General features: G+C 59.5%; 1 protein-coding gene across 5 annotated transcripts; it reads right to left on the reverse strand.

The window, feature by feature from the left end:
• Positions 1 to 1,281: 1,281 nt before the first annotated feature.
• Positions 1,282 to 52,027, reverse strand: CAMK2B (calcium/calmodulin dependent protein kinase II beta). Of its 5 annotated transcripts, XM_037041005.1 has the most exons (21): positions 51,877 to 52,027; positions 38,081 to 38,175; positions 31,564 to 31,623; positions 27,813 to 27,867; positions 26,344 to 26,409; positions 21,062 to 21,134; positions 18,386 to 18,488; positions 18,227 to 18,310; positions 17,590 to 17,684; positions 17,372 to 17,494; positions 17,179 to 17,262; positions 16,504 to 16,546; positions 15,609 to 15,683; positions 11,521 to 11,558; positions 11,358 to 11,429; positions 10,250 to 10,294; positions 8,882 to 8,930; positions 2,184 to 2,259; positions 1,979 to 2,073; positions 1,585 to 1,819; positions 1,282 to 1,463 (listed from the first exon to the last, which is right to left on the reverse strand). In XM_037041005.1, exons 1-20 carry the CDS (start codon positions 51,939 to 51,941, stop codon positions 1,587 to 1,589), a joined length of 1,629 nt encoding a protein of 542 aa, XP_036896900.1. In that variant the 5' UTR covers positions 51,942 to 52,027; the 3' UTR covers positions 1,282 to 1,463; positions 1,585 to 1,586. The 5 variants fall into 5 exon arrangements, with proteins under 5 accessions (XP_036896900.1, XP_036896903.1, XP_036896902.1 ...); XM_037041008.1 differs by lacking the exon at positions 15,609 to 15,683; XM_037041007.1 differs by lacking the exon at positions 15,609 to 15,683 and having other exon boundaries at positions 11,521 to 11,561.
• Positions 52,028 to 69,443: the final 17,416 nt, after the last annotated feature.

The raw sequence follows: 69,443 nt of genomic DNA on the forward strand, positions 1-69,443 counted from the left end.
AGCCGACCCTCTGCAGGGTGGGCCGGCAAGGCCACACCGCGGACATCTAGCTAGAAGAGCAGGTGTGGCTTGCTTGTGGGGGTCATGCAAAAGAACTATCCCCCAGAAAAAAGTCCCCAAATTAACCCAGACAGGCAGCTCCATAGAGATAACGAGGAGTGGGAGAGGCGGGAGGAGGCCCCGGGAGGTGAGAGTGGGCAGGCCACGTGCTGCCCACACCCAGGGAGCCTGGCAGATGCTCACCCCGTGTCCATGAGTGGGGACAGCTGTCCTGAGCACAGCTGTGGACAGGCAGGTGAGTGCCCACTATGAGTGTTTGACGATGGACAGTCTCCTTGGAGAGCAGGTGCTGTGATCTGTCCCCACTCCATGACCAACCCCCACCCCACCCCACCCCTGCTTGATTTGTGAGGAAAGATGAAGAGAACCCTTGTTGAAAACAACGTCAATCAAAGGGGGAGGAATTGGGTCCCACACCTCAGTGACCAGTCCTGGTCAGACCCGCACCGCACCCCTGGCTGCTCCCCACGGCCATCTGACTGCACAGGCCGTCCCTGAGCCTCACTGCAGGGAGCCCTGCACCTCCTCGCCCCTCAGGGTCCCCAGCACACACTGCAGCCTTCTGAAGCCTGGCGAGGGGGTCGGCCCTGCCCTCCCGCAGCACTACCAGAGGCCAGGAGCCCTGCTGTAGCCAGGAGCCCTGGAGCCCCTGCCCCTCAAGCCCCTCAAGCCCCTGTCCCTGTGTCGGCAGAAGGCCCCCTGGGCTGCTGCCAAGGGTGTCTACCGGCCGGTGTGTAGCCGGCTCGAGTCTGACGCTAGGCGTGCCCATCTGCACCTCCTGCCCCTAGGAGGATCAGAGCCAGAGCCCTGGGCCCCTGGGGCTCCTCTCATGACTGGTCCTTCTGGGGAGCTGACCCAGCCTCTGCATGGCCCGTCCACGCTGGGGTGCTGGCACGGGAGGCGCCCACCCACACCCGCCTTCTTGGTTGGGAGAGAGGAAAGGAAAAGAAGCAGGGGTACAGCTGCGCTCAGGCCCGCGGCCCCCGCAGCGTCCCCAGACGACACCAGACACTACCCACTGCGCGAAGGGCAGAGGGCTGGGCCCCTTCGAACAAACACGGCAGGGCAACAGGCGCCGCCCTGTGGACAAATTCACCGCCGGCGGTCCGGAGGCCAGGAGCGGACAGACAGGTGGAGCTCGGGTAGGGAATGGCCAGTAGGTTTGAAGCCCCACAAATGCCAGTCATTTTTACAGCTTTTTCCTTTGTTTAGTTTTTTTTCCCATTTCATCCGACATTTTTTGTGTGTGTGGTTGTTGCTGTCATCTTGTTTTTAAAAAGAAATCACATCTGGTCTTGGTTTTCTGCAGACACAGGCACCAGGGGAGGAAGAGGCAGACACAAACATGCGACAGGCAGGCCGTGCGCCGAGGCGGCTGGGCACCAAACACCATCCGTCCGGCTCTGCAATGGCGGGGGCGGGGTCAGCGCCGGCGCACACACAGAGGTGGCAGCGGAGACGCAGGCCCCTCCCACCACCGAGGCCCCGCCCTCTACCGAGGCCCCGCCCCCACGCCGCGCTCACCTTCACTGCAGTGGAGCCACGGGTGCGCCTGAGCAGTGGAAATGAACGTTCTGCCACTTGCCGTCGCGGCGGTGCCACACACGGGTCTCCTCAGACTGGCTGGTGCGGGGCCGGCCCTGGCCGTCGATGTATTGCGTGAGGCGGATGTAGGCGATGCAGGCGGCGTCCTCCCCGATGACGTGCACGTGCGGGTTCAGGATGGTCGTGTGGATCGGCTTGCTGTTTTTGGCGAGCACTGCGGACGAGCAGGTCCAGGTCCGAGCTCAGCCCTGCTGCCGCCGCTCGCCTCTGGGCCTCCCCGCGCCTGCCTGGGGCTCTGGGCACGGAGTGGGTGGGCTTCCCTGGGCTCCCAACCGCCCCTGCACACCCTCCCCGCCCCAGCTCCCGCACTCACAGTTCTCGAAGTAGAACCTGTGGAAGTCCATCCCTTCGACCAGGTTGCCCAAAGCTTCAGGCTCAAACGAGGTCAGGCCTGGGTCGCAGATTTTCCTGGGGGGCAGACCCAGGTGAGGAGGGGTCCCTCTGCACCCGCCCAGGGCGTCCAGCCCCCTTCACAGCCCACCCAGGAGACCTCAGGACCCACACAGGCCCCGACTCACGCGTAGGCCTCGAAGTCCCCGTTGTTGACTGACTCGATGAGCTGCTCAGTGATCTTGATGATCTCCTGCTTCCGCGCTGCAGAGACACAGGCTCGGTGACCCTCAGCCCCCACGCAGCGGCGGCCCCCACGCAGTCCCTGTCCCTCCCACCTCTCCTCTCAGGGGGGGGACTCTTGAGGTCTGATGCCCCAGCTGTCCAGCTCAGCCCATGCCCTCCAAGGCCGCCACAGGCTTCTCCCTTGTCTGTCATAAATAAAACACCTCTGAAGAATAGAAAATTTCGTCCACAGTACAAAATGTCCAGAAAATGCAGAAAGAGGGAATGGCACCTGCCACACCCCAGGGCCTGACCTCAGTCCCCGCCACCCCCACCCCCACCCCCCACGCAGGACTCCTGGACCCTCTGCAGCTGTGCACTGGGACCTGCCTTCCTGGTCCCACCCACTTGGGTCCTCCCCAAAGCCAACAACTCATCCTGGGGCACTGTGAAGGGATGGGGCTGGGGACTCTGGTGAGGCCTCTGCCTAAAGGCCAGGAACAGGGGTGCAGGGACCAGGCAGAGAGGAGAGTGTGGGATCCTCAACCCCTCTCCCTGGGTGCCAGCGGACCAGGTGTTGGCTACCACCTCTGCCGGCGGCCACCTGCTTGCAGTCCTGGGCCCAGGTGCCGGCCAGCACACCACCTGTCCATCCCGTGCAGTCCTCCTGGGCCTCCGGGCTCCCACCGACTTGGCCTCTGGTCCTAGACAGGTCTGGACCCCAGGGTAGTCTCCCAGGACCCCTTTGTCTCTAAGTACAATTTATTCTCATGCAAAAAAAATTTAAGCATGTGGAAGGAGAGAGATTAATTCAGCCCACACCCTGCAGACTCAAATCTGAACATTGTCTTACTTGCTCTAGATGTTTCAAAGAAATAAAACTTTACATCGTTGCAGGTACCAGAGTAGTGCTGTACCATGTCCCTCTGCACAGACATGCTCATGTGCCCTCACATGCACCCTCAAACACACACATGCACACACAGGCACACACTGTGGGGGATTTCTTTTTTTTTAAAGATTTTATTTATCTTTAGAGGGGAAGGGAAGGTGAGAGGGAGAGAAATATCAATGTATGGTTGCCTCTCATGTGTCCCCTGCTGGGAACTGACCTGCAACCCAGGTATGTGCCCTGACTGGGAATGGAACTGCAATCTTTTGGTTCACAGGCCCCTCACTCCACTGAGCTACACCAGCTGGGGCTGTGGGGGATTTCTTAAAGCAATGGTGGGCTGGTGGTATACACAGACCCAAGAAGTAATCTGAAAACAGGATCCCAGGAAGCCCCCCCAGAACTGCAGGTCAAGGCTGCCCCACTGTGCTTCTGTGCACTTGGGACCACGGCTCCCTGCACAGCCACCACGCGGGATGGGCACTTGCAGATCTCTACTCCAGCTGCTGGAAGTGGCACATGTGTGTGTGGATCCATGGGCTCAATGCCCCGAGCACTTAGCATTCAGAAGCCTATGCCCACGGCCCCTGCTGCCTGCCTGTCTACCCTCCCACCACCACTAGGGCTGGCTGGGCACTTCCTCCCCTGGGATCCCACCTGGAGGGAGACTGAGTCCACGGCAGAAGATGCTTTGTGCTGCGTGTGAGTGCAGGTATGCTGTGACCCCTGAGGGGTTGGGTACATACATCCGTGTGTCCCCTGGGAGTGTGTGCGAGTGTCTGCACTGACCTATAAACACTGCACTTCAGCTAATGTCCTGTTTTGCTTTACTACCAGGCTTGTGTCCAGACACAGGCAGGGTTGCGCTTGGGGTCATCACTGGAGAAGCCCACCTGCCTGGTTGTTCCTGAAGGCTGGCCTTTAGGAGGGTGGCTGTGAGCTCCAGTACCCCAGGCTACACTGGCCCTGCTACATGCTGGGGCAGCTGGTGGGTGCACGCTAGTGAAAGGAGGGACCCAAGCCCGCCCAGATGATGCCCTAGGCCTGGGCCTTGGTGCTGGACAGGCAGGCCCTGGTCCCCAGGTTGGAGAGGAGCACCCAGCTCAGGCCCACAGAAAGCAGATCTGTCCGCCTGCAGGGCTCTGTCCTGATCACTCCTGGGTGTCGAGCAGGAATGCATCTTCTTCAGGGTCACACTGCATACCCAGAATCCAGCCCACCTCTTTGCCCTCTGCCTGGGCTATTCCAATTCTGAGAGCCCCCTGTCCTCTGGTAACCCAGCCACCTCCCTGCCACAGTCATCAGTGCCTGCTGTGTCTCATCCAGGGTGCCCCTTCCCCGGGACCAAGTCCAGCCCCTGCTCAGGAGCCCCCACCTCCCACCCGACCCTGTGCATCTTCTGATTTCTCAGAGGGAAGGAGCCGCCCCCACCCCACAGTGCTGATGGCCAGGCAGCAGGAGCTGGGTGGCATTTTCCTGTCTTGTTTCCAGTGTACTGTGATTGTACTGTCCCCTACACTATTAGTGAACTGACCTTCCACTCACGGATGAAATATGGAAGGTTTTAAATAAGTTGTCATTAAAAATGGGAGTCAGTGTAAAGAGAAAGTAATGAGTAAACAGAAGGACATTTCCAAGCTCACAGAACAAATCTAGAAGTCTCAAGTCTGGGGGACAGTGGCAGCTGCACTCCATACACACACCCCAGCCCTTGGGGGACAGCACATAGTCTTGCCTCTCTGGGGTGAATTGGGGCCCCATGCAGGGAGGCCCCACCATTGGCAAAGGGTCCTGGGGGACCCCGGTGACTCCTTGCTGGCACCAACCCTGTCCTTTGGCATTTCTCAGGGGGCGAGAGGCCCTCCAGCCATCCCCAGACATCTGTGCAGGATCAAGTGGGATTGTGTGTAATCCCCGATTATAGAGACCCAGCCTGCGCCGGTGAGCACTGGCCCTGCTACATGCTGGGGCAGCTGGTAGGTGCATACTAGTGAAAGGAGGGATCCAAGCCCGCCCAGATGATGCCCTAGGCCTGGGCCTCGGTGCTGGACAGGCAGGCCCTGGTCCCCGGTTGGAGAGGAGCAGCCAGCTCAGGCCACAGAAAGCAGATCTCAGTCCCAGACAGCCTCTTCACCAGGCTGACCTGCCTCTTCTGTCAGCTGGGGACGCCTGCCCTCAGGTTGCTGGGAAGCCAGGGAGTCAGGTGGGACACATCCAGGAGCAAAGACCCCACTCTCTGAGGGGGCTGGGCCCCCAGCTGAGACTCACCCTCAGCACCCTAAGGCCCCACCCTCACAAGCCAGGCCACATCAGCTGGCTCCAGACCCCGGCCTCTCCATCTAGCACCACTCATACCCCCTTCCGTGGCCCTCCTCTCCCTTAGAGCTCAGCGCAGACCCCTAAACAGAGCTGTGCTGAGCCCCCCATCCAGGCTGCCCCACAGACCCAAAGGGGATGTTGCAGCCCTGGGCCAATTCAAGCAGAGGCCCCCTTGAGGCCCCCTTGAGGCCCCCTCCAGGTCTCCACAGCCCAGGCAAGGGTCTGAGGGTCTGGGGGTTGGGACCTGGAGCCTCTGAGCTCAGATAAGATGCTGCATAGACAGGGTTCTCACCACCCCATAGAGTCCCCTGTGTGTCCACCACAGCATCACCCCACTTCCATGAACCAGCCAGGCTCCAGTGTCACCCCCATAGCCCATATCCAATCCCCTCAGCCAGGCTGGGGGTCCAGCGGCCCCCCCATTGGGCCTGGCCCCTCAGGTGAGCACAGAGTGCTCGTGGCAGGTCCTCAGCCCCTCAAAGCCACTCCTGGTGAACCCCCAGCCTTAAGCCTGCAGGCCACAGACCCCCAGCCCTCCCCTGCAGCTCTGACAGCTTCGCTCTGCTCCCCTCTGCCCTGCTGCCACCCCCAGGCCTGCAGGGGGTGGGCAGGGGTCAGCACTCACCCAGCCACTCCCCCGCCATGCCCAGCCCTGGGCCCAGCAGCCTCTCCTCTGAGAGCCGGGAGTCTCCCTGGAGGTGGGGGTGGCTGTGGCCCTGGGGTGTCATCCATCCCTGTAAGCGATACTGGCGGGCGGTCTAGTAGGCAGACAGGCTGGAGCAGCCTGGCTCCTCCCTGCCTGGGGTGGGGGCAGTGTCAGCCCCGAGGGGCCTCCCCTTCCGGCCCTCTCAGCCTAGGCTGTGGAGTAGCCCTGCCCTGCGAGGCCCTTCTACCCTGGACCCTAGCCAGTCAGACCCCAGATGCCACGGCAGCGGCACCCTTCCTGGCCGGGTCCTCTGAGCCCTGCACTTTGCTGTCCTGTGGAGAACCCACAGACATCAAGGGCCCAGCCCTATTCATCCTGAGCCCATGTCCAGGTTCTTGTCTGACACACAGGTGCTCACACCCGTGTCTTCAGCCATGGACTCTGTTTTCTGAGGCCACAGGCACCTGGTAAAACCCCTGGGCCCATTTCCACATCCTCCGCTGTCCCTTCCAGAGTGGGGCCGAGCACTGCAGCCGAGTCCAACACCCTGAGCGCCGCTCATGGTGTTACTTACACAGGGCAGGTGGGGGGCCTAGAAGAGCTGGAGATAGGCAGGGTAGGGGGCCCTGGGCCTCTGGGGTCCCCGAGCCCCTCCTCACCGTGTTCAGGATGTTAGAGATCCTGGGGGCTGGGGTAGAACAGAACACATGTGAACACAAGGCAGGTAGGGGGTGAATGCAGGAGAGAAACCTATGGGCTAAAAGCCAAGCAAGGAAGGCTGTGCAGAGGGGATCATGAGGAGAGACATTTGGGGAGACAAAGAGGGTCATGGGGGGATGGCGGAGAAACAGGGATCCCAGGGATGTGGGGGCATGGAGGGATCGGGGGGAATGGAAGGGACCATGGAGGAAAGAGGGGACACTGGGAGTCACAGGTGGATGGAGATGGTCACAGAGGGTGATGGGGGGCAGAAGGGCACGTGGGGGAGGAAAGATGCTTTGAGCAGAGGGTACCAGGCAAGGAGGGTCACCCAGCCCAGGAGGACAGAGCATGTGGCTAAGGTCCTGTCAGCCCTGTGGGGACAGCCTACTGGGTGGGTAGGCCAGGCCCTTCCTGCCCCTTTAAGCCACAGACCTGTGGTAGAACAGGGTCTGGGACCCATGTGAAGTCTGTGATTGCAGAGGCTACAGGAGGTGGCCTGAAGGAGGCAAGGAGGACAGTCCAAGGGCCTCGGGGGCCACCTGGAGTCTGGGCAGCGTGCATGTGGGGGCACTGACAGGGAGCTGAGCTGGGTTGTTAGCAAGGGTTCCCCTGCCCAGGCACATGGCAGTGCCAGCAGGCATAAGGAGCCACACTACTTACATGGGGTGGGCAGGGGACCCTCAGCTTCTGGGATCCCTGAGCCCCTCCTGCCAGAGCTCAGGATGTCAGAGAACCCTGGGGGCTGGGCAGACAGGGCAGACACATGAGGAGGGGAGAGGGAGGTTGCTGTCTCCCCCACCCTGGGCCTGTCTGGGGAGCAAGGAGCCCCATCCCCCATGGGAGTGCAAGCTAGGCCCCTGAGAGGGTGGGCTTAGCCATGGGCTCAGTCTGCCCTTGGCTCTTGAGAGTCCCCTCAGAGAGGAGCTACAGGCCCTTCAAGGAGGAGTTACAGGCCCTGCAACACAGGGGGATGGCTACTTACACGGGGCAGGCACAGGGCTAATGGGAGCCAGAGACGAGCAGGGTGGGGGGCCCTTGGCTTCCTGGGTCCCCAAGCCCCTCCTCACTGAGCTCGGCATGTTTGGGGTCCTGGGGGCTGGTGGCACAGACAAGGAGTGAACAGGAGGCAGGCAGTGAGAGAGCAGAAGGGAAGGGGACAGGAGAGAGACAAGGCAGTGGTTAAGCTGGAAAACACCCAGGCCTGCGACACAGCTCGTGGCCGTCCCGAGACCACAAGGTGGGGTCCAGGGGCTCTGGGGGCAGCATCTCCCCACAAGTGCCCAGGGCTGTCCACTCACAGCAAATGTGGGAGGCCAGCCAAGGTGGGGGCTGTGTGTGCCCACTGGCCTTCTCTGTGTACGAGCCCCACCCCCTCACCGTGCGCACAGGCTGGCCCCCTCCCCAACCCACCTGAAGCCCAGGCCTGGTTTCCTAGAGGCTAGGGTGGGTTGGAGGGCAGCCCCCAAGCTGGTGGCTCCAGCCAGTCTCAGTCTGGGTGACCACACAAACGCCCCATCTCCCTGGTCAAAGTCCTGTGTTCACCTTGCTCTGGGGTATGGGGTGCTCAGGACAGCTGTCGTGTGGGGGCCTGGCCTTTGTCCCCAAACTGCAGAGCATCCAGCCACAGCTCCCCAGGCAGACCTGAGGGTGCTGGTATATGGTCAGATCGGAGGGTCGGGCACAGCAGCCTGGGCTGGGGATGTAGCACCAGACCCCTGTACACCCACATCGAGGCTACAGAAACACCCAGAAGTCAGGAAAGGAAGGCCCCCAGGCTGTTGTCCACTCAGCTGCCAGCCAGCCAGTCACTACTTGAAAGAACTTTAAGAGAAGAAATTGAGCAAATTCAACCATGAACTCTTTCCTCTTGTGGGAATGGTGCGCCTGGACACTGGGGCAGAGGGCAGAGGGCAAAGGGCAGCAGCCTCCTGGCTGGTCAGAGTGCCCAGCCTGCCATGCTCTGCTGGACCCCGAGCATGCTGGGAGGACCCCAGCACCCAAGCTGCTGAGCATGGCTGGCCCCAGAGACACGTCCAACTCACTTGCCCTGATGTGGGGTCCCACCTGCCCAAACCCCTGCCGGCAGGGAGCCTGCATGGTACCTTTGGTGTCCTCATCCTCTATGGTGGTGTGGGTGCTGTCGGATGACTCCTGGGGAGACACAGGGAGGCAGCAGGTCAGGACGTGGCTGCCCCACCCGGCCCACAGGGCCTGGTAAGCAGCGGATTTGGGAGGTGCCCTCAAAGGACCCCAAGACCCACAGGGAGCTAGAGCTTTGCATGGCCCCAGGGGTCAGCTTTCCATGTCCCCACGGCCAACAGACGTGCTGGGGGAAGGCCCTGTGTGCCGAGATGACTCTCTTCAGTGATAGAGGAAATGAGGCTTCCCAAAGCCCCAAGGCTCCTGGGGAGAGGAGAAGCCCCCTCAGAACCTCGGGGGCCCAGGGAGAGTGTGGCTGCACCCACACCTCCTCCCTGAGGATGGCACCCTCCCCTCCTTGGCCTGCACTGTCCAGCCAGGCCTGGCCCCACCCCTCCAGTGGCCTCAGAGCACCTGGACGCAGCCCAGCTCCTCCCACACCACTCATGGCTTTCTGCCCTTCACATAAAAAACCAGGTGCTATCCACCTGTCACCAAGCTCCCAGTGAGGAATAGTTCACCAGGACCCCCGAGGGATACTCTCTGACACCAACAGCACACACCACTGGGGGCCTGGGGCCAGCCCAGTGGTCTGTCAGCTGTAGGGTCAGAGCTTACAGCCCAACTCTGTAGGCTGCTCACCAGGGAGATGGGAGCCTCACCCCAGACACAGAGTCAGGTGGGGAAAACAGGCCCTTGGTAGCACCTTGGGTCTGGGACAGCCAAGAAGCCGTGGGCTATGGTTCCCTGGTCTCAGCCCACGGATGGGGGGGTGTCCAACTGCAGGCCTGGGCTGGAGTGGGGGTTGCTGGTCCTAGAAGCAGCTGGGCCACCCACCCATCCCTCCCACTGCCCCAGAGACATGCCGGGGGAGTGGAAGCAGAGAGGAGCAGAGGAGGGGCTAGCTCAGCAGGAAGCTCCAGGCAGCAGAGGGAGGACAGTGAGGTCACAGGTCTGTGCTACCCTCCTCCACCAGGACCCTGGGAGCAGGGCTCTGCACTCAGCTGCACCTGGCAGGGCTGGGCCTGCTCTCTGCTGGGTAGAACAGACAGGGCCAGCAGCAGCCAGGAGTGTCCTGAGATGTGGCCCCTGCTCTCAGCATCAGGGCCGCCTGTCCCCGTGTCCCCAGCGGGCTGGGTGCAGCAACGCCTCTGAGGGCAGTGCCTGGGGCCTTCCCAGGGGGCACAATCGTGGCCTCTGGAGCCCTGTCTGCCCTGGGAGGAGTTGTGGAACCCCCACCCTCACAAGGCCAAAGCCCAGACCACCCCGGGGCTGGGGGTCTGCCTCCTGCCCCCGCAGAAGCTCGGCGGAGGGTGCCGGAGGTGCAGTACCTTGATCCCATCCACAGGGTTATGAATGACGGTGGTTTGAGGCTCCTACAGAAGGAAGCACAGAGGAAGGAAGGAGGGAGGTGAGAAGAGGGGCAGTGGGCGCTCAGTGGAGCTGGGGAGAGGAGAGACAAGCAGCAGGATGGAGGGGGTGCCTGGTGGGGCAGCAGCTGTGAGAGGGCCCAGGGCTGGGCCAGCAGGATGAAACAGGTGAGGCGCCCAGGCCATAGGGCAATGATGAGCTCAAGCCTGGGCACAGGTGAGAAGCTGCGGAGGACCCAGGCTGGAAGATGACACGGGATGCAGTGGCACGTGGGATGCGGGGGTCCAGGACAGCTGGTTACAAGGCTGCCTGTGGGAATCTCCAACCCTGGGCCTGGCCTGCCCTCAGTTTGGCTCCCACAAGCGGGGGACGGGGCCAGGGACTCACTGGGAACCTGTGGACCAGCAGACCCAACCTCCACTTGGGCCACAGTCCTGACCACCAGCTGTGGGGCTGCCCTGGAAGGGAGCCCCCAGGCGAGGCCCAGAGCGAGGGCCCTTCAGCCTGTGTCTGTCTGCCCCTCTGCTGCAGGGTCCCCTGCTCTGGGCAGCCACAGGCCAGCACGGCCACACCAGCGTGTGTCCCGAGCCAGCCTCCAGCCTGAGGGACACAACTGTGACAACTTCAATGGGAAACCACCACGGGGTCTCTGCCTCCCTCCAGATCAGCGGGTGGGCTCAGAACAGCCCTCCCATCTCCCTGCAGAGACAGTGAAGCCCAGGCTCTCTGACAGTGCATCTGTGAGGCTTTTGGGGCTGGAGCAGGGCCCTGCCAGCACGGCTCCCTGCAGGCCCTGGGCCTGGGCCCGCTGAAGGCAGAGGAGCCTGGGGCAGCACCCTGTGTCCTGCGTCTTACCCTCAGAGGCCCCCTGAAAGCCTCTCACCTCTGACCCACCAGTCAGAAAGGATGAGGGGCGGCCCTCACCCCACACCCAAGGGCGGCAGGAGCTGGAGGGGCCAACTATCATCCATCAGAGACAGGCTGGGAGCTGGACCTCACCACCACCCAGGCCACCACAGAGCTGGGGTGCAGGAAGGCTAGGAAGTAGGGGGCTGAGGGGTACAGTACCAGGGCAGCTGGAGGAAGCGTCCCCTTGGGGCTGGTGGCGGCTGCGCTATTCTTGGTGCTATTCGTCTGGGGCTGCGGCAGGGGAGACAGAAAAGAGCATTAGGGGAGAATGAGGCCCCCCTTCCTGGGGTCACCCCAGCAGGAGCCTGGGGGCAGGCCTCACCTTGACTCCATCTGCTTTCTTGTTGAGCAGACTCTTGGCTGCTATGTGGGGAGGAAACAGGCATCGTGAGGGAGGGGCCGCCCACTGCACCCCTCCCCAGGTGTGGCAGCCCTGGGGGCCCATAGGGCTCCCAAGAGTGAGAGGGCAGCTAGGTCCTGGGGGGCTTTTGGGGGGACCCTTGTCTCCTGAGAATGCCGAGATTTTTCCTCCCACTTGGGACCCTTGGCTTACAGATGGCAGGCAGGCTCTGTAAGGAGGAAGGCGGTGCCCCGCAGATGGGGATACCAGCTGGATGCTGGGGATACCAGCTGGAAGCTGGGCATCCCTCTTAAGTCCCCACGTTCTGGGACAGTTTTGGGGGGGCAGGGGGCTGCTGCTGGCTACTCACAAGGTGGTGCTTGTCCCAGCCCCATGAGCCTGCCTACCCTTGGACTCCTGGCCCCTCCCTCGGAGGACAGGACTCTGAGCTCTGCCCCCACGACCAGAGCCCCAAGGGGCAGCCTCTCCCTTTGGGGCCACTTTTTGGCCTGGCTCTGCAGCTAGCTGGGGCCATGCTAGCCACCATGCCCACCCACCCAGGACCTTGAGCTCTGAGGGGGCTCAGCAGGATGACATGCATGGGGACACCCACAGCCTGGTCAGCCCCCACCCCTCTGATGTCCAGACCAGGCAGAAGGCTGCTTGCCCCAACCTCCTATGGGGAGGTCAGGGTGGCCTGGCCTGCCTCCCCGCTCTGTGCCTGTCTGCCTGCCAACCCCACGTGCCTTGACCCCCAGCACCTGTGCCCTCCACAGACATTTATTTTAATTACAGAACTGCAAGAAGAAGTCAGCTTACCTTAGGACAAGGAAAGGTGAGGAAGGGAGGGAAGGGTGTGAGGAGAGGAGAGAGAAAACAAGGCTTGTGTCAGTTCAGGCTGAGGGCCAGCCTGCAGCCAGGACTCCTACCGTGTCCTGCCCACCCAGCCATCCACCAGGCAAGCAGTGCCCACACGGCCGGCAGATGCAGGTGAGGGAAGCAGTGCAGGGTCCCTCACCCTGGGCCCTGGGTTGCTCCAAAGGCCCCAGCTGGCCAGCCCTGAATTGGATCTGCTGGCTCACAGGGTCAGGGTGGCCAGAGGGCCCAGCCCGATCTTTCCTGCTGAAAGCAGCCCTGGAGGCCGCTGCCCTGGCCAGTGGGGCAGACAAACAGGCACTCAGACCCAGAGAGGCCTGGGGCCCCTCTACCAACAGCCTTGGCATCGCCCACCACTCTCCTGCTCCTGAGGCAGAGAGGTGGGTAGGCTGGGCATCTATCTGCATAGCAAGCCCTCTGAGGGGGTCCTTGTGATGCTCAGCTTGGGAAGCATGGTGAGTACCCTCGAGGCAGTGACCAGGCCAGGGCCAGGGCTGCTGAACTGCCTGCTGACCACTGTCCTCGAGGTCCAGGCCTTGTCACTGCCTTCGGGGCAACCCATGAGGACACAGGTGGCTGCTAGGGCAGTTCAAGTGGCCACACTGAACATGATTTCCTGGGGAACTGTTGATTCTCTCAAAGCTTCCCTCCCAGGGTCCACAGGGCAGCTTTACCAGCACCCCCTGCCCCCAGCCACCCCCTGCCCCCAGCCATCCCCTGCAAGAGAAGGACCACAGATTCCCCTTTTCTTGTTCCCCAGTGCCCCAAGGGTGAGGCCTGGGCAGCCGGACTCAAGATCTGCCCTCTGGCTGCCCAGGACCAGAGATTCCTGAAAACCTGCCCTGGGGACAGCTGAAACCTGCACCCTGACCACCCACGGCGGAGGAACAGCAAACAGACCAACCAGTCTCCCCACCACAGTCTCCTCATCCTGGCGAGCACGGTCTCTCATCTCCCTGCTCACCTCACCTCTGGGCCCCACTGCCCCTCCAGTGGCAGTCATCCGAGGTCACAAAGCCCATGGACCCCGTCTGTGCTGACCAACCAGCCGGCTGCACATGGTCAGCTGGGCCTGGCGAGGAGGCATGCAGCCCATCTGGAAGGCACTTGGCCTGTGAGCCAAGCAAGGTGCCCCCCATTCTCCAGTTTAGGATGGTTTGGGGCGAGTTGCCCCCCATGACACACAGCCTTGGCCAGTGGCATTCCCGCCGGCTTTGAGGTAGAAGCGGCGCAAAAGACAGTTCCGTCCAGTCTGCCCCTTGGGTAAGGAGGGGGCTCCGGGGTCAGGCCTCAGGCAGAGGCAGTAGGAGGCCTTGCAACAGTCCTGGGTCTTAAGAGGGTCCCTTCAGTCCTCAATTTTGTCAAGCCTGAGATCCAGACCATGCTGCTCGCAGCCTGCAGCCCTCTAGCCTGGGCTCCAATCAACATTTTGAGCCCAGCCCCCTTCTCCAGCCCCAGGCACCTCTGAGCGCAGCTGTGGCCACTGCATCTCCTGGAGGAAGGCCTCCACACTCTGCCAGGCCCATCTGTGCCAGGAGTCACAGGCTTGGGAGGTGCTGCTGTGCTTTCCCGAGTCACACACGTCATGACCCAGTGGGGCCATGCAGACCGACACCAACCCTCTGCCCCACCCTCTCCTCAGGGGGCCCCAGGCCAGGCCATGGCTGCCACTGCAGCTTCCCGAGGCCCTCAGGGTAAAGGTAGAGGAGGGCCTTCCCAGGGTTTCCATCAACGGCCACATCTCTACAGAGACACGGCCTCCCGCTGCCCAAGGTTTGCTCTGGCCCCTGAAGAGAAGCCACGCCCCCTCCCTGCCCCCATCTGCTGGGCTCAGGGCAGCCACTGGGGTGGGCGGACCCAGCAGGGAGGCTCCTTAGCCCACAGGGCCAACCTTTGCCTTGTCCTGTCACTGTTCACCAAGGACAGCCATGCTGGGCCCCGTCCACATGCACTGACCACCCCCAGGGCAGGCGGCCCTCAGCACCCCTGGAGCCCCCATGCACGCAGCCTCATGCAGGCAGGTGGTGCTGCAGGCGGGAGCCGGGCAGGGAGCAGCTCAGGCGCTTGCCCCTCTCCCTGTGCCTGGCGGCAGGGCTTCACCAGGAGCCTCTGGCCTCACCTTCCCGGACCCCTGTCCATCCCTCCCCTTAGATACTGTAGAAAGAGCTGGAAAGGAAGCGACTCAGGACAGCCCTCTGGGCCAGCCTGCTGGGCCTGCCCACCAGACAGAGCACAGGCTCTGCTCTCTGAGGAGGTCCTGCCCTGGTGCCCCCAGAGGAGGCGGCTGGGAAGGCTGGGTCCTTGGTCAGGCAGGAAGGGCTGCCCAGCCTGTGGGGTTGGGGCCAGGAGTGGGGTGGGCATGAGGGAAAGAGAGGGCCTGGGCCCCTGCAGCCCAGGGAACTCCAGGGTCAGCCCTCAGCATCACTGCCCACCCTGCCATGCACCCCCTCGGCTAGGGCCGGGCCTACAGGCCCCAGAGGGATGCCTGAGGTCAGCAGCCCTCATGGGATCTGGGGTAGGTCACAGACAGGTGGGAGCTGACCTCCTGGGAGCAGGTTGGCAGAACCAGGGTCTCTCCTGGGGGGTTGGGACAGGAGGAGGGGATCCTTGTGGGGAAGAACCAAGAGTCATTGGTTCTTCCACCATCCATGACCCAGGCAGGGGGCCACCAGCATGTGGCCTTCAAAGTCATTCTCAGGGCAGTGGAAGACCCCCACCTGGGGCTCACAGGGCAGCTGTGTATGGATGAGACCCCTGGGGGGGCCAGGCCAGGGTGACGAGAAGGCAGTAGGCTCTCAGGAGCAGGGTCTCTGCCTCTGTGCCCTTCTCCTGAGGACCGCAGTCAGGACTCAGATCCCCAGTAGCAGCGCTGAGGCTTGCTGTGGATGGTCAAGGTCATTCTGAATGGGGATTGGTTGGACAAGTGGAAACAGAGTTTCTGAAGCAAAGGGCTCAGAAGGGACGGGCCTTCTGACCTCCAGACTCAGGGTCCAGGACTGGGGGGTCAGTTAAATACACATATGTGGGGCCCGGGTCAGGGGTCCCCTAGCCTGTCCCTCTTTGGCTAAGCAGGGCCTGAGGCCCAGGGCTCTGTGGGACGCGTCCAGCACGGGAGCAGGGCTCCCGGGCCCCTGGGCGCTGCTGCAGCCAGGGGAGCTGCATGCCGGCTGCAGACACGGGTCCAAAGCGTCTACCTTGTTCCACCAGCCCCATGGTGGTACCGGAGGCCGCGGTGGACATTGTGGCCGGAGCGGTGGTCTGTCTGCCCACTGTTATCACCGGTTAGAGACGAGGGGAGGGGCGGACACAGACGGGGGGCGAGGTGGGGGAAGAGAAGAGACAAAGGAAGCAGAAGAAGATTAGAGTCCAGGCTGAGGGGGCGGCGGTTCCACAGCCCCTGTCTCGGCAGAACCAGAGCCAGGCGGGGCCAGCGGCACTCAAGAGCATTCGCCTCCTTCCTCCTCAGAGAGCCCGTGGCCCCGCGTGGGCGGGATGTGCCCCCGTCAGTAATGGCCCCGCCCAGTGCCCCGCTCCACAGCGAAGGGACAGAAGGGCGCTGGACGCACACACACAGCGAGGACGGACCATGGACTCCGCACACGCAAGCCACACAACAGGGAGTGGGCGGCCGGCCCCACTCAGGTAATGCTGTCCCTGGTGGGCCTGCTGGGGCCTTTGGCCTCAGGTCCCCAGACCCTCCACCCCAGCGGCCGCACGCCCCCAGCCCCGCCCACCATCCATGACCCAGGCAGGGGGCCACCAGCATGTCCAGAGCTCAGCAGAGAGGCTCCGGACCCCCCTCTCACCTCCCACACACAAGACGGTGCTCAGAAGTTTCAGGACAACGACAGGCCACAGAGGAGCTGACCTACACCTGGACAGACACACGGAGCTGGGGCGTCAGGCAGGGACACAGAGACCCAACACGCAGGGGCAGGCCGGATGGCCTCCTGGCCCGGAGCAGGTGGGGCAGACCTGCCCTCAGAGGACAGGGGCCGGGCCAGCAGCAGCGGGGGCGGGGCTGAGGTGGGAGAAGGGCCGGTGGTGGGTAGCAGGCCACTGAGTCTTCCCAGAGAAGGCTGTTCTCACCTGAGAAATTCCGGGTGGCCAGCATGGTGGTGAGGATGGCGCCCTGGGGAGAGACCCATGGCTGAGGCCAGGGCTCTCTGCCAGCCAGGACTCCATCCCCACCCCTGCCCAGCCTCAGCCTGCAGGTGTCCAGCAGGACTCACCCACCGCACCCAGACAAGCCACTCGCTTCCAGAATTAACACAGTGACACACCCTGGGCCCTAAACTGCCCACTGACCAGGGTCTGAAACGTGCCTCAGGACCCCTGGCGTCCCCTGGGGTCTGCCTGTCCCTGATAGTCACAGCCTAGTGTGCTCAGCTGTACTCAGCAACCCCCCTGCATGCAGCATGCAGGGTGGGCCAGAACCGCCCCTCTCCGGTCTCTCCCCCACCACCCACCCTATCCACCCCAGCACTAGGGCTACTGTCCTCACCACCCTGCCCTGGGTGGGAGAGCCAGACAGAGGGTCAGGAGTGTAGCCCAGGGCCCTCGGGGAAGGCTTGAGTGGCTGAGAAGGGGCCAGCAGCACACCTGAAGGCCGGTCCCACTTATGGGCACCTCGGTGTCATGTCGGGGGCACTGGGTCCCCCTGACATGTGTGGTCTGCTGACAAGCAGCCCAGCCCCAGCGTGGGTCCCTCAAGGGGCCAGGCACTTCCATGGGGTGCCAGTTGGTGCCGGGCCCAAGCCTCACCTTGAGCTTCCTTCGGGCGTTGAACTTCTTCAGACACTCCACTGTCTCCTGCCTGTGCATCATGGAGGCCACCGTGGAGCGTTGCTGTGGAAGAGGGGCCAGGGTGAGGCTCAGGGCAGCAGCCAGCTTGCCCATGTGGGGACAGGACCCAGGGTCAGCCCGCCCAGGGTGGCCCTGTGTGGAGGCAACTTACGCAGACCCACGGATGCTTCAGTGCCTCGTGTGCGGTGATGCGCTTGGCGGGGTTGATGGTCAGCATCTGGTTGATGAGGTTTTTGGCTTCAGGTGTGACTGTGTCCCACTCGGGGGATGGGAACTGGAGGAGGAAACAATGCTCAGGGGAGTCTGTCCCCCCACACTGTCACGCAGGAGCTGGTCCCCCGGGGTCAGGGCTCGGGAGGCAGCACTCACGTCGTAGGCGCCGGCCTTGATCTGCTGGTAGAGCTTGTGCTGGTCCTCGTCCCAGAAGGGCGGGTAGCCCACCAGCAGGATGTACAGGATCACACCTAGGGAGCCAAGGAGCGGGCTCACACTGCGGCCCACACCCAGGCCCACGTGCCCCTGCACCTGTGGAGCCCACCTCGAGGCCACTGGCCAGTTGCCAGCCACTGTGGGAGGGCATTGGGCGAGGCCCACTGGGATCAGAAGTCCAGCTCCACAGCTGTGGGCCCTCAGTCAGAGCCTCAGCCCTGACAAGGACAGGGGTCCTGCCTAAAGCTGGCAAGCCCCATGAGGGCACTGGGGTCCTGGAACTCCCCTCCCCCACAGCCCCTGTCAGCACGTGTCACTACTTGGCGAATAGTGACGTTACTTACAGCCCCATCCATCACCTCTGCCCCACCTATACCCTCCTCCACAAGGTGGTCTGCACAGCAAGGCCCAGAACCCCAGGCTCTGGGAGTGGGGGCAGGGATCATGAGCACAGCAACAGCCAGGGTCCCAGGTCTAGTCTGGGTGGGAGGGGTTCTGGGCTGGGGTAGTGCCTGGGCCGGCCCTGTTCACCACCCCCACCCGCCACTGCCCCCTCTGCTCTGTTCTCCGGCCTCACCGCACGCCCAGATGTCCACTGGCTTGCCGTAGGCCTCCTTGCGCAGCACCTCTGGGGACAGGTAGCCCGGCGTGCCAGCGAACCCTGTGGAGAGGGAAGGGCCGTGTAAGCGCCTGGGGCAGCAGACCCCTCTCTCTGCCCCTTCAGCCGGGCACTCACCGAACCACGCCTGCTGGTCCCCCTGCACTTCGATAGCCAGGCCAAAGTCCGCCAGCTTCACCGCGGCCCCCTTGCACTTGCTGGCCAGGAGCAGGTTCTCAGGCTGCAGGGGACCCCCAAAGGGGGACAAAACAGAGGTGACAATGGTTTGCAGGGGGCACACAGGTCTGACCCCGCTGTGTGGGTGTCTCCCCAGCACTGCTGGTCCCTGTGGGCCCCACCCCACAGCCTGCACCCCAGTCTGCTCCCTGCGGGCAGGGACAGAAGCCTCTCAGGGAAAAGCTGGCTCTCAGAGTGTGACTGGAACCCCACAGACCCGGACAGGGAACTCGGAGCGCTGGATCAGAACCAAATGTACCCTATCAGCCCTGGTGGGCCCCCGTCAGCAGTGGGGTATCCCTCCCCGCCCCATGTCTGGCTGCTTAGAGACATGGTAGGGGGCGGTGTGATGGGGGTGCAGGCACTTCCTGCAGGGTGCTGACCCCTAAGGACCAGGAGGAATGGCCAAGGGCCCCTAAGCCAGGGCAGCACAGCACATCTGCCCGCCACGCCCACAGCTCTCAGTTCAGTGGGAGGGGCTTTATCTGGCCCCTGCCCGTCCCACAGCACACGTGGGAAAGGCCTGCCTCCGTGCCTCAGGGAGCAGAGCCCTTGCTCAGGGAGGAAGGGCATCAGTCCCAGGTCTGACAGGGACACTTGTACACTGTGCCCTGTATGCTGGTCCCCTCCCATCCCAGCCTATGTCACCAGCCTTACCACCTCCCAGTGGTCAGTGCTCAGAGCCTCGACTGCTGGACTCCTCATCCCCGACCGCCAGGGCTCCCTCCCCACAGGCAAGCCCACAGAGACCACAGGGCCACTTGGGGACAAGAAGGAAGGGTTCCATGGAAAGTAGTTTCACAGGATGATCTGACCACAAATCCCCAGCTCTGTGGGTCACAGTGGGTCATCAGGCCCCAGGCCTGCAGCTTCTGTAGTGAGAGGCTGACCTTTGCTTTGAGCCAGCCTGGCCCACTGTGCATCCAGGATTACATGCCTTTGAAGCGGGGGAACCACCCTCAAGACAGCTCACAACCTTGTTCCCTGTCCTGCAGTCCCTCCCCACTTCACTCTTTCCCCCCTCCCTGTGACCCTCCTAACATGCCCCTTAATTCCAAAAGAACCTATGAAACCACTATTATCAGGAGGGTCTTCAACCTTGATCCTCAGCAGTGTCCTCTGTGTGGCTCAGAAAACCCTCATAAATTCCTTACAGGTTTTTATGTCAACACACTTTAATGCCACCAAGACCAACCCCGCAGCCCAGCTTTGTGGACACTGCTTATAACTGGAAGTGCTAGGGCTCCTGAGAGTTAGAGCGTGTCAGTGCCACGCTTGGCCAGCATGAGGTGGACAGAGGACCCCAACCTCTGACATAGGGCAGGAATGCAGCTGGGGCTAAACCTGAATCTACAGCTCCCTGCCCGGGAAAGAGCGCAGCCGCTGCCCTGCTGGGCCCCTCCTCCTGCCTAACGAAGACAGCCTCTCTGCTGTCCCCACTCTCCCTCCTTGGCCAGAGCTCTGAGAGACTAAGTCAGGACAGGGTCCTCTCTAGAGCAGGGACAGGCTGTTCCCCAGACCTGGCAGGAAGACCTGCCCCCACCTCCTTTTTCCCAGCAGGGCTCCCGTGTGTCTGCTCCATGCCTCTGCCTTGGCCTCAAAGTTGGCTGTGGGTCTTGGGGTCTGGGAATGAGGTGGGGACTCCTGCCTGCTCCCATGGCCCCTCCTCTCAGGGGCCCCGAGTGAGGCCCATTCAGACAAGACACAGTGACTGGCAGTGGCACAAGCACAGAAGGCAGACGTGTGAAAAGACAGTGACCACTGGAACACACACAGAGGGAGCCGGGGCACAGGATGGGCACAGGAGAGGGTGCTAGGCCTGCTCCTGGCGTGACATAGTCCTCAGAGCTCCGCACGGAGCTCAGCTCTCACACATGTGCCCTCAATAGCCCATGGAAGGTGCGACCCCATTCAGTGCCAGCGCCAGGGGGAAGGTTGTCTCAACCGCCACTAGGGGGTCCCCCACCGTAGACAGGAAACTGACTGAACCAGCCTGGAGAGAGCTGGAGTCCAAGAAAGTGGGCAGAAGAAGTAGGGGGAAGGGCGGCCCGGCTTCCCCCTGAGGGCTCGCCCCCTTCCCCTCCCCCACCAACGGGCCCTATGTCCCAGGGTGACCAGCGTTTTGGAAGGTCTGCAGACACCTCACCCAGGGCCAAGCTAAGCTGAGGGCCATAGGGACTTGGGGAAAAGGCCTGGAGTTTGCAGACTCCAGAGGCCGGCCCTGCCCGCCTCTCCTGACGCATCAGCCTCCCTCTGCACGCTCTACCCATGGGTCCCACCTGCCAGGTCCACATCTCAACCCAGAGAGCAGAGAGTTAGACCCTGAAGGGACACGTGCTCACAGACTGATTTTTGACAGCTGGCCATGGAGCCTAGAAGTGCAAAAGCTGTGTGCAGTCCCGATCACGGGCACGCATGAGCGCGCACGCTTACCACACGCACAGTCTTACAGGCGCACGCACCTCATACGCGCATGCGCGAGCACGGCCCCCCACGTACAAGGTGCCCCAAGCCTCCTCTCCTGGGACGTGCAGGCACAAACTGCGGACCCCGGCACAGCGCGGGGTGGGGACTCACCTTGAGGTCCCTGTGAACGACCCCCATTTGGTGGCAATGGAGAACCGCCTCCAGGATCTGCTGGATGCAGTGACTGCGGCAGACAGCACGTGCATTAGTGCGGGGGCCCGGGGGGTGCAGGAGCCAGGTTGGGGGCTGTGTGGCACTAGGGTGGGGGGTCCCAGCCTGGCAGGGCCGCAGGAGGCAGGGAATCAAGGCGCTGTCCGCCACGTGGGAACAGAGACGCTGGCCGGGGAGGCCTTTGGGGTCCCTCCCTCACCTTCAGGTCAGCTCAGGCAGGCCAGGCCCCTGGGCCACCCCCGCCCCCCACCAGGCCCACCTGGCAACACTCAGAGGAAACCCTCAGGCTCATACTGGCTAAGCCTGACCCTGAGCCAGCCATCTGGGAGGGAAGCCAGGGCAGAGCCCACACCCTACAAGGCAGGCTGGGGACCCCAGGCAGGGAAAGGGCAGAGGTGAAAGAGCAGAGGGCAGGTGGGCACCCAGGTGTGGGCAGTGCTGATGCTGCATCCCCCATCACTCTAGGGCCAGAGCAGGTGCCTCTAATAAACTGGAACACCCAACACCAGTGCCCCTCCCCCACCCCGCCACCCCAAACTGGACAGCTCAGCTCTGCAGCAGCCCAGAGGCCCCAGGGAAAAGTCTGGGCTGCCCCAGGCACCTCCAACACCTGAGCTTCACAATGTCACCTGCACATCAGGTCAGACGTCCCCAGCCCCGCCCCACACAAGACCCTTCGGCCTGAGCCTGCTCCACCGTGTCCAAATGATTTCCAGCAGCCCCCAGAGCCAGGCATAGGCCCCATGGGGTCCCCCACCACCCCTGTGGCATTGGCAGCTATATGAGGCTGGCAGGTTGCAGGTTGCCTGGAGCCCATCACCTGGGCTGTCCCTCACAGCCCCTCTGGCTGGGCCGAGGGGGAGACAGGCAGATTCCCCCAGGATACTTCCACTGCTGGACCCTGTGGAGTGACAGGATCAACTGGAGGCTTTGTTCTCCTGATGTACCTGATGACAGATGGGGCAAAGGGGTGGGGACCAGCCCACTCCCCAAAAGATTATGCCCACATCTAGAGACCACTGGCCACTGCACAGAAGAGCAGACCAGAGTTCCTCCCCTACGGTGGTAGAACCCAGAGCCTAGAACCAGCAATGACAGGTCCCTGGCAGCCATGCCCTTTAACGGCCACCAAGGGCTGGAACCACAGTCCATTCTTCCCGCCCCCATCCCTAGTCACCACCCCCCAGCTCCTGCCACATCCAGCACTACCCCACCCCTCTGCTCTATCACTTCAGACACCCAGCAGGCTGGCCTGGCCTGCAGGTTGGTCCAGAGGCCTGTCTTGTTCACATGGAGGAGCCCTCCCCCAAATTCTGGAGGGCTCTGCCAGGACAGGCCACTGCACAGCTGCTGGGACCCTGCACGGGGCTGCCAGCTGACCAGCCTTGCCCTGCACCACTGCGGCCAGACCCTGGCTCTGCCCCTAGATGGGGAGTGGTTCGTGCACCTAGCTATGAGCCCTGTGTGCCTGTGGAGACCCTAACCTTCCTTCTGTGACCAGCCTGCCACACCCTGGGGAGGCCTCTCAGCCCTGACCATCCAACACCACACACATTGGTTCCGGCTTTGGTTTTCATATCTTCAGCTCAGAGGCCTCGCCCTCCAGAATGCCTTCCCAAGTTTCTGTGTGGGGTGTCCTCAAAGCACCCACATTGTCCAGCCCCCCCTGCAGTCACAAGCAGCCTGTCCTCTATGTGGGTTTGTGCGCAGCACCTGTCTCCACTGACTGTGGCTGCAGTGACCATGGAAATGTGCTATTCTCTCCTCTCAGGAGTGTCCTTGACCCCTGCCTTGCAGCACATGTTACCCAAATGTCTGTCTGCCACAGCTCCACTCACAAGGTGGACTTCAACAGGTGGGCTTTGGTCCTCCCCTCCTCCAAGTCCCCTCCCAAGGATGCAGGGCTCCTGCTGAGTGGCACTCGGTCTGCACCTCTCCTGAGCACCGTGAGCTGGGCCAGCAGCGCTGACATCCAGTCCTGTGTTTCTGCCCTCTCCACCATCCTTCAGGCCCCGCCTGATGTGTCAGGGATACCCCGAGGGACACCCATGCAGGCAGGACACAGACTTTCTCTGGCCTTGCTCCTCATGCTCACAAAGAGCCGGATGAGCAAACCAGGCTCCACAACAGAAAACGGGGGACCACCTGCTGACAAGGTAGCATTGGCCCATCTCCATAGTGTCTCCAGCATGGGGGTCACCTCTGTAGCCTGCAGGTGGGCAGGACACCCAGCTGCCTGGAGAGCAGCCCATTCCAGCAGCCCTGCCTATGAGGACTTCTGGGGACAGCCCCTGGGAACCCTTTTACTTTGCTCCTGCCCTGGCCTCCAAGCTGACTGAAACCATGGCCTGAGGACATGAGGCTGCCTGACCATGGTCGATCCTGAGGTCTCCTCCCTTCTTCGTGGGACCTTTTGTCATGTTCTGACAATTCAGAAAGTCACTTTCATGCTCCGAGTGGTCCTGAGGGGCATCCCAGGGGCTGGCCAGTCCCGGACATGTGCTCTGGGCTCTGGCCCCTGTTCCCACGGCCCTTTCACCATCTTGCATGAGCCACATTGCTTTTTAGGGCTTTTAGGGTGGGTTATAAAGACTTTGAACTTTGCTTTTCCATGTTTAAAAAGAGACCCCTTGCTTTCCTCACCTGCTTCCTGCCTCCTAGGCTGCAGAAGAGTTTGGAGAGGCAGCCCCACCTGCCTGGCCTCCCCCTCCAGGGACTCGAGCTTGGGACCCACTTGAGGCTCACTCATTGTGCTGGGCTCTGAGCAGCAAGCCCTGTGCATGCCCTGGAAGGTCGCTGGCCAGGGAAGGGCCCTGCTCTGGGTGTCTGGGGGCTCCTGCCTCCCACAACCCTGAGTCCTTCCTCTGGGGGCTCCCAGGGGAAATGCAGCCCCCTTGGGGTGCCCGTGGTGACGGCCAGACTCCCTCCTGTCCCAGGCAGAGCACCCACTCCATGGTCAAACGCAGGTCTCTAACTCGGAGGAGGGTCCAGGACCCCCCTGGGGAATTTTCCCAGTAGGATAGCCAGAGGACTGTCCCTCCACCCTGCCATGCCTCCTCGAGGCCTGGCTGTGAGAAGGAACTAGGCACCCTGGGAGGATCCCCAGCGCAGAGGCCCTGTCTTTTCTGGGCCAATGCCCAGGGGCCCCAAAGGCCACTGAAGCCCAACCACAAAAGAGGACAGGATGCCGGTGGAAGGGATCCCCAGGAGTGAAGGGGTGAGACCCGGGAGGGAGGGGCAGGTGGCGAGGAAGGGTCTCCTGGTCGCAGGTGTTTGGGGGCCTGCGTGCAGTATGGCTGGATTGTGGGGCACAGTCGGAATGTGGGCGGGGGTATGGGGGCGCGGTCAGAGTGTGGGAGCAATTGGGCATGGGAGATGTGGGCCTGATGGGGCCTGGATGGGAGTGTAGGTGTGGTTGGGGAATGTGGTGAGGTCAGGGGTATGGTTGGACTGTGGGCATACACAGGGCCCCATAGCAAGGCCCTGTGAGATGATGGCCAAGGGTCCAGGGACCCTAGGCCAGAGTGGGGCCGGGGCTGTGAGCCACGCCTCCTCCTCAGGGCTCGTGCCGCAGTGCAGGGCCTGTACCACGCTCTGGGGCCAGGCCCAGTGGTGGGTATTGAGGATTCAGGAGCCAAGCATGGTCCAAACAGGGAAATGAGAATGAAGGCAAACAACCTTCCCAAGCATCCAAGTGGTATCCCTTCACTGAGTACAAGTTCAGCCTGGGGCTGACTTATGGACCATGTCATGTGGGCCATGACAGACCTTCTGGGGGTAGCCAGTGGGACCCCCTTCTCAAGGCCTGGCCTGCCTCTGCTGCCCAGGAGCCCTTGGCCCTGGCAGATGTGAGGGTGGCCTGGGCCCTGGACCTCCACCTCCCACAGGCAAGCGGGCAGGCACCCACACCAGGACAGGTCCACGGAGCATTGCAGAGTGGGCAGAGGTGGCTGTGCCCCACCTTCTTCTTTTCCAGTAAGTGGGAAATAAAAAGTGATTTCCTCCTCACAAAACAGACAGGCCCCTCCCAGGGTGTTTTCGAAATGAAAGTCCATCCAGGAGCCTCGAAAGACCAGCCAGTGCCCCCTCACCCTCAGGTCTGGCCTCGCCTCCCCACCCAGACAGGCCCTGTCCCCAGCCCCAGCTGTCCAGCGCAGGCTCACCAGGACCCATGCACACCTTTTCCCAGGGCCTCAGGCTGTCACCTACAGGCAAGGTGGCCTGTGGGTACAGAAGCAAGTCACAAAAAGCTACTTCAAAAATATTCATTTTTCTTGATTAGAAAAGTAATACATATTCATTGAAGAAAATTTTAAAAATAGACAAAGAAGATTAAAAAACTGAAATGCATCTGTAATTCTACCCCCTAAAGAGGGCCACTGACAGCTTTTTTTCTTTTTGTCAATGCACGTCTCCTTGGGCCAGGCACCCGGTGGTGTGGCAGGGAGTAAGGCCCTCAGTGGCCTCCAAGACGAGAGGCATTATGAAGAGTGACATCCCTGCCATGGATCAGGGTGGCATCTGCCTGACAAGCATGGGACACAGAAGGTCATGGTGGCCAACCCTTCCAGGGCAGGGCCCTGCCAACCCCCAGCAGCCACGCTGCAGATTGCAGTTCTGAGGCTTCCAGTCCCCTTCACCCTCTGGTGAGGGCTGATCCTGGCAGGAAGGGCTGCCCAGCACCCTCTGGGAGGCCCCACCCCAACACAGTCCCCATCCTTCCATCCCTTGCACAGGAACCTGACTTCCTGCCCCTCCCCCAGAGACCCTGGGAGGGGACTCCAGGGACAACAGCCAGACACAGGGACCCTCTCTTGCCATAAGGGTGGCCCTGGAGGATGTCTGGGAAGGGAATCCTGGTTTGTCTTTGGGACAAGCATTTGGAAACTTCACGTCCCCGTGAGGAAGGTGGCCTGGGGGTGCCAGCTGAGAGTTATCAGCTGACATCTGAGAAAGGGACAGGAGGGTGCCCATGACCACCCTGCTCTCCGCCTGCCACCAGCCACCCCCAGGATGGCACCCCTCTATGGGGCACTTCCCACCTGGGGAAAGCAAGAAGGTTCAGGCCCTCAGACTTGACAGGCAGTGACCAGTCTGGGGGCTGACAACTGTCCGGCTGACCACTTGCCTGGCCCATGTCTGGACAATGTGGGCCAGAGGGGCAGGAGTGGGGCTGAGGAAGGGGAGGGCAGGACAGGGCAGTGTGAGGGGTCCACACCCACCTGGCATCCGCCTCACTGTAGTACTCTCTTGCCACAATGTCCTCAAAGAGCTCCCCACCAGTTACCCTGCAGGAAGGTACACAGAAGTCACGATATGGAGGCCCCTATTACCCTGTCCCCTCCATTACTGTCTACCGTCCCCACCTCCACCACCAGCCCCTCTGCACCAGCCACTGCCACCAGGCCTGCTGGCTTCCCAAGGTCTCACATGGGTGCCACCCGACAGCCTGCCCTCACACCCTCTCCCACAGCACTGGGTTCCAGGGGCCCTTCCTCCTCACTCCCCAGGGAACACCAGCCTGTCTTCTCCTGCTGGCCCCCTCAGCCTCTCTCCAGGCCTGCCCATTGTGTGGGCCAGGAGGGACAATAGCCTCTTGTGGGCACACGCACACATGTGCACATGTTCACACAGTTACACGTGCAAACACGCACACACACACCATTCCCTCCCCCTTGTCTGCTCCTGAATCACACACACCCATCAGCTAAGGCCCCTCTCCAGCTTGGCGGTCCAAAGACTTCCTGGGGAAACTGGGGTGACAGCGTGCTTGCCGTATCTGAGGGACCAGGAGACGGCCATTTCAGGGTCCAGCCTTGGCCTGGCAGCCCTGGCCATCCGACTGGTGACTCAAAGTAGTGTCTTATGGGACACTGGGGTGCTGAGGTGGCCACACCCTGGCAGAGACTGTCCTGGCTCCTCTTGACTGAGGAATCAGAGCAGGCTGAGGGCTCCCCAGGCCTCTGTGCAGCCCGTCGCTGTGGTGGCAGCACCCAGTGGGACTTTCCTGGCCCTGTCACAGCCTGGAGGCCACACAGAGTGGCCTGAGGCACATGGCCCCTGCCCGCCCCCATCTGTGCATCCCCGTCCCCCGTGGTGGTGACTCACAGACAGCTAAATACAGCCCCACAGGGCGCTGTAGGGAGTGAGGGGTGAGGTCACCGCTGCTAAATTCAGCAGCCAGGGAGGGCGGCAGAGGCCCCAGATGCCTTCTCACTCAGCCCCTGCACACACACACATGTGAACATGTCCCACAGAGCACACACGCCCCCAGAACATGCACCTCCACACAAAGACATGCATGCACTCGCAGATCACACATGCACATACACACATGTCCATGCCACCGCTCACATCTATGCTGACATCCACACGTGCACACTCAACATACACAAATGCACATGTGCAACTGGAGCCACACACGGGCATTCTTACACACAGGCACATGCTGGTGCCCACCATGGAGGACACACTGAGGGAAACAAGGGGATGGAAACCAAGCAGCTGCTCCTTTGCAGGCCTCCCCTTCCTCTCTCCAGTGTGTTCCTGCTGGAGAAGAGGACCCAGCGCCATGGCTCTGGCCTCTGGGGCCGCATTGCTCACTGCTAAGAAAATGGGAAGGCACCTGGGACTGCCCACCAGGGGCAAGGGTGGCCCCAGACCCCAGCCCAGGCCCGCCCTGAGCACTTACAGATCAAAGACAAGGTAGTGGAACCCTTCTTCGGAGATGCTGTCATGCAGGCGCACTGTGGGAACAGGAGAGACTGTGAGGGCTGGCTGCTGAGCTGCCCTGGTGCAAGGGGGTGAGCTCACCCTTCCCAGGGCCTGGGGCTCCCACAACATGGGGCAGGAGGGCAGAGTTGGGTGCACCACGGGCCCTGTTGGCCTGCAGCCCCTGGTCTATGTCCAAGGGCCCTCTAGATGTCTGGACTGGCTCACAGACTGGGCCCCAAAGGAGCCACTGAGGGGCGTGGGGAGAGGAGCCAAGGGGCAAGGACCCTAGACAGATGGCCATGTACCCAGCGAGACATCAGTCCCAAAGGCTCCGATCCCATGCTCTGGTTCCAGACCATGAGGTCAGCATTATGACGCTCTTCTACCCTGAGCCTACAACCATGCTGGCCCTGGCCCGTGGTGACAATGGGGCGAGTGACCGAGAAGTGAACTCCAGCTCGGGGAGGCAAGCCCAGCACCTCCTCTCCCTGAGCAGGAGCTGCATGGCCCTGAACAGCAAATCTTTCTGGGGACGGCTCGCTCTGGACACTGCCCCCCAGGTACTGGATTCTGCCCTGCACCCCGGGCAGCCATACGTGGGTGCCACTCTCAGCACTTGGCATGTTCCCGCTGGGAGCCGACCATCCTGAGAGGTTACACATGGAAAGTGGGCCACAGCCCACAAAGGCTGAGAGCAGCAGTGTGGACAGGGAGGGGCTCAGGCCCCCACGAGGCTGCACTCTGGTACCCCCACCTCCAGCTGGTGCCCTCCACATCTCCCTAGTTCTAACTGGCTCCAGCATCCTCCCACTTCTGGTTCCTCCCACCCAGGGGCCCAGCCCCTCCTTGCCAGGAAACCTACATTGCTTGCAGTGACTTGTGACCTGGGGCCAAAGCCTGACAGTACCCACCCAGGGACACTGCTGGGATCTCTCTCTGCTCCCATGCAGGGGACCTGACATCCCAGGGGTCCAGAAGTCTGGAAAGCCAAAGGCCTTCTTCCTGGTGGAGGCCACCCTGCCCAGGCCCCTGCCCCACAGCACCATTGACAGGAGCCAGACCCCAGGCCCTGCTGACAGAGGGTGGGTCCCACGGGCGGGTCCCACCCCATGGCCCCGGAGGACTCCCGGGTCTGCATGGGAGCTGAGGCTGTGTGCATATGGACACATTTAAAAATACATTTTTAACATTTAAAAATAGTTGCATATTATTTTAATGGTTCAGAAGAAAACCTAGCTAGCACCTCAGAACCACAGCTTCAGACAGAGCTGAGGAAAGAGTGAACTGTCAGAATCTATTTAAATAAAAACAGCAAGTAAGACATGTGGGTGGCAGGCACACAGGACCACACAGCCCCTGAGACTCTAGTGGGGCAGCCCAGGGGGCAGACACTCCAGCCCAGGGTGAAGGGGGAGAAGCCTCAGGGATGCACACCCCTCTGCTGAAGCCTCAGCTCCTCCAGGGCCTGTTCCCCAAGTCCCAGGCCAGGGTGCCACCATGGGGTCCCTCTCAGACTCCAACTTTGGACCTGTGCTTTCCCTGACAGGCACCCCCCCCCGGCCCCACCCATGGTCTACAGTTGGGTCAGCTGTGGGCTGAGCTAGGGGTGGCAACGTGGGCCCTCAGCACAAAGTCACCTGTCCCCTTGGCCCTCCTGCACTGGTCTCTGTGGGACATCCTCCCAAAGCCATGCCTCCCTGGTGCCAATGTGGAAGGGAGTACAGTGCCAGTCCCAAAAACAAGGGGTAGAAATTTGCCATCACGGAGCCAGGCCTGGGGGTAGGGAGGGCCAGTGCACACAGGGGAGGATGGGAGAGGCTAGGGAAGGTCGGATGACCCTCTGAGCGGAGCGTAATGGGCTCTGCTTAATCCCAATGGGGCGCCAGCCACATTTAACAAGGCTGTAAGAGATTCTGCCTATGGGGCTCTGTTTAATCTGCCACCTCAGGGACCCTGGGGACAACAAGGGGGTTTGGGGACCTGCTTGCCTGCTGAGTAGAAACTTCTAAGTGCCCTGCCTCCAGCCCCAAAGTGAGGTGGAAGCCCCCTTGCCCTTGGCTGGGTCTCAGCTCTAGACTTTCTGGTTCCTACACATGCTGAATGAGGCATTCAGGACAAGGGGGTGGGTAAAGGAGCCAACCCAAGGTCTCTTGGGACAGTCAGGTACAACACAGACATGTGTGTGGGGCCTCTGTGGGTTGTGCTGGTTCTGGACACCCAGGAAGAGCAAGGCCTAGCTTGTCCCCGCCCCGTCCCCATGCAAGGCTCTCTGCCCAGGGAAGTCACTTGGCTGTCTCCTCTGCACAGGGCCTACCTTGTCTCTGAGGAGAAGCTAAACCACCAGGGGGTGGGGGCCCAGCCCTGCACCCTACTCCCCACATGCCGATTGTGTGGCCATGAAATGCATGCAAACCCTCGGACGTTCTTCCTTGGAGAGCTGGGCTCCCTGTGCTCCTGTGGGGCCTTTGTAGGAACACAGTGAGACAAGGTGCATCGAGGCCCCCCACACTAATGGACGAAAAGGCTCGGTGGTCCCTTCAGCCAGGAACACGGAGCCCCACACAGCTCAGCAGCCGCTGCCTGGTGCACACCCATGAAGCGGGAGGCAGTGCCAGAGAGGCTGCTGCCATTGGCGCTCATGGCCACCCAGCCGACAGGCAGAGAGCCCCTGTTGATGATGGGTGAATGGAGCGTCACCGACCCCCATGCACCAAGGGGGCACCAGCAGCCTGGACTGGGGAGGGAACCCTGCCATTCGCTGCAACAAGGACAGCCTTGCAGACATCATGCCTGAGAAAGAAGCCGTCACCGAAGGACACGTGCTGTGTGATCCCACAGTGGGGAGGCTGCCAGAGCCGTCAGTTCACAGCTCTGCCTCCTCCGTGTTCTGGAATGAAGCTGCAGCAAGGACCTCGGGGACCCCTTGGTACTGACCCAGAACCGTGCCAAGCACAGCGTGGCATCTTGCAGAAGAGCTGCCCATAAACTCCTTTCCAAAGAACACCTGGGCCCCTCCCCTGCCTGAGGGGACTCCTGAAAATCGCTCAGAATGGGGGCGCAGCCTTGGCTGGTGCTCAGGGGTCACAGGCCTGGGGCTGGTGAGGAGAGGGTGCGTGCAGAGCAAGCCTGGACATGATGCCTGGTGGCAGAGGGGCCCCAATCAGTGGGGGAGTCAGATTGGATCCCTAAGCGTGCTGGGACATCCCCCAGCCAGTGAGGAGTGGGCTAGGGTCCCTGTGGACACCGTGTCAGAATCCCAGTGCACTGGCATAGATCCCTGGGCCCCCCAGCCTCTCTCTCGGGATGGGTCAGAAATTTGACACCAGTGACCCCAGAAGACTCAGCCTCAGAGTCTGTAACTAAAGAGCATGGGCCAGGGCCCCAGAAAATGAGACACTGCCCCCCAATGCTCCCACCAGGCCTCCCACATCTGGGCCAGCACAGCTGGAGAAGAGTCAGGACCCTGGAGGGGCCAGGGCCCCCAGGTTCAGCTCTGAGGACCGGCCAGTCACAGAGGGTGGACAGGGACCCTCCATGGTGCAGTGGGCCGTGACCTCCCACAGGGGCAGCCCCACCCCAAGAATCCCTCCAGGAGGAGATGTTCTGTTGGGGCCAGAGGGTGGGGGCATCAGTGGGGAAGAGGACAGAAGCCTTCGGAGTATGGAAGGGACAGGCTGCCTGCTGGTGGGAGGGAGCTGTGACCCCACCCCACCCCCTCAGCCTCTCACCAATGTTGGAGTGCTTCAGGAGGCGGCAGATCCGAGCCTCTCTCTCCAGCTTCTGGTGATCTGGGGACAGAAAGGGACATGGAGTCACCTGCTGCCCCAGCAGCCAGTCACTCCTTAGGCCTCGCACCAGGCCAGCTGCCAGACACGAGACTCATGGGCAGGGGACCCACCTACCATCTGCAGCTTCGGCCTGCTGACCACCTGTACCTGCAGAGGGCTTGTGTGTCCCCAGAGGAAGCCACTCAGTGCAGCGGGCAGGGAGTGGACTGTTCTCACTTGCTTCAAAAGTTCCCCCAGGGGATCCAGGAAGATAGGACGTGTACATTAGCAGCTGCACAGACGGCACCGGCTTGGCCTGTCACTCATCCTCCTCCCACAGCAGAAGAGCTTTCTGCCGAAGCCTAATTTGCTCTCTGGAGGTGGCTGTCTGTGCAAGGGCCTCTGGCGGGACATCTGGGAAGAGGACGCAGGACCTGACCCCACCCCATGCACAAGCCCACAACCAGGGGCCCGAGTCTGGTGGGCGTGTTTACATTACATGCAGTTGGCAGCGGGACTCGAGGTCACGGAGGTCCTGGCCCTGTGCCCAAACCCCCCAGACATCGGACCTCCATTCCAGAGGCCATCCCTCCCCTGAGGACCCAGCAATGTTCCCACCAGAAACAGAGGCAGCAGGAGGATTTTGAAAGCTGATGGAGATCATAATAGCAAAAAACTGAAAACACTCTCATTCCCCCGACCGGAGAACACAGAAATCACTGCAGCAGCAGCACACGACTGGACTTGCTGGGCGACTGTGTGCACCCCCCATGCCCAACGCAAGGCTGAGTGGGAAAGCCGGATCGTGCTGTGTTCACACGCATGCCAGTGCATGTGCGCATGTGTGCACATGTCATCACACACAAAAACATGCATGCACACGTGTGGTGTTGGGAAAGCGGGACCCAAGCCATGTTCTGTTGTGTCTTCGTCTATTTGTCCGTTTGGTGGGGGTGCGGGGCTGCTCCCCAGTCTGGGGACACTGTGGCTGCCACCCAACAGCAGGGACGGGACCCTGTGGCTTTGGGGGGATCAGGACACACATATGTACTTGCAAACACACATGTGCGTTTCCTAAATGAGGAAGTCACCCTGCAGACAGAAGTCCCCAGGAGGGAGGGGTCACCAGGGGCATCCAGCTGGCTCCCTCTCAGCCCAGGACGGGCACTGTCGCCTCCTGGGGGTGCTCACAGCCCCAGTGCCTCGCCTGGCTGCCCCTGTCCCCAGTGTTGGGAGGGTTTCCTCACCACCCCTCGCAGCCGCACAGTCCCGTCTCCACTGCTGGGTGGCAGCCACAGTGTCTGAAGACCTGGGAGCAGCCCCACACCCCCACCAGACGGACAAATGGATGGAGACACAACAGAACACAGCCTGGGTCCTGCTTTTCCAACACCACATACAACAGCGGGGTCCGGGCATGTGAGGCCTGAACACTGGCTGCCCCTCCCTCCTTCGTAGGAGAAGGGGGAGGGCCGGAGGGGAAGGCAGTGGGCTCACAGGGTGCTTTTTCTTCCACAGTGTTTGTTAAACTTACTATTATGAACATTTTCCAAACTTTGAGAAAAGCTCCAAGAACAAGCACAGGTTCCCATGAACAGCACTTCTGTGTGCCTGTCTCCTGCACTTCTGTGTGCCTGTCTCCTCCTACACACACATACACAGACATACATACTCACATGCACATATCACACACATGTGCACACACCAAGACACATGCTTACATGTGCACACGCCCACACACGCGCGCACACATGTCCACATACACACATGCATACACTCCTGAGCCTCCCCGGCTGTGTGTTCTCTAAGAACATGGTACCCTCGGCGCAGTTCCCCCTTGCAGCAAACCCAGCGCCCACAGGACGCTCACATCTGCCCTGCAGCCCAGGCTGCAGTGTCGCTGGCCGTCCCTACAACAGGGGTGCCTGCCTGTGTGCACTGGGTCGGGCCTGGCTCAGGTCAGGGGAGACTGGAGGAGGAGGGGTGGTCCTCTCTGGGAAAATTGCCTGACCTCGGTCATAAATAAAGCCCCTGAGAGCAATGCATGTGGGAGCCCCTCTTCGAGAAGTAAGGGTCACAAAGGACTATATCTTATTACTGCAACCTGTTGCCACTGATTGCACGTGCAGAGGGCGTGTCACAGAACCTGCTCTGGGGACAGGAGCCCTGAAATCAGGCATCTAAGCTGACATTATGTGATGTTGGAGGGACAGGAGGGGGTGAGACAAGGAGGCCCTGCCACCGTGGCCCCGCTGCCATGGCCACATTGTCATGGCCACGTTGTCATGGCCACACTGTCATAGCCCGCATGCAACACCTGTGTAGGCTGGACCCAGAGAACCTGCACCACCAACACCAGCCTGCCCTGGGCAGAGTCTGCCCTGAGCAGAGTCCACACCCCACTTGCACACCAGTGGGGGAGCTGTGGCCCGCCCTGGAGCCAAAGGTCAGAGGGGCGGTATGCCCAGGCACATGGCACTCACCCGCCTTGCCAGGGGCTGGCAAAGGCATCAAACAAGCCATTTACTCTTCCTAAACAGAAACACCCATATATAAAACACAGCATTCATTTAAAATCCATAAAATCGCTCAACAAACAAAATCAAACCAACTTTACTCAAAAACGTCAGCTAGCCTGGACCTGTGGTGCCCCATCAGCCACCCAGCTGCGTGAACCCCAGGACCATGAGAGGTGTGGGGCCCCCAGCTTTGGGGCAGGGGCCCAGGAATGGAAGTAGCCCCACACTGGTTGTGGGGGAAGGGGCAGAAGAGAGAGGTGCCTGGAGGGCGGTCACACACTGAGCTCCAATAACGCCCCGGGGAATGGTGCGGGGACTGAACTCAGCTTCTCACCAGCCCCCTAGCAAGGCAGCAGGTCCCCCTAGGCACCTGAGCTGTCAGAAGGGATGAGAAGGCTGCTAAGGGTGGCAGGAGACAGCAGAGGGCAAGTGTGGACCTGCAGTGGCCCGTCACAGAGGGGAAACTGAGGCACATAGTGGCACTGAGTCCTCCAGGCCAGCATTCCCTGCAAGGCTGGTAGCCTCCTTCATGGCCCCCCAGGGACAGCCCCCCTCCCTCCGGGCACCATCGCCCCTCCCAGGCCCCCACCTCCCGCCCTCCTGGCCCCCAGCCGCTCCCTGGCTGCAGGGCTGGGGGAGAAGAGCCAGGAAAAGGCGAGCAGGAGGGAGGAGGTGGCACTGGGTCTCTCACCAGCTGCCAGCAGCAGCAGCACCATGACTGGCAGGAGGACACGAGAGGCACTGGGCTGGTGGAAGAGGGATGGATGGGAGGGGACTGCCAATCACTCTCTCAGGTACCTACCAGAAGTTGGGAACAACGACTGGGTGTGAAATCCTACCTGAAAAGTCCACAGTGCTCACACTAGGGCTTTCTCTACTCCCAAGGCATCTGCTGGACACCACATCCTTGAGGCCAGGCAGTTGGGAGAACACTAGGAGGCCCTGCCTCCACCAGCATGGGGCCCTCCGCCTTCCTCAGCTCCCAACCCTGCCTGCAGGAAGGCAGGCACAGCAGGGGCCCTGGCCTGGGACAAGGGGTCTGGGACACCGCAGGATGCCAGCTGAGGACAGGACCACTGTGGCTGTTGCCCAGAAAGCCCCACACAGAGCTGGCAGGGATCTGAGAGTTGTGTTGGGGACAGCCCCCTGCCCTGGGGTCACCATCCCCTTCTGCAGAGGACAGCCAAGGCCCCAGGGCAGAATGAACAGGGGTAGGGGAGGGCAAGGCTGGCAGGCCCTCAGGCTGCAGCATCAGGGGCCCCTGGCAGCAGTCTGTCTTTGCTGCCTCATTTGCTATTCAGATCAGAGTGGGGGGCACACTCCAGCCAGACACAGAGCCCCCCAGGGAGGCCCAGGCTGGTGCTGACAGCCCGGTGGGGCTGAGGTTAGTCAGTGCCCAGGTCCAGCCTGGTGTGTCCAGCTGGCGGCTGCAGTACTCGGCCGTCTCAGGCCCCGGCTGCAAGCCCAACCCGCTCCATCCAGCTAGGGGCGGGTGGCTCACCCATGTGTGGGCCTCAGGGGGCTCCTTCAGAGCCTGTTTTCAATGCGTGAAAAGGGCAGAAGTTCCCAGAGAGGGGCTCCCCCGCAGCCAGCCCCTGGCACCCCCCTCCCCCGCCCTGCCACCCCTGCTCCTTTGGTGGCTTCCCTCCTGAGCTCGGCTCCTGACTCACGAGTCTTCAGCACAGCAGCCCTGAGGCAGACCTCTGCGCCAAGCCACTGGGTGCAACTTGACCATCCTGGACCCTCACAATGGCTAGTGAGCCCCTGGCAGAGTCCCAGCCCCCCAGCCCAGCCCAGCCCTTTACCCTCCTGTGGCTCTGCCCTCAGGGCCTTAGGAATAGGGGGCTGTCGGGTGGAGGATGAGGAGCAGAGGGGAGGAAGGGGAGAGGACTGGCCCAGGGAGTGGGGCATAGGCTCAGCATCCCTGCAATGCAGCACTGCGGCCCCATTAACCCAGTTCAGCGGGCTTTGTGGCGCCATCATCCCAGCTCTGAGTCTGGGTCATGGGCAGCGGGAAGCCTAGGTGCGGGAGCACCAGGCAGGTGTGGGTGTTCAGCCCCATCCCACCCTCTGCAGGGGTGCCTCCAAGGCAGGGGAGCGCACAGGCCCTGGGCAAGGGGTGGCCCCAGGTGACCAGAAAAGGGGCATCAGCCTGGAGGTGGGAGGAAGCACAGAGGCGAGCCCCCCCATCTCCACACCTGCGGCCTCAGTCACCTCACCTGTGAGGTCAGCACCCTAACAGTAAGATCAGTGCTCCCCAAGGCCAGTCTCCTGCTGAGAGGTCACCCCCTGCCCTCAGGTCAGCCTTGAACCTGAGGAGTCCTCAGCCCTCCCCAGCCAGGTCAAAGCCACAGCCTGTGCCCCCAACTCTGTGCCTCGGAGAGGAGGCCCAGTTTCCTTGACCCTGATGGTCTGAGGGCCCTGGGGTCACTGAGTGGAGGCACGGTGCTGCTGAAGGTCAAGGGCACCATAAATGCCCAGGACCTGCCTAGGGGGTGGCCACCGGCTGAGGGTCACTCCTGGGACACCTGCTTTCTGCATGCTCACCCCAGCGAGCATTGACCCAGCTCACCTCCCAAGGTGCCCTCCCTCCGAGGCAACAAAATCGCCCCAAACAGCTGTGTCCTGCCGACAATACTCTGGGAGGGAGGCAGCAAGAACCCAAAATGTTGAGAAAACCCATATCCCCAATGATCTCTCACCCTAGTCAATTAATTTTCCTCTAACTGCTTTTGTGAACAGCGGTTTAATAATCTCTAATTATTCAGCACATTCGCTGATTCTGAATGTCTCACCATCCTCTATTTGATTAAGTATTAAATTTAAAAAATCTAACTCAGTCCCTGGCACCAGCCAGGAGTGATGGGCATTGTTCATGACAGTGAGCCGTTCTGGGGCGAGCGGTGTTCCATGTCTCAGTCAGGGCGCTCCTCTGCCCCCACCTGCCAGGGCAAGGTGGGGGCCGGCCCCCCAGTTGCTCCCTGGGAGTTTGTCGGACCCTGGGGGACTCAGATGGCAACCAGGCCTCCCCCCTGCCTCCTGTCCACCCTGAGGCTCCTGCATCCAGGCCTCCCAGATGCCCTGGAGTCCAGTGGCCAGCGGCCTCCCCTGTACCCAGCACCTGCCTGGCCTCACCCCTGGGAGACGGGCTGCAGCACAGCTGTCCGGACTGGCCCAGTGGGACACGGATCCCGAAGGCCCTGGTCTCTGAGAGGTGCTGCCACACCGCCCAGAGCCTCCCTCCTCACACCCTGGCTCACCCTGGGGCCCTGTGCCACCCTCTTTCTTGGCTCCCAACCCTGAGGAAGCAGTGAGGCTGCAGGGCTGACCCACTTGGCCCCTGAGACCTGCTCCCTGGGCTAGGAAGACACTGAGTCCTAAAGGTATACAGCAGGCACCTAAACACAGCAAAGCGAGTCTCTGCTGAGCCTAGACCATGAGGGCCTTGGGCTACGGCCGCAGACCCTGAAGACAGAGGCAGGTCCCCGCACTTTCGGGGGGGCGGTGGAGGCCAGGACACCTTGGCCAGGCCTCTCAGACTTGTGTTGGGAGCTGATGGCACCACCCTCAGCCTCCATCTGACCCTCAGCCCCGCTCAAGGCAGCATGGCCACCAGGCACAGCCCTGACACACATGGGACACTTCCTGACCCTGTGAGGACCAACCCTCAGCAGGGGCAGGTGATTGTGGGTAGGTGAGTGTGGGCAGCCCTGGCTTCCCTGCCACCCAAGCCCTCTGTCCTGTGGTTTGCAGGCTGGCAGCGTTATCTGACCACCAGAGGCCTGGCCACCATGCTGCCACCCCTCAAGCCCAGGGGAGATCCCCAAACCCCTGTGAAGGTGTGACCCCGAATCTGAGGATAGGGTCCCCGTCCCTCTCACCCCACCTGGGTCCCCCCGCAGCCAGGACACCAGGCCCTGCTGCCCCTGCACCCAGACCTCTGCTCGCGGCCCACCTACCTCTGGCTGACAGCTTCTTGGTGTTGATGATCTTGGCTGCGTACTCATGGCCGGTACAGAGCTTGACACAGCGCCGCACCACAGAGAATGCCCCCCTGGGCATTGCGCAGGGACGGGGACAGGGACAGAGAGGAAGCTGGTTAGTATCCCCGTGGATGCCCCCCTGCCCAATGAGGCCAGGCTGAGGGTAGAGCTCTGTGGGCTCTCTCCCCACACAGCTGCTGACTCCATGCTGCCCCAGCTCAGCGGGGTCCTTCCCTGACAGTGGGCCAAGCCCAGCCAGCCCACTGACTCCAGTCCTCACGGGTCAGCAGAACTCAGAGCGCAGCTTCTGGTGCTTTGTGCCGAGTCCCCAAGGCCCAGTGAGGCCCAGCGAGGGTGCCCCCTAGGTACAGTGTCTGTCAGTGCAGCCACATGGGACTCCACAGGGGTGGAGATGCTTGGGGTCACTAAGCTGGGAAGCTGGAGGACTGGGCCCCCCATCTCCGCTGACCCCCACCTCAGCTGACCCATGTGATGTTCTCACTGTGAGTACAGGGTATGTCCTCAAAAGGTCCTTTTCTTAAGAAGAAGCATAAAGAAAGGAGGCTGTTTCTGACGGTGACAACCTGGTTGCTGATCATCTCGAGGGGTCAGCCCACACACACAGGCCCTCAGCTACTGCACACAGTGGCCTGGGAGTTCCTGTGAGGGACCACCACGCCATCCCTCCAGGAGGCCGCTGGATTTGGGGGGCACTTAAATTTTGTAGCCAAAAAGAACCAAGTGCCTTGAGTAAAAGGAAGGGATGAAACCCTTGTGTGTGTGTTTTGTAGCCCTGACTGTGGCTGGGCACAGAGGTCCCCTCTAAGTGGGGGCCTCCCTGCCCACAGTCCTGCCCAAGAAGGCCCTCCTGCAACGGGCTGTGTCCTGGGCTACCTGTCTCATGTGGCCACCCGGGGCCCTGAGGTGTCTGCCTCCCTCAGCGAGCAAGTCCACCACTTTTGCGTCTGAGGGTGCTTTACACGCACCCCCTCTGACCCAGGTGGCAGACACCCTTCTCTGCACAGACACCCCACAGGGCCAGTGAGCTGCTAGCCACCCCAGACCACCCCAAGTCTGGAAACCAAAGAGTGTCGTCCGTCCCATCCACTGACTTAAAAGCAAAGTCAAGTGAACACATCAATGGGTGCAGAAACAGCAGCTGACAAAACACTGAACCGATCACCACAAAACTCAGCCCATGGGGTGGGAGGAACTTTCTGATGCAGTGGCCCGGCTCCAGCTGTGGCACACCTGGGGCTTATTTTCTCACAGCTCCGGTGCTCACCTGGGGGCTCTGAGAGTGCCTGTGGGCCTCATCCCCACCTCATGCCCACCTGCTGCCCTGAATAGGGGCCACTAGGGAAAGCTGCAGGGGTGTCAGAGCAAAGCCCTGAGTCAGGGCCGAGGGCATACACCCCTGCCCGGTGCCCTTCCATGGCCAGCTGCCCCCCAGACACCAGGTCAGGTGGCCCAGGGGGCACCGGCCTCTGGCCAGGTGAGGCTCAGCCCCTGCGTGGCGCCATCCTGCAGCTGTGGCCACCTGGAGGGCCTCACCACCCCACTCAGTTCTCCCTGAGGTGGTAGATTCGACTAGGGGCTGTTCTCACCTGCCCGGCCGAGTCACCGCCCACCTCAGGCTCAGGCTGCTTGGCCTGGGGACACTGATGTCACTTCCAGGCCACTGTGCTCTCAAGATGGCCCTGAGCTCAGGGCCTGCAGGAGCAGGGCTCTAGCCTCTGGGTCACCCTGCCACCGCCCCCACGCCCCGCATGCTCAGGGGCTGCACACTGGGGTGCACCCAACAAGGCTGACTGTGGGCCCCCCAACGCCAATTCAGAAGAAGGCGGACAGCTGGCTGCATGCGGCTGCAGGAGGGACTGAACCGACATCCTCCCAGCTACTCTGTTAGGCCGCACCCCACGGGGGGGACCTTCAAAGGCAGCGCTTCAAAGCCAGCCGCCCCACTTGTTGGAGGGCCAGGCAGTCAGGCAGAGCACAGCACCAGGGAGCAGCTACAGTGTGGGAGTGGCAGCCCCGCCTGCGGCACACAGGCCTCCGAACTCAAGCGGGGCCCTGCGATGTGGCCTGTAGCCGGACCACAGGTGCCTGGGGACGGACAGGATGGCTGTGTGGCCACTCGATCTTTCTTGTGAGCTGTGGCATCTCCACAACATCTGGAGGTCCTCTTTGTTCTGTCTCAGATCCACTGACCTCACCACCCTCAGCTGTACTTCCGAGGAAGGCGAACATCGCAGGATCAGCCAGGAGCCCTGGCGTGACACCGCAGCACCGAGCAAAGGGGCCCAAGCAAGCCACTCCCAGCCTCCCTGCATTTGAGCTGCGCCCCAGGCCTCACTGCCCAGCGCTGAGATGCCACCACCTGTGCAGGAGGAGGCGTGTATGTCTTTTGCACACCCGCATTTGCAGCCATGCCATTCATCACAGCCAGAGTGGAGCAGCAAGGGCCCGGTGGCAGATGAAGGGACTTCTGACACCTGCTGTGTGACACGGCTGGACCGCGAGGACACGATGCCGAGAGAAACCAGACTCAGGGGGACAGATGCTGCTCGATCCCACCCACAGGGGGTCCCCAGGGTCGTCAGACTCAGAGACAGAGAGGAGATGGTGGAGCCAGGGGCTGAGGGAGGAGAGGGGAGCGAGTGTTTGATGGGGTGGAGTGTCAGATTGGACGATGGAAAGTTCTGGAGACGACGGTGGTGACGGCTGCACAGTGACGGGAATGCGTTTGCCGTCCCTGAGCTGTGTGCGTACCCAGGGCTCAGGTGGTAGATGTCACGTTGGATGTATTTTACCGCAACAACAAACCTGTGGGAGTGCCGCAGCCGCCTGTGCGGGGCCCGTAAGGGGAAAGGAAGACACCGGTGGTGGCGGCGCCATCTTCACAACTGGGTGTTTGGAGGGAGTGCCCTCAGTACCATGTGCCAAAGCAAGGTCTACCCTCAGCTGACAAATGACATTGCCGCCGCCGACAGCTGTGAACTCAGGGGCACCAGCGGCTGTGACCGGCAGACACAGGCTGTGGACGCTCAGTTGGGATGTCTGGCAGCTGGACACCCACCGCACCCACAGGCCCCGAGGCTCTGTCCTCAATGTGGGCAGAAAAGTGGCCTGTCTGCTACCGTCTCTGAGCTGCGTCCCCCTGAACCCACACCCGGAGATGGTGCGGGGAGAGCTGCTGGAGGCCCCAGACCTGGGGCAGGCACGGGGAAGAGATCGCACACTGTGTGCCTGGGCCTCACAATGATGCCCCCACCTCCTGGACATGGAGGCTGAGGCTCTGAGATGGCCCTTCCCCAGCCTGCCATTCCATCCAGCACCCTCGCCACTGCACCGTCCCCACTTCTGGGATGGATGCACATCCCTGGACCCTGCGCAGAGGATGACACTGAGCTCAGGCTTACACCCAGCAATGTCCTGGGCAAAGGCCCAGGCTGAACACAACGTGTTCAGGAACCACAACGTGTGATGTCACAGAAGTCTCTCAAAGGTCGAGCCCCAGCCACTACCACCCAGAACCCGCTATGACTGGCCTGGAGCTGGGGGACACAGGGTCACAAGCCGGAAGAAACTGAGCTCCACCCGCCACCACAGCTCAGCTTGAATGGGAGAATGACAAACCACATCCCAGTGGAGGAGCTCACCTTCCAGGTGCCTGCAAAGCCCTGAATGTCCCTTCCAAGGAGCCACCAGGGATGGGAGGCAGAAGGAGCAGACCCCAAGATGACATCCAGAGACACCCCTGAGGACCCTTTAAGGGGGGAGGAAAGGAAAGGAGGGGAGATGGAGAGGGAAATAGAGGGGATAACTTGGCCCCATGTCCCCTGCCCCATGGCATCACCAGCAGCACAATGAGGTGACGCCCATTGGTCACCACACCAGGAAACACCTGGAAGTCAAAGAGGAGCAAAGGAAAGAAAGGACACCCCCACCATGAAGGTCGCCAGGCCTGTGCAACATGGTTAACTGTACAGATGAGCGTCTGTTCATGTGGATCAGAAAATTAGGATGTAGGCCCTGGCTGGTGTGGCTCAGTCAATTGAGCGCCAGCCTGCGGACCAAAGGGTTACAGGTTCGATTCCCAGTCAGGGCACATGCCTGGGTTGCAGGTCAGATCCCCAGTAGGGGGCGCATGAGAGGCAACGACACATTGATGTTTCTCTCCGTATCTTTGTCCCTCTCTTCCTCTCTCTAAAAGATAAATAAATAAAATCTTAAAAAAGAGAAAGAAAAAATTAGGACGTAGGATAAACATGCAAACTTCCAGGGCCTGCAGACGAACTGGGAGATACAACACCTTCCAGATAACCCCCTGCTGCTGAGGGCCCCACCTGCCCTGAGGGTGCAGTTCCACCCACGTGGGGCCCAGGGACCCCAGGCCTGGAGAGGGGCCCGGGAGGCATGAAGGAGGTTCCCTGTGACAGCTGGCGTGGGCGCCCCACCGTCCTCGTGCTGCCAATCCCGCTGACAGCATGTCTGCCCCCTCCACCCACGCCCGTCACCACACCCACGGGCCTATCCCTGCTCCCAGGGGAGCCTCACTCTTTAGCGCCTGGTCTCCGTGAGCGGGTTACTTGGAGAGCCAAGCCCCTCATCTGCTCTGAGACCCTGCTGGACCTAGGGTCAGCTGCTGGGTGTCTGGAATGTCGAGGTTTGGGGAATAAGGGCCAGCTGCAGGCCTCGGGGAGGGGCTTTGAGTCTCACGCTGGGGCCTCTCTCTCTTTCTTCCCCTCTGATGCACACATGTGTGCACACACACAGTCTCCCGGCTCAATGACAGGTGCCCCAGTGTTGGCAGAGTGACGGTGGGCTAGGGGCCACATTGGCTCCTGCCCTCATGACCGTGAGTGACCATGCCCAGGAAGCCATGGCCAGGGCTGCTGGCACTTTGTCGGCTCACTTTCCAGCCACACCAACCCAGAGAAGCAAGTGCGAGAGGTTTGTTTTTCTACACGGGTTCTATTTGCTTTTAAACATCTTTAGTGAGAGGTCACTCACTTGCCACACAATCCACTCATGAAAAGCACATAATTCAGTGGTTTTTGCTTCATCCACATCCATTGCCACAATCTGAGTGTGGAAGGTTCTCCTCACATCACCCTGGGGTCTCGCCGCATAAAGCTGCCGGGGCCTCCCATGCTGGACGCTGCATGTAAACAGGGCCGTGGTGTGTGGCCTTTGTGACAGCGCTTTCCCTGCACCCATGCAGCCAGCATGCACCACACTGAGCCCCAGTCGGCACCCAGCACAGGTGCTGCCATCCGAGGCCTGGATGGCACCCACTGCATGGGCACAGGTTCATCTGTGGGTGGCCACTGGTGATGTTTCCACTTTCTGACTGTTATGGATAATCTGCTGTAGACAAGGTTTTATATATATATATATAGGAAAAGGGGGAGGGAGGAGAAGAGAGAAGGAGAGAAACGTCGGATCAGTTGCCTCTCATATGGGCCCAACTGGGGACCAAACCTGCAACCCAGGCCTGTGCCCTGACCTGAACTTGAGCCAGCGACCCTTTGCTCTGTGGGACGGTGCCCAACCCCTCTGAGCCACACCGGCTGGGGCTGCTGTGCCCCAGGTTTTGTGTGGGCACATTTCGACACCTCTCAGGGACCCACCCGGGGAACTGGATGCTGTGAGGAGTGTCGGGCGGCCTTCCCCAGAACCTCGGCACTTGCACGAGGGTCTCCACTCTGGGCCCCCCAGCACTCATCACTCGCTGTCTCAGGGCGACTGAAGTGGCATCAGATGGTCTCTCTGACTGGAGTCTCCCTGATGACTGAGGACATCGAGCATCTATCTTCTCAAGAGCTAATTAATTGTCCACTTGGGTTGTTTGTCTTTTTCCTCCAAGGCAGTGAGTTCTTAGAACATTCTAAATGCAAGTCCATTACCCGACAGCCCACTTGCAAACACTTCCTCCCTCCGCGGGGTGTCCTGGCTACGTCCTGCGAGGCACAGAGCGTCCATGTTGAGTCCAACTGGCCTATTTCTGTGGTGGCGCCAAATCTGAGAATTCACGGCCAAATCCAAACCATTCTCATGCTTCCTTCCAAAAATCCTACAGATTTACACCCCTGACCCATTCCGAGATAATTTTTTGTCTGGTGTTAGGTCATTTTTTTGGTCTGTGGGCACCCAGTTGTCCATTTGTTGGATGGACCACTATTCTTTCCCTGCTCATCATCTTGTCAATGATCCGCTGGCCGCAGATGTCCAGCACTGCTCTGCACCCCCCACCCAGCCCCCTGCCACCCTCGGGCCCGCGGCACCCCTGTGTCTTGGCTGCGGCGGCAGAATGGCGAGCTTTGAAAGCTGAAAGTGCAAGTCCTCTAACTTGTCCTTCTCATTAAGGCTGTCCTGGCTCTCCTGGGTCCCCAGCTTTTCCGTAGGTATGTTAGTGTCAGCGTGTGAATTTTTTAAAAAACAGGCAGCTGGAATTCCGATAAATACTGCACTGCACCTGTGGTCTGTCTGGGGCGCGATGCAGCGAGGCATCTCCGGCCCACACACTTTTATTTAGGCGTCTCCTACTTCTCTCCACAGCAGTCTGCACGTTCAGTGTTCAAGACTCGTGCAGCTTTTGTTAATTCGTTCCTAAGTGCCTTACTTTCTCAGGTGCTACTGTGGATGGCCTTGGTTTTCCCACTTTTATTCTGAGAATAAAGTACAGTGAATTTTGTGACTTGACTGTATGGTGCAGGCCCCTGGATCCGTCCCTTGGTTCTAATGGAATTTCACGGGATGCCCTCCACCTGCTGCAGACCTTGGGGGCAAAGGGTCTGTCTCCAGCGGGAAGCCAGGTAGCTGCTGGTGTTTCCCAGCTGCCGTTCATCAAGCTGAGGAAATTCCCTTTTGTTTCTAGTTTGTTGAGTGTTTTTACCAGGAAGCCGTTAGCTTTCGTCTGCAGCTATTGAGATGATCATATAACTTCTGTGTTTATCCTATAAATACAGTGTCCACACCGGCTAAATTGTGTGTGCTGAGCCCGCCTCTCACCCCTGGAGTGACATTCCCTGTGCACAGTGCTCAGCCTCTGTTGTGCTTCCCAGGGCGTCTTGCTGGGCCCAGATCTTCTGAGGACACTGCCCAAGGTCTCATGTCCACTGCTGTGTTTGCCTGGTGTGGTCCTGGGTGACACTGGCCTCGCAGAATAGAAAACTTCTGTCATTTTCTGCATTTTTCGGAAGAGTCTGTGAAGGACTGTTAGTCACACTTTAAATGTTCGACAGACTTTTTACCAGTGGAGTTCTCTGGGCTGGGGCTTCTTTGTGGGGCATGGAAGTTTTTAAATTTGTTTATTGATCCCTTTTGCTGTGGTAGGTCTGCTCCAATGTCCTATTTCTCCTTGAGTCGGCTTCAGTCGTGGGCATCGTTCTAGGAGTGTGTTCCGTCTGCGTGCCCCGACTTGCAGGCACACGGCTGTGTGCAGAACCCCCCACCGTCCAGCCTTTCACTTGGGGAGGCCAGTTACCATGTCCCCCGTCTTCACTGCTGATCCCTGCAGGCTGCGGTCTCCCTCCTTCCCCTGCGCCTGGCCCCTTTTTACAGCCACGACCTCCCGCTAACTGGCACCCCGGCTTCTTCATAGTCACTCCCAGAGCACGAGCAGCACGGGGCAGGGACGCATGAGTGGTTACGCTGCCCACCTGCGTCCCCACCATGTCCCACATGGGCGGGCGGGCGCCCTGCCTGGCTCATGACAGTCACCCAGCGCTGGGGAAAGGCCGGCAAACGGCAAGTGTGCAAGCCCAAGAATGGATGATTGAACCTGCAGATGAGCAAAAGAAACCAGAAACATGCAAAGTAACCATCATCATTGCAGAAATGGCCTTGAAGATCCAGGTGGGCTCTGTCCAGCCCCGTGAGCACACAAAGCAGCTGAAGCGGGACTGGCTGCTGCACACTGGGGTGTGCCACCAACGTAAAACACAGACCGCTATTCAAAAGCATCATGTTTTTAAAAATGTAAAGTAACTTAACAATAATTTTTGTATTGATTACATAAATAATATTTTGGATACGCTGAGTTAAATGCATGTTTTAAAGTGTGTTTAAAACACACTTTAAAAAACACACTTTAAAACACACTTAAAACACACCTCTCACCTGTGTGTTTTTAGGGTTTTTTTTAAGTATTATAAAATTCTGCCCTGGCTGGTGTGGCTCAGTGGATTGGACGCCAGCCTGCAAACCAAAGGGTTGCCAGTTCAATCCCCAGTCAGAACACATGCCTAGGTTGTGGACCAGACCCCCAGTAGGGGGTGCACAAGAGGCAACCACACATTGATGTTTCTCTCCTCCTTCTCTCTCCTTTTCTCTCTCTCAAAATAAATAAATAAATAAATAATTTTTTAAAACCCAAAATCTCTGAATTATACTCGTGGCTTCTAGACAGTGTTGCACTCAGCAACCTAGGGGGATGGGGGATGGGGCGACCTCAGGAACAGAGAACCAATGAGTGGTAGGTCAGAGGGTCACACCCTCCTCCTGCCCTCACTGCCCCGAGCCAGTTTGCCCCAGACCTCCACAGAAGCAGGAGACTGGCTGAGCAAAGAACCGGAACTTAGTTACCAAGACTGTTCGGTTGGGCCAGAAAAACTGCATCCACCAGGGACCCCTGAGTGGACCAGGAGACAAGCTGCCGCAAGCCAGGCAGCTGGCAACCACTCTAACATAAAGTCATCTTTCATTTTCAATAGATCCCAATCTTCAAACGAATAAAACTCGAGTTTCACATAACGAGCTGATATGGTGATCTTCGGAAACCCTCGGCGACACGTGCTGTACTTAGGTTTCTACACCAATCAAGTGGCTCACAGAGGTCGGTGAAAGATGCTTCAAAGTAATCAAATCAGACTCTGTTTTTGCAGGAGACAGAGAGGGAGAGAATTAAATTTTTGAAAACATATTTGAAATCTCCAGGAAGGCTGGTCTCTAGCCTGGGGACCAGATGGCCTCAGGGGCAGAGGGAGAGATGAGGCGTGTCCCCTCCGCCTGGTCCGGCCTGCAAGGCCTGTGGCCGCCACGGGGCTTGGTGTGGATGTGAGGGGGAACTCTCTCTGTTAGACTATTTCTCAGGTAGAAGAAAGGAAGCCCAATGATGCCGTCTCTCCTCGAGGGACCTCAGCAGGGCCTCCAACCCCAAAGGGGGGGACCACGCCCCTGGTCAAGGGCAGAGGCCCACAGCCTCACTCCCATGACAGGAGGGAGCCCCTCCAAACCTGGGGGTTCCTCAGGCCTCTGTCATGCTCATCAGAGGAGAAGCCCCACACACATGTCCCTGCCTCTGAGAGCCCGAGGGAAATACCTGCCATGTGGGGGCTGACAGAGAATCGTTTGTGTGGTGATATGATACCACCTGCGTTTTTAGAGCCCTGTGTGCACGTGACCTGCCCTCGTGTGCCTGTATACATGCAGGACCCCGCCCAGACTTGAGAGTGCCCTGCAGCTGCTCAGGGGAGTGAGGAGACACAGCTGTAAGAGGCACATTCACTGCACGTACATGCATGTTGCTTTTTGGTTTTCACAAGATGATATCGTCCTTGTAGTTTAATTAATACAATAAAATTTCAAGGCTCGCTGGACCCAAATGGGGGCAGAGTTGTGGAGAGACGTGGTAGGGGAGCCAGGGACAGTGCCCATGTGGGGAAGGCACAAAGGCGGCGCCACAACCAGAGAGGCCGGGGAGCCGAGGGTCAGCGCACCACGACAGGAGCCAGTGGCGGAGGGACGCACAGCATTTGCACAGCGCAGGGAGGCTCCAAGTGGACGGCCTGCACACACAGCCTGCCCTGTGTGCCCGCCTGGTCAGAGGTCTTGGGTGCGCCTCCCCTCCCCTCCAAACTGGCAGTGACTGCAGACCAAGCACCTTGGGTAACGGGCGCCGTGTAACCGCTGGCGACTGTCACCAGAGGAGGAGCGCAGGTAGCAAACGAAGCTATATTCTTAGCTCCCAGCAAAGTAGGTTATGGTATAAAAATACCACCAGTAGTAACTGAACAAGCCTCACCTTCATGTGTGCCCTGCAGCAGCAGCCGCGTGCGAGAGCTGAAACCCTCTGCCTGAGTCAGGGCTCTGGGGCGGCCAGCACCCACCTCTGCTGGCATGCAGGGCCAGGGGTCAGGGCTCTGAGCCAGGCCCGAAGCCCCGCCTTGGTGGGGGGCTGCCTGGCCTTCTGGTGGGTGCCAAGTGTTAGGGAGGCAAAGTGGGGTCTGGGGCGGGACCTCAGAGAGCAGCCCCTGGGGTAGGAGCTATGTGGCCCGAGGGGTGGAAGGAAGGTGCAGGCAACCGCCCTGAGGCAGGGACTCCCCAAGGCAGGGATGCCCCAGGCAGAGCTGGAGGAAGCAAACACCCTGGATCCTTCTCCACCCAAACCCCCTCCCTGGTTCTGGCGTCAGAGGTCAGGGACCAACACCCCACCTGCCCCTCATTCCACCCTTTGTCCACTAACACCCTGGCCAGTCACCAGCTTGTGGAGAATAGGCCAACTGCCCCACCCAGGGGTCACACCACAGGACAGACACTGGGTGGAGCCAAGGACGCACCAAGGTCAGCTGGGCCTGGGCTGGAGGTCAGTCTCCCTGCTTCTGGGGCAGGTGGCCCCCTCCCTCAGCATCATCTCTGTTAAATCCTGCAGGTGGAGGAGGTGATGCTCCCTGGTCAACTAATTAGATGAAACCACAGGTTCAAAGGAACAAGCTCCGTGGAGGCCGACATAGCCGGTCCATGACCCCTTGTCATGTCCAAATCCTCACAGGAGCGGCTTTCTTCTAGGGGAGTGCCGGCACTTTGCAGGAGATGATCCCAAAAGTGGAGACTTGGGAGCCTCTTCTGTCCACCCAAGGGCCCAGTGTATTAGACCTGAGGGGGCTGGTGGCCACAGAAACCCAGAGAAGACTTGGACCCGCTGCTGGAGACACACCCCAAGGACACCCTGGGACCTGTGCGCTGGACAAACCTGCCTCAGGGCTGGAGGAGGGTCTGGCACCAGGGCAGGACCATGGACTCGCACCTCTGCCACCACACAGCAGCGTGCACAGCTGATGTGTCACCTCCCTCGTGCCCCCAACGCTGCACAGAGGGCAAACAGCTCCAGCATGTCCGTTTAACGGCTCAAGAGACACAGGGAGGACCTGTGTCTAGTTATGGACACGGCACCTGGGTGCACACGGGTCAGACCTGGAAGGACAGACACCGTGGGCAGGACTGCCACCAGAGCAACGGCACTACTGCTCGTAACCAAAGAGGAACTTAAAGCCAAAATGGAAAAAGAGTAACTCAGCAGAAGAGATACAAGTGTTTATTTTATTACTCGGGAAGTTCTCTGGATTTTAAAACCCACACTGCTGGCCCGCCCAGGCTGGCCGAGCCTTCCCGCCTGTTCTGTGCCTCACAGGGGTCCCTGCTCGGAGTGGCTCTGAACCCAGGACCTGGGCCAAGTCAGGCTGGCATCCAGCTGGACAAGGGAGTCCCCGGCCAGGCCCCAGAAAAGAGCTTCTTTCGGCCCTCAGACCCTACAGCCCAGGCCCCCAGGGCACCCTCCGGAGCAGAGGCAGCAGCTGGGATGGGTGGCAAAGGGAAGGGGAGGAGGCCAGAGGGGACAGGCCTAGTCAGGGCCATGTCACACCGGCAGCTGTGGGCCTGCGGCCTGGCCCTCCCCAGGCAGGGAGCTTGTCGTTGCCTGACCAGTGCCAGGGGCTACAGCTTTAAATAAACTTGGAGGCATCCACCTGGCCAGGAAGCAGCACCAACTGTGCCTCCTGCTGGCCTGGCACTACCAGCAGCCTGCCAACACAGCCACTGTGGACCCTGGCCCCAGGCTCACCCAGCACCTGCCTGACCTCCTCCCTGCCCTGGACGCCCCAGCAGAGCTGTGGCAGGCCCCTTGGCAGCCCTCCCTGGGCCGGGCACCTATGGAACTCCACAAATGGGCCACTGGCTTCAGGGGCCAGGAGAACCAAAACCCTCCTGGCCCCGGGTGCTTCACCCTCAGGCATCTGCCCTGTCTGCAGCCAGGTTTCCCCACCCACTCAGGCCCAGTCCCTGGGCACCACTATGTGGGCAGCCACCCACTGCTCCAGTCCCTATGGAAGGGGTGAGAGCCCAGCATGCACTGCGGGGTCTGCCACCCCCTCTCCACCCAGGGGGCTGCCCCAAAGACCTCTATTCCCCAGTGTGGGAGTGGGTGAGAGCAGGCACATTAACCAGCCACTGCTGGAGCCAGAGTCCAGGGCTTGGGGGTCCCCTACACAGCCATGGACCCCGAGGATCCACAGAAAAGTTTACGGGAAAGGGTCGGGTGCCCCTGGGTGCAAAGCAGAGAAACAGTACAACTTCCTCCCACAGCTGCCCGCCCCTGGCAGAACCAGCAGCTCATGGCCTTCCCCTGGGGGGCAGAAGAAGCCCTGGAGGAGGCAGACCCTCCCCGTCCCTCTCCTCTGCTCTCCAGATCCACTCACCTTGGGGGCCGGCCCCCAACCGGCCCCCAACCAGCCCCCACCCCAGGGAAGGCAGTCTATGGATTCCCAGGGCCTGGCCTGGCCCACTCCGGGTGCCCCTTCACCATCCCTCTGCCGCCAGGCTGGCGCTTCCTTCCGCACGTGCAGGGTGAGCTGGAGGATTTGCGCCCCCGCCCCGACTCCTCAAGGCAGGGCATCCGTGTCGCCCATGATCAGCATCACTCACCAAGACGAGATTTCACTACAGATGCGTGTTTAGGAATGAAAAATAAGGGTCGGCCCCTAGATGTTTAAGAGGAAGCCTCACCAGCGGCGCCACCACCACCGCGCAGGGACAGAGGACGACGCAGGAGGCCGGGTTCTGGCCGCATCAGGCTGGAGCAGCCACCCTGACTCACCGGGTGCACAACCCAGGCGACCCTAGAGGCAGAGCCGGGGCAGGCGCCCCATGCGCCCAGGTCAGCAAGCGGAGCGCAGGAGCCACCTGTTCCCGGCGAGGTCCTTCCTGAAACGCGCCTTCGCGGCCTCCCCACCAGCGCCGCCGCCGAGTCGCACCAGCCCCCGCCCACCTCGGTGACCCTGAACCCGGGAGCCCATCAGGCTCCCCACCTCGCCCCTCATCTCAGCCCCCTGGTCTGACCGGACCTCCCAAACTCAGGCACTAGCTCTCCAGACTCCTCTTTCTAGAAGGATCTAGGGGGAAATCCCCCAGAACCCAGATTCCCCGGGGGCCCCCACGGCAGAGGCTGTTCCCACGCGGTCCGGCGCGCAGCGAGCACCCCCACCCCCCACCTCCCGCGGATGGAGCCACGCGGAGGAGCAAGCGCGGAGCAGGTCCTGCCGCCCCCGCACCCGGCTGCTCAGTGGGGGTGGGGACAGCCAGGCCCACTCGGGGACGACTCTCCGGCCCGGGCCGCCCCCTCCCCTGCTCTCTAGGCCTCGCGGCTACCCCGGTGCGCCCCTCCTCTCTGACCTCCGGCCGCCTGATGCGTCACGTCTGCCCGGCGCTCCGAGGACACCTGCTGCCGCCCCCGCTGCGCCGAGCCAGGCGCCCAGAGCTCGGGGGTTCTGGCCAGGCGGCCGAGCTGGGCAGGGCCAGGCAAGGCCGCGCACGCTAAGGTCCGGTGGCTGGGCCTGGGGCTCGGGGGTCGGGGCCGCGCGGGGCAGTACGCTTCGGGCCCTGAGCCAGGAGAAGCCGGGGGCGCGCGGGGCCGCAGTGCGCCCGGAACCGGCGGCGCGGAAGGTCCAGATCTCCGGGGTCTCGGCCCTGCCCGCACGCACCGCGGCTCTTACTTGCCAATATCCTCGTACAGCTGGTACTCGTCGGTGAAGCGAGTACAGGTCACCGTGGTGGCCATGGCGGTGACGGACAGCCTCGGCGTGCGCTCTTCTGCACTCGGGCGGCGGCGGCGACTCCGGCTCCCGCTCGCGGGCACGGCGGCTACACGGGCGCGGGCGCGGGCGACACCTCGGCTCGCGGCGCCGGGCGGGGGCCGGGCTGGGCTGCGAGCACACGCGAGATCTGCGCGCTCCGTCCCCGCCAGGAACGCGCCGCACACCTACGCGCGGGGAGCGCGGGCGCAGCTGTCACCGCCGCCACTCCCGCCCCGCCCGCCGCCCCCTGCGCGAGCCCCGCACCCGAGCCCGCGCCCCGAACACGCACCCGCGCGCTGCACACACCCTGCGCCCGCGCCCTCATCCGAACCCGCGTTCTGCACACGCACCCGCTCCCTGCACCCTTGCACAAGCACCTGTGTTCTCACTGCACCCGCTCCCTACACACGCACCTGCCAGGCGCGCACATGCCTCCTGTGCACACAGCCTCACTCTTCACACGCCTGGGGCTCGGGGCCTCACACACAGGCACAGCCGGCTGCCCAAGCTGCCTTCTCTGCTCCTTGCTGGTGGCCCCCCACACGCGCACACACTCACACACGGTAGTACACCCCTGCCCTGTCTCTCCCAGAAGGCCCACCTTGCCCCGAACTGAAAGAGGGGCTGGGGCCCAAACGAGGGGCAAGGACACGTGTCACCCTCCACAGGAGTTACTCCCCACACCCCTGGGAAGAGATGCTACTTGGCCCCGACCACACAGGCAGCGTCCGGTCCCGGTGCCCCTGGGCTGCACAGGAACATCCCAGATCAGGGCCTCACAAGGGACACTGGCGATGGGACAGGAAAGGGTGGACGCTGCCCCTCCCCAAGGGTCCCACCCCCCACCCCCCACACTGCAGTGTCTGCACTAGAGTCCCAGGGAGGAAAGTGAGTTCAGGCCCAGGGTCCTTGAGTCAGGAGAACAGGGGCCCCTCCATCAGGAACTCAGGGTCCTGAGAGCTCACAGCCCCCTGCCAGGTAGGGGGCACGCACATTCCTGCTCCCAGGCCGAGTCTGCCTGTCAGTCTGCCTGTCAGCCTGCTACTCTGGCTTGATAGGAGAGGGTCCATCTTGAAAGTAGCCCTGGAGCGGAGCAGAATGGGGGGAGGGCCAGGCTGGAGAGGCTGGGCTGACCCCGTTTTTCCACCAAGGAGCTTCCCCAGGGCCACGCCCAGGCGCCATCTAGAACAGGGCCTTCCGCTACAGCACAGAGGGCCTGTGGGCTCTGGCTCCCCCCACTCCTAGGGGGCCCCAGGCCAGGCCAGGGTCGGTCCCAGGCAGGCCCTGAGGAAGGGTGCCCCAGCAGTCCACTCCAGCCCCGGTCGCCCGTCTGTGCTGATGTTGCTGCTCCTCCTGCTTTGGTGCCAGCCCAGGACCAGCTCCCAAAGCCACAATAAATCTTTCCTGAGTAAAAGTTCATATGGAAGGGATTCTGGGGTGGGGGCAGCCGGGCCTCCCCACCAGGTTGCCCTTCTCACAGGGATCTCCAGCAGACCCACAGGCAGCCTGTAGGGGGCTCCTCTGGGTCCTGGGTGGCTCTGTAGGCTTTGCAGACCGGACTTACAACCAATGGCTAGAGGCAGAGGACACTCATGGTGACCATGAGTCCTGGCCAGGGACAGTGAGGGCCCTGTGTGGAGCATGGCTTTGATCTCAGCAGGGACAGCCGAAAGGAGGCCAGCTCCACACCTGGCAGTGACCCTGGTGGTCTTGTCAGGCAATGCGCCTCTCCAGGGAGGCCCCTCTTGGGCTGTGCCCAACCCCACTGGAGCCTCTGCCCACACGTTCTGAACCCTCAGGGAGCAGGGGTAGGTGGGGAGTTGGTCCCTCAAAGTCGACTACAATTTGAAAACCAATAACAGGAGGTCAAACCTGGGCACCGCCAAGGTCACACCCGTTCCTGCCAGACGAGTCTAGGCCGGGGGGATGTGGCCATAAAGTCACAAGGACACTGACTTGTTTGCACACACTATACATGTCTCATCTCATTTAATTCTCAAACAGTCCTAGACAGATGTGTGTGGGCACTGCCCCCTCTTACTCCCAGGGACAGCAGACAGACAGAGGGGGACCAACTTGCCTAGCATCACCAGCCGAGAGGTGCCCGAGACTGAACTGCCACTGCTCCGTAACGGCCTCCCGTCCTTTATTTTCACACACGCACTTTCACATGCACACATATACTCACACATATATGCATTCACACTCACACGTGTGGCTTCCACGGCCCCAAGTGAGGACACAGCAGCGTTTTGGCAGTTTGTTTTGAGGTTCCTTCCCTTGATGGGGAGGCTGCCCAGGACCAAAATCACACAAGAATCAGGGTCACTAAGGGATGCAATTGGAGGCCCCCCTTCTACTCCTGTTAGCACCTGGGGTTCCCCCCTCCAGCAGTGCTTCCCTGCACTGAGGGTGTGACCCAGAGCAACCCCAGGGGGCAGGAAGGTGGGGTGACCAGGGTACCACAGTGGGGAGTGGTGGGGCCAGCAGGGGCCCAGACACCCCTGCCTCCACATCCCACCCTCACTCCCACTTGCAGTGTGGTGTGCTCCCCACCTCCAGGAGGCAGAGTCGGGTGGTTGGAAGGTGAAGGGCTATCGGCCATGGCTCTTCCTGGGCCCCAGACCAAAAGTCCTCTCTCCTGGCTCTGGCCCCCAACCCCACCTTCCCCCCACACCCCATGTCCTCTCCACCACCCCCTTGTCCCTTCTGGCTGGCTTTCGTCAGTGAGGAGGGTGCTCCCTCCCGACTGGCAGCTGGGGCGGGTGTGAGGAATATCAGTTCTGGGAGGTTATTGTTAGGGCGGTCCCCATGGCAACGAGCATCACATCTGCAGAGCCAAAGTGCTTCATATGGGCTGGTTTTCCCAAAGAAGCCATGGCCTCCTCTGGTCCCCTCATCCTCGGGGTCTGTTGTGGGAGGGGTGCCATGGCCACCACCCATCCCAGCCACAGCCACCTGCCTGGAAGGGCAGGCTGCAGTCCCTCAGAGCAGGGAGACCCTAATCCACCAGTCTCCGATCGCTGGCCCTTGATGTGGCAGCCTGTGGCAGGGCTATGTAGTGATGAAGGTTGTGGTGATGATGATGGTGATGGTGATGATGGTAGTAATGGTGATAAAGACCAAGCTACGATTTATGGTACAGCGGACTCACTACATACAGGAAACTCTCCTAAAGGTCTACCCTCAACTTCATTGGATTTTATAGTGACCTTGCAAGGAGGGGGGATGGTTAGCCCCCTTTTACAAATGAGGAAATTGAGGTGCAGAGAATGCTGCAACTGGGCTGTGGTCCTGGCCCCGTGGTGACTGTCGCCCCAAGCAGGAGGGCAAGACCCGAGGCCAACAGAACATGCCAAGTCGCGCTGTCGCTCGGCATCGATCTGCAGCGAAGTGGCCACCGGAGGGTGGCTGGGTGGCAGCTGCCAAGTGTGCACCTGGAGCCACTGGTGTTTCAGGGCGAAGGAGGCAGAGGAGAGGGCCCTCGAGGTGGGGCCACTTTCTGTTGTTTGTTCACCAGCGCGCTGCTGGGCACCCGAGGCTCCCGCGGGAGTCTGCACCACCTAAACATGGAGCGAGTAAGGCAGCCAAGCTAACCAGCAGACTGGGACATGGCCCTGGTCCTACCCAAAGGCTGAGCCCAAGGACCTGTGGGGATGGGCCCTGCAGACCTCGTCCTTCTCGATAGGCAGCGCTGTCCTGTCCGTGCTCCCCTGCTCAGCCCTCAGCCCTCAGCCCTTCCGTGCTCAGCCCTGCTCCCGCCACTGTTCCTGCCACTGCTCCCGCACCCTCCCAGGCCTCCAGCTGGCTGGGGGTCCCCTTTCTGTCCAACATCCCTCCCTCAGGTAGGGTCTCAGCACCAGGCTCCTGAACCCAGGGCCCCACAAGGCCAGGCATTGTTCCAACCCAGCACCCTGACTCAAAAGGAAAAAAATACCGCAGAGGAAATGTCAAAACTGGGCTGAACTTTGCACAGTAAGAATGTTTTTACTTATTATATTTGTACTAATTTAAAAAAGTCAACGAGAATTATGAAGAAACAAGCAAACCCAATGGTCCTGAAGAGGGAACGAGCCGTCCTCTCTCCAGCACCAGGGCCCAGGTGCACCATGCACTCCTGCATCAGAGGGAAGGAAACGTCAGGAGACACAGCATGTCCCCTCACCCGGGTGCTGGTTCTGTGTGTGCCCTGAGCCTGCATCCCTACTGGTGGCCGGCTGCGTCCCACCCCCGGGCCCGGTGTCCACCGCAGTGCCACCCACGCTATGCAGTGGGACCGCCAAAAAGCGAAAAGGGCTTTGTGGGATGTGCACGCTGGGTCCTGGGTGCCCCCGGGGCTCAGTTATTCAGGGTTTCAGAGGAAGGATTTGTAATAAAGACATGCAGAGCGATGCTATTTATAACCGACAAAACTGGAAACAACCCAAATTGCCTCCCCCCCTGGCCAGGCGCCTGGCAGCTACGCGGAGGAGGGGATGGAGACGCCAGCACGTGATGCGGCAGGGAGAGCTCCGTGGAGACAGAGCCTCGTGCGTGGGGGGAACCAAATATAACGCAGTTTGCACACAGCGCGTAATTACGGGACACTGTGGCCCAGGGTCCGAGGCCCCTCGTAGCCCTGTGTGCACGGGCACCCCTCATCTCGCTCTGCAGGGGCTCTGGTGGTGGAGCCCACAGCAGCCAGCTGGTGGGAGGCCAGCACAGTGCAGGGTACACCCAGGCCATGGGCCTGCGGCCACCCAGGAAGCAGGTGTGCAGGCCACCTGCACAGGTTTCAAATGGAGGACCAGAACCGAAGGTCCTGGGCATGGCCCCAGGGATGCCCCACGCTGGCAGTGGGGGATGGGTAACTGCCAAGACCCTCAACCTGCCTCCCAGGGCCTCTCTGCCTCCTCTGAGGGGCCAGCAGGTTCAGGGTCTCCAACTGTCTGGTCTCCCTGCCGCCGGAGAGCCCTGAGGGCAGTGGATGGAGGAGGGGGTGCAATGGACCCTGAGCCCCGCAGAGTGGGGTAGCGCCACCAGCCTGTTCTGCCCAGGCCCCAGGGGAGGCACTGTGGCTGCTGCAGCATCTGGCCTCCCCAGCAGGTGGAGAAGGAGCCCCACACGAGGGACAAGACCCCACGCCACAACCACCCTGGCAAGCCACCAGGGCTTTAGGGTTCTGACACAGGAGGAGGGGCTGTCCATGCAGGAGGAGGGCAGGACCCAACTGGGGGTTTGGCAGACTGGCCTGTGGGCCTGGACCCTGGCACGGGTCAGCCAGGCACTGAGCAGCCCTGTCTGCACTTGGCCCCCAGGTGGGAGAAAGGCCGCTGCTCAGGCCCCGAAGCTCCTGGGCCTGGTGAGCAAGGGCATCTCCCGCCTCCCACCCCATCAGGTCTCTGCCACAGTGGCTGGCACCCAGGGCCTCCCGAACCCTCCTGCCCCCACCCCCAGAGAGAAACGGCTGGAGCCGCACCTGAAAAATGCACGTGTCTCTGTCTCTGTGGTGTTGATATGAACACTAACAATGGCCAGTGTTTGGCAGGGGCCACAGCTTCCACTTGGAAGGCTGATTTGTAATCATGACGTGGTGGCCCCTGCAGGTGAGAAGTGAATGTGGGGATCAGGGCTGTGAAGGACATCAGCACCGAGGGACAATAGAGAGGAGTGGGCTGGGGGAGAGGTGTCTGGTTCTGCTCAGGGCAGGGGGCAGGGCTCAGGCCCCACCACCTGCCAGGGAGGGTGAAGACAGGCCCTGAGGGCCCAGAGTGGAGGCACCAAGCAGGAGGAGCAGAAGCCTCAGCACAGTGAACGCCACCAGGAGGAGAGCAAAGGGCTGCTGTGGGTTCACCGGGGGAGGGGATGGGGCGGGTGATCTGGGGGGTGGCAGTGATTACAGAGCAAAGAAGGACCAAGAAGCAAGTGAGAGGGCAGGAGACGAGTCTCTGGGGAGCCCCAGGTGAGAGTGTCCATCAGAGAAAGGTCAGTGGGCCATGGGGCTGGGGCACAAGGGGTCAAGGAGGGCGTGGGGCTGGAAGTGGAGATGGCATTGCCTTCTCTGTCAGGAAGCTCACCTGGCCCTGGCAGGCTGGTTCAATAAGTTGGAGCATCGTCCCTACACCAAAAGGTTGTGGGTTCGATCCCCACTTGGGTGCATATGGGAGGCAACTGGTTGATGTTTCTCTCTCACATCGATGTTTCTCTCCCCCGACCTTTTCTCTCTAAAATCAATAAACATATCCTATATTTTTAAACCTATACTTTTTTTAAATGTAAGATTCCACCCTAAGTAGCCATAAGCCTAGACAAAGTGTCTGCGACAGCCAGGGGCAGATGGTATGGAGTTGTTCATCCCCAGAAGAACAACTTACAATCAATTGCTGCTCAGCTCTCACCAGGGGACAACACCTGGCTGTGCCACGGAGGTCACAGGGACTGAGCCGGGGCAGGGGTCGGGGCTCCAGGCTGCGGGCAGGGACCCGAGAGTCCTGGCAGACAGACAGGCAGTGTGTGCACAGGGTGGGGCAGGGCCATGCGAGAGCAGTGGGCCCTGGGGGCACCTCAGGATCTAGGATGAGCAACGACAGTGCACAAAACCAAATGTGGGCGATGTCTGGCAGTGGGGCCGCGGCCGAACTGCTCACGGCGACAGCCCACACTCCACAGAGGAAAGTAGCAGAATATTGAGTTTCACAGCCTATGGGCCACAGTGCCCAGTATGCGATTTAAAAACACTGGGTAAACAAAGAAACAGAAAAAAGGGATCCCAGGCCCCCCCAAAAATCAGAAACTGAACCCAAAATGACCCAGATGTTGTACTTAGCAGACTGTAAAGGCACTATTATAAATATGTTCTAAGAATTAAAGAGAAATATGATTTTAGTCAGTGAACGGATCAAAATGGGAGGTGTGCATCAAGGAATGACCTCATCTGAAGGTTTGGGGCAAAAAGGCTGAGGCAAGGGGAGTCCAGAGAGACCCAGGAAGAGTGGCCAACAGTCTCTCTCGCATAACCAGCATCTCAAGAGCACGTGAGACAGAGGCAGAATAAATATTTCAAGTTATAATGGCCAAAAACCTCCCAAATTTGATGAAAAACATCAATTTACATATCTAATAATCTCAACAAACACCAATCAGCATAAATATACAGAGAACCACACTCAGACACCCACTGCTCTGGAAACCAAAGAAAATCCAGGAAGCAGCCAGAGAAAAAGGCATGTTATGTACAAGAGAGCAGCTGAGACTCGCTACTGACTTCTCATCCAAAACTGTGGCAGTCAGGCAGCAATGAGATGACAGGAGTGAAATGCTGAAGGAAAAAGTCGTCATCCCCCAAATTCTTACCTAGTAAAAATATCCTTAAGAAACAAGGTTTACATAATGACACCCTTGAAAACGAAGCAGAGAGTCCCGGGAGAAAACCTGCAACTCCGGGCTTGGATGCGTTCTCCAGGTTCAGGAGCAAGGCAGTCAGATGCTTGGGTCTGCACAGCGGTGACGAGCTGGCAGGCACTGAAGCGGGAGGAGCATCCCCAGGAGCAGGACATATGGGCATCACAGCACATCTCTGCATCATCTATCAGGGAACACCAAGGGAAAGGAGACAGAGAGACCCTTGCAAAGCAGCTGACTCGAACACCAAAACGCCATGTCCCAAAGGCAAGTGAAGACTGGAGAGCCGTTCTGGGCAAGAAGACCCTGCCAGCTCAGGGCCAGAGCAGCCAGGCCCACGGTGCTGAGCCCAGGGGAGATGCTGGGGAAGTAGGCAAACGTGGCCTGGCTCTGGGATTCCATGGTTGCCTGACAGCAAGAGTAATGTCCTGGTGTGCCAGTGCACTGTGAGAGGGCGAGTGAAGGGTCATGCCTGCAGTTGGGACCACGTGAGCCAGAGGAAAGATTATCGAACAGAGGAAAAGGCCAATCGGGCAAATGTATTCAGGTGTTAGCACTGGGGCGGAGGGAGGTGGGGGGATTCTGTTGACGAGCATACAGGAGCCCCTCGGATGATTTCCAACTTGCCTGCAAATCGCCTGCAATCTCAAGTAAATCTTAGAATCAGCCTGCAATTCGACACGCACGCACACGTGCGCATGTGCCCTCCACACACACATCTGCCAGTGTTTGGGGGAGTGGTGTGCATTAAACGTGCAGCTCACATTGCAGAGACCTGAAATCGTGTCCGTGTGGAGTCTTTCCATCCACACACCTGCCACACGTCTGTGAACACAAAGGAACCTCAACTGAAACGGGAGTCGGGATGGCCTGCAGGGGGCGCTCTCGGATCCACTGCCGCTGCCCATCAATCACAGCGGCCAATCACAGCGGCAGTTAATTCAGGGACAGACCCCAACAGGGGAGATGACCTCCCACTTCAGACAGTGGACACTTGACAATCCAGCAGGAGGAAGATTTTCTTCTCCCGGCAACAAGCTGGGCCAATGGAAGCCTGGCAACTCAGACAATGAGAAGCCATCACATATCCTGAGCTTACTTTCCTCCAGTGAATTTTCATTTTTCATTGCTGATGATTTCCTGTCCCACCTTCCATTCTTTTCTAATATATTTTATTAAATATGCTATTACAATTGTCCCAATTTTTCCCCTTTGCCCCCCTCCGCCAGTACCCCCATCCCCTCCAGCAACCCCCCCCTTTAGTTCATGTCCATCAGTCATGCATGTAAATTCTTTGCCTTCTTCATTTCCTATACTACTCTTAACCTCTACCTGTCTATTTGGTACCTAACATTTATGCTTCTTATTCCTTGCACCTTTTCCCCCTCTCTCCCCTCCCTCCTCCCCGCTGATAACCCTCCATGTGATCTCCATTTCTGTGATTCTGTTCTTGTTCTAGTTGTTTGCTTAGCTTGTTTAGTTTCAGTTGTTCATAGTTGTGAATTTGTTGCCATTTTTAATGCTCATGGTTTTGACCTTCTTTTCCTTAGATAAGTCCCTTTAACATTTCTTTCATATAATAATGGCTTGATGATGATGAACTCCTTTAACTTGACCTTATCTGGGAAATACTTTATCTGCCCTTCCATTCTAAATGACAGCTTTGCTGGATAGAGTCATCCTGGATGTAGGCCCCTGCCTTTCATGACTTGGAATGCTTCTTGCCAGCCCCTTCTAGCCAGCAAAGTTTCTTTTGAGATATCAGCCACCAGTCTTACGGGAACTCCTTTGTAGGTAACTCTCCGATTTTCTCTTGCTGCTTTTCTCTTTTTCTTTAACCTTTGGCATTTTAATTACTTTGTGTCTTGGTGTGGTTTCCTTTGTGTCCATCTCATTTGGGACTCTCTGTGCTTCTAGGACCTGTATCTTCATTTCCTTCACCAAATTAGAGAAGTGTTTTTTTCATTATTTTCCAAAGAAGTTTTCAATTTCTTGCTCTTCTTCTTCTCCTTCTGGCACCCCTATGAGTTGGATGTTGGTACATTTAAAGTTGTCCCAGAGGATCCTTATACTATCCTCATTTTTTAAAATTCATTTTTCTTCTTGCTGTTCTGATTGAGTGCTTATCTCTTCCTTATCTTCCGAATCATTGATTCGAATCCCGGCTTCATCCCGTCCACTGTTGGTTCCCTGAGGATTTTTCTTCACTTCACTTAATGTGACCTTTCTTTCCGACTGGGTCTTTTTTCTGTTGTTGCTGTACTCACTGAGTTTTTTGAGCATCCTGATCGCCAGTGTTTTGAACTCTTCATCTGATAGGTTGGTTATCTTCATTTCATTGAACTTTTTTTCTGGGGTTTTGATCTGTTCTTTCATTTGGGCCATGTTTCTTTGTTTCCTCATTGTGGCAGCGTCCCTGTGTTTGTTTCTGTGTACTAGGTAGAGCTGCTTTGACTCCATGCCTTAGTGAGGCCTATTGTAGAAAAGGCACCTGTAAAGTGTGTGAGGTGGAGCCTTATGTAATCTCCAGGATGAGACAACTTGCTTCACTGCTTTGTGGTTCTGTCAGGAGGGTGGGGGGCTTGGAGAGGGGACAATGCCACTGCCTGGCATCTGGAGGTTTGCCCAGCACTTGCCCTGTGTGACTGGTGCCCTTCCACTTGTTGCCCTGATGCTGAATCCCAGAGGGGTGGTGGGTCTGGGTGCATTTTTAAGTCCCTGAAAGCACTTGAAGCAGAGTCTCCTGAAAATCTGGCACTTTCTTCTGCTGTCCCAACCCCCACTGGTTTTTACAGCCAGAAGTTATGGGGATTTATCTTCCCTGTGCCGGAACCTTGGGCTGTGCGGTGTGGCCCGGGGCTGGGAGCACTTGCTCCCTCCTGATTTTTATCCACCACATGTGAGCATGGGACCTCCCATTCTGCCACCGCCACCTCTTCATGCCACAGCGCATCTCCGCCCCTCCTCCCTGTCTGCATGAATGTGGCTTCTTTAAATCCTTGGTCGTCGGACTTCCACACAGCTGGGTTTTCTGACGGTTCTGGATGTTATTTAGGTCTACTTGTGATTCTTTCTGTGGGTGTGCGAGGAGGGGAAGCGTATTCACCTCCGCCTACACCTAGACCGGACCCTTCTATGTTTAAAAGCCCTCCATCCTGCACAATCCCTCCCAGTGTCTGAATTATTTAGGAAAGCCAAAGGGTCTCCAAATCTACTCAAATTGTGTTTACTAACATAGCCTTCGTTTGGGTGTACTTCATCTCAGTAAAGTTCACAATATCCTGTTTACAGGTTTTGCATGTTTTTTGCTAGATTTATTACTAGTATTTTTATGTTTTGATAATCCTATTGTAAATTATCATTCTTAACATGTTTTTATTTGTTGCTGGTATATATAAATACAATTTTTAAAATATTGACATTATATTGTCAATATTTCAAAAACTTTCCTCTCATTTTAGGAGACAAGGACACCCACCCATTTAAAATATTGACAATATAATGACACATATAATTGACATTATATTGACAGCAACCTTGCTAATTTCACAAATTGATTTTTTAAAATTTTATTTATTTATATATCTTTAGAGGGGAAGGGAAGGAGAGAAGGAGAGAAACATCAATGTATGGTTGCCTCTCATGCGTCCCCTGCTGGGAACTGGCCTGCAAACCCAGGCATGTGCCGTGACTGAGAATCAAACCGCATTGTATGGTTTGCAGGCCTGCACTCAATCCACTGAGCTACACCAGCCAGAGCACAAATTGATTTTTACAAGTTGCCTGAAATTCTTTGGGATGTTTTGTGTCTGTATAAATGCCATCTGTAAGTAACGACTGTTTTATTTCTCCCCTTTCGGCCTTCTGCACTGGCTAAGCTCTCTAACACCACGCCAGAGGGCGGCGGCGGCAGTGGGTGTCCTTGTCTCCTAAACTGAGAGGAAAGTTTTCGATATTCATCATTGATAAGGGTATTTGTAGATACTCTTTAAGGGAATACTGTACCCCCAGACCATAATTTGAATAATTTTAAACATTTAACATGTGTTAAAATGTATGGCTCAAATATAAATTTTTTGTAACGTCCCATATGCATTGGTAAATTGTGTGTATTCTGTCATTACTGGGTTTGCATTCTGTTATGTGAAACATGCCCTTTGTTAACAAACACGTTATTCAGATCTTCTCTTTACCAAGTTGGTTGGGTTTATTTTTGTTTTGTTTTGGTTTTTGTCTGCTTTTTCCCTAACAGATTACAGGAGGTGGTTTAAAGGTTACCACTATTATTGCCAAAATTTTTATATACTTTGAGGTTACATTATTAATATTTATACAAAATTTAAAGCGGTTGTATATTTTTGGTGAGTACTGCCTTTTATCACCACGGCCTTCTTTCTCTGTAGTTATCTTTATTTCCTTCATGTTTATTTTAACAACCATGTCGCTGCACTTGCTGTTGGTCAGTGCCTGCAGGGCATGCACCACAAGATCAGCACGTCAGGCCCGGTTCACTCAAACCCTACAAATCCCAAGAAATGGCCGGCGTTTGACCAGCTTCTCAGAGTCAGGCTCTGAGCGTGGGGCATGACCTGCCCAGAAAGAGTATTTCTGCATGCCAAAAGCCTTAGGCCATACTATCCATTTGACCAGGGTTATCAGTTAAATGTGCCCCCCCAGCCACATGTTGAAACCCTAACTCCCAGAATTGGCCATGTTTGGAGAGAGGGCCCTTAAGGAGGGTTGAAGTTGAAGTGATGCTGTGGGGTGAGGCCTGACCCAATCTCACCCGTGTCCTTCAGAGGAGATGAGTACACTCAGAGGAGACACCAGGGTGCAGAGCACACAGGCCATGTGAGGATGCAGCGAGGGGCAGCCCTCAGCCAGCCAGGGCCAGAGGCCTCCAGAGAGACCTCACCACTGACACGTGGACCTCCAGCCCCTGGAATGGGAGGAAGCATGTTGCTGTCCTGTCAGCTGCACAGTCCCGGTGCTTTGCAACAGCAGCTGGAGCTGACTGATGCGACCAGACAGCTCCTGCCCACGTGGCTCCTGAAGATCGCCTGCTCCAGGCTGGCCGAGGTCCTGGCTCTGTGCTCTCTGTCTGACCACTGGGCACCGAGTGGCTGCAGTCGGTCATGCCAACAGCATGCCCCACTCCAGTGAAAACCCCGACACAGGCTCAGGGGACTTGGCTGGCAGCCCTGCGTGTGTGCTGCCACACACTGCGGAGAGTTAAGCACCCCCATGTGGCTTCATGGGGGTCAGGGGGCGGGGGCCCTGGAATTTTTCTCTTTGCCAGTTTCAGCCTGTCTCCCCCTATAATCTGTGTGGTGTTCACCCTCCCCAGCTGCCCTCCTGTCCCCTCCCCACCCCCCCCCAGGGCTCATCGTCCCCTCTGGTTAGACAGGCAGCCCCTCTCTCTCATGCACTGGCTCCATCTTAGGGATCAGTCCCTGCACAGAGGCCATGGGGACAGGTGGGGGGCCACAGCCTTGTCCCCTGGAAGGTGCTGTCGATGGTATCCAGGCCACCTGTCCGCCTTCTCCCTGTGGCCTGAGGACCTCTGCTCAGACAAGCCCTCTGGGAGGGCTTGCCGTGGTGTCCACCCACCCCCTGCCCATGAGCCAGCCCCGGACCCTCCCTGGTGGGACAGCCCTGCCCTGCATGCTGTCTACACACAGATTCTCGGGAAGCCTGGACACACCCCATGGGGCCAACACAGGTCAAGTGTGACACGTGCCCACCCTCTCTGGCAGGGTGATAACCCGGCGTCCCCTGTAAGGGGCCTCTGTCCCTGAGGCTCCTCTAAGACTCAGGCTTCACCCTGAGGCACAGTCTGATTCCCAGGAAAAGCTACTCGGCCCAACTCAGCCCAAAATGGCAACCCTGCGTTGAAGTCTACCTAGCAACAAGGTTAGCAACTGACTTTGCAAACTGTTATTTTTATCCCCCGGGGTGGAAGGCTGGGGAGAGGGACCTCCTCCCGAAGCACCTGGGGACTCTGCCCCCACCCTGCTGCTCCACCCCAGGTTCCCTACTGAGCCCCAGGGTGGGAGTCGGGTGGCCCGAGAGCCTCCAGGCAAGAGTGCCAGTGCCACCCGTCCCCGGTCTCCAGGCCACCGAGCCCCTGCGCTCCCCAGGCTGAGGTGCAGACACCCGCACTTTATGCTCCACTGACAGAGCTGGGGGGGCTCATCCCGAGAAGGCATGGCGGGCTCCGATAGCGGCGGGGAGCCCTGGACATGGGGATGGAACCTCCACAGCCTGAAGCCACTGTGTGGGTGGCCATCTGCCACCTGTCACCTGGCAGCCAATGACCTCCTGGTTCTACAGAGACGATATTGTGATGGTAAACTGACTCCTCCCCACCCCGCCTCCCTGGACACTGTCCAGCAGACACCCTGAAGGAGGACCCTGGGACCGGGGAAGGAGGCAGGCAGACAGGCCGTGGCCACTGGGTGTCTTGTTATCTCTACCACCCACAGAGCCAGCCACCAGGCATTGGTATGACAGACAGACAACAGGAAAAGCTGCCCTTGGGCCAAGGACAGGAGCGGCAGGCCCAGCAGAGATCAGGGCAGGCACTTTGTCCCTCAGACCCAGCACCACAGTTTGCTCCCTGGTTGGGGCACATGAGAGGCAACCACTTGGTGTTTCTCTCCCTTTCTCTCTCCCTCCCTTGCCCTTGCTTTAAAATAATAATAATAATAATAATAATAATAATAATAATAATAATAAAAGCTGTGCATGCAGAAAGAACATTGACAGTGAGAGCTGGAGCTGCCATCATGGAACAAGTCCCCACCCCCACCCCCCACCTTGCTTGCTCTGGGCAGAGGAAGTACTGGGAGGGCCCAGGACGGAAGTATCTGCACTCACTCCGCAGAGCAGCCCGTAAAACACCCTACAGGACAAAATCCTACAAATGGATCCCCAGCTTCAACATGAAGCTTAAACTCTAGATCTTCCAGAAAAGAAATTCAAGAAAATCTTTAAGATTTAGGACTAGGCCAAGATTTTTTAGACTTGATGTGAAAAGCATAATTCACAAAAGAAAAATAAATGTATTCTCATTGACATCAAAAAGTTTTGCTATGAAACTATTTTATTATTATTTTTAAAAAGATTTTATTTATTCACTTTTAGAGAGGGTAAGGGAGGGAGAGAGGGAGACAAACATCAATGTGTAGTTGCCTCTCACACGCCCCCTACTGGGGACCTGGCCTGCAACCCAGACATGGGCCCTGACTGGGATTCGAACCGGCAACCGTTTGGTTCACAGGTCAGTGTTCAGTCCACTGAGCCATAGCAGCCAGGATAAAAGACTGTTTTAAAAGATGAAAATAAGTTACAAACTAGAAGAAAATACTAGCGATCACAGACCCAACAAAGGCCTTTATCTGGGACATGTAAAAACATTCAAACTGCACATAGAAACAATCAGCCCCTTGGTCTGTCAGGGGCACTGGGGTCACTTCTGTCTTCTTGTCAATTGTAAATATTGCAGCAATGAACCCGGGGTATGTATGTCTTCTGAAATTCATGTTTTCATTTTCTTCAGGTAAGCTCCCCGAAGTGGGATCCCTGGATGGTAAGTCAGTCCCACTTTCAATTTTCTGAGGACTCTCCACACTGCTTTCCCCAGCGGCTGTGCTGGCCCGCTCCCACCCACAGTGCACAGGCCCCTTCCATCCCTTGTCTGTTTACTCATTGGTGACAGTCACTCTGGCAAGGGTGTTGTGGGTTTGATATTAGAAACCGGGCTGAAATGTGCACAAGGAGGCTGGCCCCTGTGGGCTGGGGAAACGCAGACTAAACCCGACAGGCGAGAACAGCTGAAGAGCGAAATACTGAGGGCACTTCCTGCAGCTCTGACAAACCGCCACACACTCGGAGGCTTGAAGGAGCAGCTATTGTCTCCTGCACAGGGGTCAGAGCCTGGGCCGCCTGCCCAAAGGGCAGTGGTCAGGGTCAGGGCCGCAGGCTCTGGGCAGAACGACCCCTATCCTGCTTTTCTGCCGTCTGGTGGCCGTGGCCATCCTCGCAGGACACCACTCAGACACTAAGCTCTGCCCCCACTTCCAGCACAACACCAGGGCCCTCCAGGTCAGCCTAGATAATCCCATGTAGGGTCCATGGCCTCCCTCGTCCCACTTGGCACGACCCAACATGCAGTTTTAGGGCGGGGACATGAGACACCACCAGCACTCCAGGCCCCTGTCCCCTCCCCTGCTCGTGGTTGGGAAAGGCTGCAGCCTCTCCGGAGACCAGCTTGGCAGTTTGTGACCAAGTTCAACACGCAGGACGCAGGCCAACCAACGAGCACACCCATGGGGTTTCGTCCCCAGAAAGGAGATGTAGCTCATGCACACCACAGGCACCTGGCCGGTCACCACAGTGCTGTCAGCAACAGCAAGGAGTGAGTACTCTCCACATGTTCTTCGACAGCTAACTGTGAAACAGACGGGCACACGCTCGCTCTCAGACAAGGCGAACTACTGAGCATGCAGCCAAGGACGAGCCTCGAGCACAGCATGTGGAGTAGAAGCACATGGCTCACTCGCACAGTGCTCACCAGGCACCGTGACTGCGGACAGAGAGCAGATGGTGGTCCCGGAGTCAGGAACAGGGTGAGGGACTTGGAGAGCCACTAGGAGCCCAGCAGGTACATGGAGCTCCATGCAGGGCAGTCCCACCATGGTGCACATGCACCCAGAGGTGTACACCAAGGGTCGTGATGTCTGTGGACTGACCCACCACGTTCCCTGGTCTGACGTCAGGCTGTGGGTGCAAGGGGCACTTTTCACAGCTTCCCTGACTCTTCTTAGTTCAAAAGAAGTAGTTAAAAGTCAGTGCCAGAGACGTGTCTGGAAGTGTTTTCCAAAGTGGAAGTCAGCCCCGCTCTGTGCTAAGCCGAAGAGATGGCATCAGGCTCCTGCCTGCCTGGGGGCAGGGCATCAGCGGGAGGACAGGATGGGCTGTCCCTGCAGGGCCCCCTGAGAGTCCCCTCAACCTCCTGCACAGGCTCCGCTAGCCCCACCCTGTCACCTGGCCCACCCGTCAACACTCGGGCCCTCAGCCTCTTCGGGGCCCTGGCAGCAGTTCATCTTTCCTGCCTGGACAGAAGCTTGGACTTGCAAGTGAGCTCAGCCTTCACCAAGGCCACACAAGGAGAGAGGGATGGGCAGGGTGGCCCCGGTCGGCTAATGCACCCGGGAGTGCTGCTGGGAGAGACTGGGTCCAGGGCGGAGGTGACAGCTGCCAGGGACAGCCCTCCACCAGGGGACCACCCCAGCCCCTGAGGCCACACCCGCTGCCCTGAGCAGGTGCCACCAACTTGGCAGCTGAGGACAACCCACTACCCTCCACTGTCCTGGAGATCAGAAGTCTGGAATTTAGGGCACAACCCACTTCTTGCTGGTTCCAGCCTCCAGAGCCACCACCTCTCTCCTTGGCTTGCTGCCCCTCCTCCACCTCCAAAGCATGTGGCTCAAGCTCTGGCCCCAGCCCACCTGCCCTCTGACCTGGACCCTGGTGACAACACTGGGGACCCAGGACAGACTCACTCAGGCTCCCTCCCTGAGTCCCATCTGCATCAGGCAGGTGACAGCACCCACCACCCCACCATGCCCCACACCTTTGCCCTGGTGGGTCCTGGGCAGACAGGGCTAACTCGAGGTGAGACCGAGAGGGAAGGGGGCTCGGGGCCCCCAACCACTGCGGCCCAGCCCTCCCTCCAGGTCCTGAATACCACGGCCTCTGGGAGGCCCTCCATGCTGCCCACCAACTGCAGCCTTTAGCTCGGAGTCCAGGGCCCTTTCCCTGGCCCTGCATACTCCTGCCCTTGGACCCCTCCTGGGCTGTCCCCCAACCCAAGGCACCAGCCCTTCTCCACAGCCGGTAGCCAGGCTTGCTGTCAGGAACCCGAGGTTCCCAGCACCACCTCCAGTTCCGGTCAGTCCAGAAGGGCCATGGCTAATTGGAGGGACACCACCCCTTGCAGGGCGTGTCCCAGGGCACCCGCCTAGGGGTATGACAGGGATGACAGCCTGGACCCCCAGTGCTGCAGTGCATTTTCAAGGCAAAGCATCAAATGCTGCTTAACA

The sequence above is a fragment of the Sturnira hondurensis genome, unplaced genomic scaffold (genome assembly GCF_014824575.4).
Source record: "Sturnira hondurensis isolate 20B ecotype Veracruz unplaced genomic scaffold, ASM1482457v3 Scaffold0002840, whole genome shotgun sequence".
Classification (NCBI taxonomy): domain Eukaryota; kingdom Metazoa; phylum Chordata; class Mammalia; order Chiroptera; family Phyllostomidae; genus Sturnira; species Sturnira hondurensis.

Bases quoted from the DNA above. Each gene is read 5' to 3' on its own strand.
- CAMK2B (XM_037041005.1), bottom strand. From the start codon at position 51,941: ATGGCCACCACGGTGACCTGTACTCGCTTCACCGACGAGTACCAGCTG. The intron at 31,624-38,080 runs GTAGGTGGGCCG...TTCTGTCCCCAG, and splicing joins CAAGAAGCTGTCAGCCAGAG to ATCACCAGAAGCTGGAGAGA. The intron at 17,495-17,589 runs GTGAGTGCTGCC...TTCCTCCTCCAG, and splicing joins TCAAGGCCGGCGCCTACGAC to TTCCCATCCCCCGAGTGGGA.